General features: G+C 54.1%; 2 protein-coding genes across 2 annotated transcripts in view; one reads left to right on the top strand and one right to left on the bottom strand.

Annotated features, from left to right (window-relative positions):
* Window positions 1-7,758, bottom strand: part of LOC119095168 (flocculation protein FLO11-like) — a 10,674-nt gene extending 2,916 nt beyond the window's left edge. Inside the window, exons 1-4 of the mRNA XM_037218047.1 lie at window positions 7,752-7,758; window positions 656-1,919; window positions 405-508; window positions 1-173 (exon numbers count right to left, since the gene is read on the bottom strand). The exon at window positions 1-173 is cut by the window's left edge and continues 294 nt beyond it. Of these exons, the coding sequence (XP_037073942.1) occupies window positions 1-173; window positions 405-508; window positions 656-1,919; window positions 7,752-7,758 (1,548 nt within the window). The remainder of the gene's footprint in view (window positions 174-404; window positions 509-655; window positions 1,920-7,751) is intronic.
* Window positions 7,759-12,499: 4,741 nt separating this feature from the next.
* On the top strand, window positions 12,500-40,727 carry LOC119095360 (terminal nucleotidyltransferase 5C). The gene is made up of 3 exons (XM_037218206.1): window positions 12,500-12,581; window positions 22,221-23,923; window positions 40,465-40,727. The coding sequence occupies exon 2, from the start codon at window positions 22,316-22,318 to the stop codon at window positions 23,495-23,497; it is 1,182 nt and encodes a 393-aa protein (XP_037074101.1). The 5' UTR covers window positions 12,500-12,581; window positions 22,221-22,315; the 3' UTR covers window positions 23,498-23,923; window positions 40,465-40,727.
* Window positions 40,728-71,339: the final 30,612 nt, after the last annotated feature.

The raw sequence follows: 71,339 nt of genomic DNA, 5'->3' as shown, positions 1-71,339 counted from the left end.
TGCCGTATTGATCAGACTCTCCTCGCGCATGCGCAGCTCGTTTTGCTGCAGTATGAACAGGCCCTCGGTGTCCCACCACTCCTCCAGCTCCTCCAGGCGCCACCGTTTCTCCTGCAGCTGCGCTTTGTCCTCCTCCAGTTTCTCACTCTCTTCCTCCAGCCGCTGCCACTGTTCTTCGATCAGCCTGCGCTCGCTCACACTTCGCGCTCCCTTCCCCCGCTTACGGCGCGGTGAGCGGCGTCTTTTCTTGCGTCGGCGGCCGCCCCGCACGCGCCGCGGCGCCTTCGCCTCCTCCAGCTGCTCCAGCGCCGGCGGGGGGACACTGGCGAGCGCGAAGTTTGCGTAGACGTCAGTCGCGGCGCTGATGCTGCCCTTGCGAGCATCATGAACACTGATGCCCTGACCACGCAGCGTGAACTGCGGCTCGATGAAGCAGTGGTGGAGGGTGACGCGCCTGCCGAACTGGTCGCGCGTGTCGCTGCGGCACTTCTCCATGTCGAACGGCGCGCTGCGCGGCGGCCGCCGGCCGGGAGAGGTCGCCGACCGCCGCGGACTACGCTGCCGGCGCGGCGAGCTGCCGGACCGTCGCGTGGAGGAGCGGCGGCCCTTCGCGCCGCTGCTAGACGCCGACACGAGTGTCGAGCGCCTGCCGTACTGCGGGCTGCTGTCGCGCGACCAGTGCGCCTCGCCCGGCGCCGGCCGCGGCGTCTGCTCGTACAATGTGGCGTCCCAGTCCTTGTAGAGATAGGAGGAGGAGCGGCGAGACTCCGGCGCCGGCGTCGACGCCGCCAGGATGTGCGGCGCACCGGAGGAGATGGACGGCCGCGAGCCTCCGCTGTCGGGGGATCCGGCGCGTTCGGCCTCAGGTGCGAAAGGCATAGCGGAGGGCGTGAAGACACCGGATTCTCCGACTGGCACGTGAGAGCCGTCGTTGGGAGCGGTCGTGGCGGCTGAAGGCGATGAACCGGAGCCGATGGTGCCGCCCACCCCGCCATCAGTCATCGCGATCTCTTCAGATGACGCCTCCTCCGTCTCCTCCTTCACTCCCCCCACGCTCTCGCCGGTAGCCCTGCTTCCGCTTGCGACGCCGGCGGCCGTAACACCCTGCCGCGACCGGATCGCCCCGGTGGACGACAGCAGCGTTGGCTTGGTGCCGCCGGACGGCACCGGCGTGACGCTGCGCCGGCTACCGGACGGCGCGCCCTGCACACCGCCGGTCTGCGACAGCATCGCCTGCAGGCTCTTCTGCACGGTGGCGCTGCCAGCGAGCATTGCTTGCAGGCTCTCTCGGGCGGGGCCGCCGAGCGCCGAGATGCGACTTGCGAGGCCAGAGGCGACCGTGCCGGCGGGCACGGCGCTGGTCGACCTCCCCGACGCCGTCGGCGCCAGAGGAGGCGCCGTCGACGACGACGAGACGCCGCTGCCGACGCGTCCGCTGGAGGAGACGGAGGGCCGCCGGTCGCCTTTGGGGACGGCGGCGGTGGCCTGCGAGGAGGAGGGTGTCGCTCCATTGAGGGAGGAGATCGCACCGGTGGAGGAGGTGGTCGCGCCGGTGAAGGAGGGGGTTGCGCCGGTGGAGGAAGTGGTCGCACCAGTGGAGGAAGGGGTCGCGCCAGTGGAGGAAGGGGTCGCGCCGGTGGAGGAGGGGATCGCACCGGTGGAGGAGGGGGTCGCGCCGGTGGAGGGAGGGGTCGCGCCGGTGGAAGAAGGGGTCGCACCGGTGGGGGAAGGGGTCGCGCCGGTGGAAGAACGGGTCGCGCCGGTGGAAGAAGGGGTCGCGCCGGTGGAGGAGAGGGTCGTGCCAGTGGAGGATGAGGCGGCGCCCTGGGCAGCGCCACTGACAGAGGCGGCGGACGCTCGGTGTCGGGACTGAGATGGAGAAGAGACGGGACTTTGATGGGAGGACCCGCTGGTTGTTCCTGGTGCGGGGGGCTCTGGGTCAGGGGCGGTTCCAGACTGAGACGGCTCGGGTTGGGACGTGGTTCCAGAAGCTGTTGCTTGCGGCACAGACTTACTGCCGGATGGAGACACCTGTGCCACGGACTCGTTCACAGATGGCGTTACTTGTACACCTGATTTGTTCGCAGATGTCGTTACCTGCACGCCTGCTTTGGTTGCAGATGAAGCTACGTGTGCCCCAGACATTGCTCCAGATGGAGTTGCCTGCGCCCCAGGCATTGTCCCAGATAAAACTACCTGAGGCCCAGACTTTGTCACAGATGGAGTAGCCTGTGCCCCAGGCTTCGTCCCTGATTGAGTCGCTTGGGCCGAGGAAGACAAACCCACGGCTTGTTGCGACCCACCACCTGAGAGCTGGCTGGCGGAACCCGCTGAATCCGTCCGTGACGCACTATCTGCCGCGGGAGCGGAACTAGTGGCAGACGATGCGGAAACCTTGGTGCTGGAGCCGGCTGATGTCGCGCCTGAAGCTGAGGGCCGAACCGACTGTCGGCGGATGCTTCCCGAGCTCTTGGCGGCCGCTGACGCCGAGGAAGGCGTGCTGCCCGTTAAAGGGTCGGACGGGGACATTGTCGGCGCTATGGTCTGCGAGGCTCCAGCCTGCACGGTTGGTACGGAGCTGGACGCACGTTTCGTTATCGAGCTCGTTGATTTTATCGCGGCCGTCTTAGATTGTTCTTTTTGTAGCGAGCCCTGCGATGCTTTCTGTGACGATTGTGGCATGTCACTCTGTGGTGTTTGCGATGGTTTCGCATCAATCGATTGAGCTGATCGCCTGTCAAGCGTTGCTGACGACACTTTCTGCGCTGTTTGAGATGCAACTTCGTTTGCCGTTTGTGAATGCTGCTTTTGCGCACCATCTCCCGATATATCTCCAAATGTTGGTGTACCTTCCTCAGACGTTTGCTCTTTGCCTGCCGTGAGCACCTGTGAAGATTTTCCATGTGTCGATGAAGCACTGGTTTCAGGCTTCTCCTGCTTAGTAGAAATAGCTTGCTGACTGCCATTTGATATTTTGTCTCCGCTGTCTGCTCCGGGTGTAACGCTTGCTTGTGAGGAGATCTTTGATTGGGAGGTCTTTTCCTTGGAGGCAGCATTGCTCGGGGAGAATTTTATAGACGAAGCTGAAGATACCTGCTGTTGGCTTCCAGATTCAGCCATGCTATTTTTTAAACTTAATTGCTACATCTTGTGATATTTTTTCGTCTTGTTTTGAAAACATGCACCACTTACCAAAACCAAATGTTAAGAACTTGAAAAACAAGCACTCCAGAAGCAAATGATGCGAACTATTTAAGTTTCAATGTACAAGATGATTTAGTCGCACCTACCTGTGCATTTTCTAATTAATATTTTACACGCACGATTTTCTCCCCAATAAACTCCGGATTAACTCAGCATTCGCCGCAGGCACATGTCTGGAGAAAACCTATGAGTGCACACGCCATGAACCACGAAGATCTCTTACCAAAAGAAACTTAACCGTTTAAAAATCTCAAAATTTACACGAATGGACTAAATAGATTTATAAACGTTCATAAGCAATGTTTACCCCACATTAAAGGGAATGTTTCACTTTTAAACATGGTGAAGCAAACATCACATATGATGGAACAAGCTCACTTATAAGTATTGGTATACTTCCAAGTACAAAAGACAATACAATGTTCTAGACAATCCAATTTCGCTGTTTTCTAAATATGGTCCTCGATACGTCGCTGCTTGATTACATCATCGTTCCCTGCACAACATTGATTGAAAGCCTAGTGACGGTCGTTATATCTAGGAATCGTGCTCATGAACGTTAGACATGAATGACTCGATCATTATATTTTTCTTGGCCTTCATTACCACATGGCTTATGGAATGGCAGGATTTGAATGGCGTTATTATGACGTCATAAATGCTAAGGCGAGCTTGAGATACCCTCGCCGAAATAGTCTCACCGTCTTCGCTGGCGTATAGCTCAGAAGCAAGAGGGGTTTGGGTCTTAAGGGCATGGCTGAAAGCTACACTAAATGATCTTCAGGATGTCTGTTTCAGTTCAAAATTCCAAAGAAATGTGTAACACTCTCTTTAAGGGAACGTATGCCATTTACAAATCAGTGCCATGCCTGCGTCTTTATAAGTATTCATTGCAATATGGGGAGAAGTAGTGCCGTGTCCTACGCACAAAACTGTCCGCCAACCACAGAAATGAAAGTGGTGCGCAACCAGTCCTCTGTTTCTCAGCTGCTTATCAATATGCAGTCATATAAACCTCTCCACAACGGTAATATCGTATGGGGATAACGCGCAGAAATGTCTATGGTGATAGAAATAGTTACCAATTGCAGTGACGTTTGGTAAAGGGGGCAGCTCGAGAACTCTTCTTGTGCCCACTTACGCGAACTCACCTTGAGTTGCTCCGCAGCCTATTGTTAAATCCTCGGATTTCTTTTGCTTGTCAAGTCACTCTTTGCCTTGATCATGCTATTTCTATATGACACAGGTCAATAAACTACATTTAACTCGATGCACTGGTAATAGTTCTTTCATGAAATGGACATACCAGCAGTTTAACATTTGAAAAACTCTTGGGCCGCTGCAAATTTATGAGAGCGCGAGCGGCGCATGTGCACAGAGGGTTCAGTTTTTTTTTCTCAATTGGACATCACCAGGTAATCTGTTATCAGCACTGACGGTTCTGGTTGGGTAGCTCCTCGTCAAATGCGACTCTTCCTTCATGGCCCAATTTTGAAAACGTCAAAGATAAAACGACTTCGATGCTTTTATTCTCTTTAACTTGGTGTTCAAGGTCGCTGCAACAATGAGGGTCACCGTGTTTTAGAAGCGCCATCTCCCATCATGCTCATGCAGCCATTGCCCGCCCACCAAAGAGATGAATCTCCGATTTTTAATGCCTCCCAATCATCGCCAAATGGGCGAAATCGGCGCGCAGCGAATGAGTCCGCAGATCCTTCCGAACGAGTGAAATGAATGAGCGATCTGTCCCAGAGCACCGGCGTCACACATCCCGTGACGCATCACCACATCACGCCAGCCGCGTTAGCTCACACTCCAGCCTCGCACGACCGGACAGGCTAGACCATTACCCCAGCACATCACCACCACCACCCATCCGCCGTCACGTGGGACCGCCGCTCGTCACCGGGCGCCGCACATCCGTCCGCCCGCCTTTCGCACAGCCGCACATCCGTCCGCCCGCCTTTCGCACAGCCGGCGACCCGCCCGCCACCGGGCGGCGACGCTGGCGGCCCCGCGCGCCGGCGTGCCGCGGGCGCTTCTTTGGCGGCCGTCAGTCGTGGCGCGTCCGGCACGGGCGGCGCGGCGACTTTCACTGCGTCTGCCCGGCATCTGCCGGCGCCGGCGGCCGGCGCGGCGCGCGGCGAGCCGTCTGGCGGCCTGTTGACTGACGCGCCGACCCGCAGCTGCCGCGGCGCCGGCGGAACGCGCTGCGGTCTGGTCTGACTGTGGTCTGGTCTGTCTGGTTGCGGTCTAGTCTGGCTGCGGTCTGGTATGCCTGGCGGCCGTCTGCCCTGCCTCTGGTTTGTTCCACCTCCGGTCTGGTCTGCCTGGCTCAGGTCTGGTCTGCCTGGCTCCGGTCTGGTCTGTCTGGCTCCGGTTCGGTCTGTCTGGCTCCGGTCTGGTCTGTCTGGCTCCGGTCTGGTCTGTGGGGCTTTGATCTGTTTGGTCTCCGGTCTGGTGTGTAGTTGTTTTTAAAACTGGACTGCTTCCGTCATGAAGTAGTGCGTTTGGGGTATTCTCGAAGTGTGGGAGATGCACACGCTTCGTTTGGCCAGAACCCGCGTGATGGTGTCACTTGATGACGCCATCACTACCTACCGGAGACGCGCTTGGACCCATTCAACCTAACTCACTCACAAACAGACAGAATCTTCCCGAGACATCCTACCATGACGCGTTCGGCAGCTGCTCCCGTGCCTCTCGTGTCCCACTCCTCGCGCGCTGGCCGTTCGTGAAGTGTGCGTCTGTGACTGGTGTCTGCTCCCGCCGGTCTGCGCCAGCGCCCGCTGCGCTAGCCGCTAGTGTTTCGCCGGCATTGCCCCGCGAGCAGTCTGAGCGGCTGCAGGGGTCGCACCGGTGAAAACCGGATTCAAAAGACTTCTCCCGTCGTGTCTTACGCATTCCTGCTTAGCCGTCGTATGTGATCCTAAAACATTCTTCGCGAAGCGCCGAGTGGAAGGCACCATCTGAAAGGCCTGAGGACCGAGCACCGCTGAAGAAGCGCGGGCAGCGCGGTGCCGCTGGCAGCGTGCGAAATCGCGGAATGGGGGGGGGGGGGGGGCGAATCGCCAGGTGACATTGATGGCGAAGCGCAGATGGTCGGCGCCAATCGCAAACAGCTGTGGCCAGGCTTGCAGCGGGTGAGGCATATGGTGACATTTGTGACGCGCTTGTTACAGTCAGACGCGGCGCAGTGTGTCGCCTCATACCGCGCCACGGCGTGAAGCGGCGGCGGCCAAAAACATGACTTCAACCCCAGTGCTCCTCCGAGCCCCCTCCCCCTCCCCGCCACATACTTACGATGCATGTGGAAAATGAATAAGGAAGGATGAGGCAAAGAAATAAAAAAAATATCATCGCTGAACTGTTACACTTGCACTGGTGTTACACCTTTACTTTACTACTGGTGTTACACCTTTACTTTACTACTGGTGTTACACCTTTCCACGTAATCCTACCCGACTTGCAACTTAATCTGCGCAGCAGCTTCGGCGCTTTCTTGATGCGTGGCTAACATCCAGCCGGTCAGAAACACTGGAACACTCCAAACAGTTTTGGTGTCCACTTTTTACACGGACACCTACCACCGATGGCGCTGACCAACCAGAGCTGTCTGCTTCCAATGCGCGTGCGTCGGCTGGTGGGGTTGCGGATCGCGCACAAATTTTTCAGTGCCCGGAATTTCCGCGATGGAAGCGGCCATGAGTGTCCACGTGACAGGGCACGAGGTGCGGGACTCTGGACTGGTTTTTCAAGCTGGAGCCGGCGCAAGGTTTGTATGCTTATTTAGCGTTATGGGAAAAAATTGCTGGCGTGGTGCCAAGAAGCCACACGCAGACGCTGAGGCCGCTTCACAAATTCGTGTCGGTGAGAGATGCTTCGTGCCGTATTGCGTCATGCGCGTGTTTGAAGGAACAGCACTGGCCGGGCGAGCAAGAGTTTAAAGGCAGTTTTAAACAATAGCCGTCCTCGATTTAGTGCTCAGATGTGTCCGTCCGAAACTCTATGCCAAACTTGGGTTAATGAGCTGTTGGCAGTCGGATATGGCCTTTTCGATGATAGATTTTAGTGGATGATAAGAATAGGTGGTGGTCGATCTTAATAATTTGCTAATGAACTCCGAAGACCACTTTTCGAAATTCGGGGTGCGAGAGCGATTGCTATGAGATGGCTCCGGTGTAACAGGCACATATTTAAATGGCTTATGAGATGCATTGTGGTTAATGCTTTTTGTTTGAAGGAACACGTGTTTCCAGGGGAGCAAGAATTTAAAAGCGAGATTATGCAATGAATCAAACCATTCAAGAGTAAGTGGTGGCCGCCCTTGATTCCATGTTAAATTTGGGCTACCAAACATCTGCAGTGCAAGAGTCATGCATCCGCTCACGGAGTTGGTATTCTGTGGATAAAAGTGCTGAAACTTGCTTTACATGTTGCTAAATGTGGCATTCTTCACATTCCGAACAATGCCCATTTTCAAAAGGACACTTCGAACTCATGGCAAAGCGTTGTCCGCGCTTTTTCACAACCGCTACTTTGGTCACCTGCCATCGCCCCCTATGCTCCATGGTCACCTGCCATCGCCCCTCCGTGCTCCATGGTCACCTGCCATCGCCCCTCCGTGCTCCAGGCTCCAACACTCCCGTTGAGAGGGTCGTGGAAGTTAAGTTCTACTCCGCGAGATAGATGCGTACCTCCAATCAGTGCACACCAGACATATTCCATATTTTCTCGTCTGCACGCGCCAAACCACGCCGCTTTGAATAAGTCGTCTTTTTGCGTGTCGCACCACATTCGACAAGCGACAAAGGAGACCCCCTATCGCTGTATGTTCTACGGTTATGGCTAGTGCGGTCATTCGTGCGTAAAGCGCAGACGACAGGATTACCGGGCCAGCGTAATTGACCATAAAGACGACAGCATCACCGAGCCAGCACTATTGATGATAAAGACGACATCATCATTGATCATAGGCCGTACTACACCATTCCACTGGCGTTGGATCAGTGCACCCGCACCGCTGACTTTCGTCATGTCCATCTAGCAATGCAATCTGAGCGTGCGAGGCGTGTGCAGCTGCATTTTCAGCCTTTCGCAGCGTGCGGTTGCACCCGTTTTCCGCCACCGACCCGAGGTGACTTGCAATATGGCCAATCCCTCGTCCGGAAACGGTTGACAATTGCAGTCTGCTGTTTTGGGCGCCGAACTCGAATGTGGAGGTTGCGGCATCGATGCGTGTCGTCACGTTGCACTCGTGTTGTGTGACAGGCCTTTTTTTGTTCGCAGCTGTGTCCTGTTGGTGACGAAGACAGCGGGCAGCTCATGTTGATGCGATGAGCAGCCGCCGCCTTTATTTCGCCCATGAATGACTGCACTGACGTTTCTCGTAGAACCCGTTTTGGAGCTTTAAGAACGTTAAATGAGTGCATAAATGTGCTAGAAAGCCCTGCCATTTCTTCTGGGAAACAGCCCTGTAGTTGTACCGCTGTTGCAGACCTCGGTTGCAGCCCTTTCCTGTCAGCTTGTCGATGTAATGATACAATATTTATGACTTATGCACCTGAACAACATCAACCACACTCCCAAGCGTAGTGCATTTGACTAGCGCGATCGTCCACGACTGTGTGTGGACAGAAGTGTGTTCAAGCCTGACAGACGGCTGAAGTGTTTCGTTGTCTCGTTGTCCCTATGACAGTCGGCAGGGCCCGCGGGAAGCCGAGCCGACCTCTCAATCGTCCAGTAGTCAGACGTGCTGTTGCATCCCTTTGCTGCATTGTACGCCGAACAGTTATGTAGACGCTAGGTGCCGTTGATACACGCACGGGTCCATGGGCGAGGTTGTGGTTTTCTACGCCTTTGTGGGAGTCCTGACGCCCACAAAGTTAAAAGGGACACTCTTACGCGCACAACCTATCTTGTGATGCACAAGCACCATCTGCAGTGTGTCCATTAGAGATGCACCCCTTATTTCTTTCTAAGAGAATGGCCTTGTGCGAGTGAATGTATCCAAATGCCATCATGCCGTAAGTGCACCAGGCCGGCCTTCGCCATCCGTCACTATTTAGTATGAAATCCATGCAAAAATCAGCGGATTTCGCGGGCGGAAAGCCCACCAAGCTATAAACAAACGGCATTGCTGGGTGGAAAGGCCGCGTAAACTCTCGGCTCAGTGCTCAGAGCCGAGCCCAGGGACGGAGCTCATACTTCAGTTATCTGCGTGCATTTGGGCACCAAAATCGTTGATAGGAAACCGCACATGTGTCCAAGGGACAACCAGGGCATGAGGTTCCTCGACGGTGGAAGTGAAGCACATTTAAATGTGGACTTAGTTTATGCTTTTTTGCACGTCTCACCCAACTTCAGTATTGCACCGGTCCTTGAGTTCGTAACAGCATAGCCGTTTCATCTCCGCAGTGGGCGGACTCGTAATGTGAACTGCATTACTTTGCAAGACATGGGCGCAGATTCGCAGAGCGCGGCGTTAGCGAGGTAACAACTCCTACACCAACTTTTGCTGAAACTGCCATGCCTTTAGCGTGACAGGTATGGGAGCGACCGTGGAAACTTTTATCAACTGTCGGCTCTGTTTGATTTCCTTTGAAAGATGAATACCTCGGCAGCTTTGAGACACAGACTTTTCTCGGCATTCTCCGCCTGCATGCACATGACAGCCGACACCAGTATGCTCTGTGGTAGACTGAACCCGCCGACACCGTCTCTAACGGTCCGGAGACCATTGTGCAGAGATCTAATTTTCCAGAGACTGCTGAAGCGGGGTGGGCCAGGGCATCAGCCAATCTCCACCGACCACGGACGCTTGGGCTCCCGCGCAGGTCACCGTCCTTCGAATGTCAGTCGAACGGGACACATATTAAAACATGCAAATCCCTCAAACCGAATCCTGATTGTCGCCCTCCATCCTTGACCCGCGAATAAACGAAAAGCAAAAGAAGCGCCGTCCCACCGAGCTATCGCCGCGGGGTGCGGGTGTGAGAGGGACGGGCTGGGTAGCCCCCCCAGCAGCCTCCTCGCCGCGCTTTACCCGCGGGCTCGGCTCCTTTCCGCTGGTCGGCTCGCCCGGCCCGACACAGAGTTATTCTCGTCCCGTATTCTCCCGCGACAATCAACGTCCGCGGCAGCGCGCCGGGCCGCAGCCTCCGATGACGTCACACAGGCGCTGACGTCACACGTGCGCCGACGTCACGGCCTGGCGTGGGCGCCGACGGCGGCGGTCGTCTGCCGCCCCGGCGGCCCGCCGCCCACCGTCGGCCCACCTGATCCCCACTGGCGGGTCCGGCGGAGGGGGAGAGGGGGGGGGGGGCTGGACGGCTGTGTGATCCCCGCGCAGAGTGCCTGGGCTCGCCTCTGCCCGGTGACCCCATCTGCCCTGCGGCCAAGCCGAGCGGCCACTGTCAGACAATGTGTTATGCGACCGTCTACCGGGGTGCGCTATATGGAAGGCTGCTTTCCGGCGGCCGACACACCTCTCAGGCCCACGTCTTAGGCATAACCCCTGTGAGGGGAGATACTCCCAATTTTACAAACCGTGATCTTGCTTCCCTCAATTTTGCTCACATAGTTTCTATTTTTACGCTTTCTCATTGAAAAGGTCATTTTCAGATCAAGTTGTCACCTCCAGATCCTAGTCTAACCCCTCCGATGCTGATCCCCACCCCCCGTCGCAAATACGTGGTTACACCCAGATTCTAACGGCGCCCCTTCAGTGGATCACACACCCACACCCACCGCCCGCCCACCCACAACCCACACCCAACCACCCCACGTCTCTCCTCTCTCTCTCCTCTCTCTCTCTCTCTCTCTCTCCTCTTCTCTATCTATCTCTCTTCTCGCTATCTCGCTCTCCTCTCCTTCTCTGATCTCCTCTTCTCCTCTCTCTCTCTCTCTCTCTCTACTCTCTTTCTATTCTCATGCATCATATCATCACTCTTCTATCTCCATCACTCTCTCTTCTCTCTCTGTCTCTGACTTCTGTATCTATCTACTTCTCCCTCTCGATCTCTCTCTCTCTCTCTCTCTCTCTCTCTCTCTCTCTCCTCTCTCCTCTTCTCTCTCTCTATCTATCTCTCCTCTCTCCTCTCTCTCCTCTCCTGACAGGTTTGCAGGTTTTTAACGACAATAGTAGACATTTCACGTCGTTTGGCGTTGCGGTCTCTCACGCCGGTCGCAACGGGAACGACGTGAAACTCTCCGCCGGGAGCCAGAGTTTCCGCCCGCAGAGGCTCTCAGCTCGTGGCTCGGCAGAAGGTCCAGAGTTTTCCGCCCGACAGAGGCTTCAGCCCAGGTTCCGGCAGAAGGTCGGAGAGTTTCCGACAGCAGAGGCTCAAGCAAATTCAGCCCCATGGCCTCAGCAGAAGGTCCAGAGTTTCCGCCCGCAGAGGCTCTCAGCTCGTGGCTCGGCAGAAGGTCCAGAGTTTCCGCCCGCAGAGGCTCTCAGCCCATGGCTCGGCAGAAGGTCCAGAGTTTCCGCCCGCAGAGGCTCTCAGCCCATGGCTCGGCAGAAGGTCCAGAGTTTCCACCCACAGAGGCTCTCAGCCCATGGCCCGGCAGAAGGTCCAGAGTTTCCGCCCGCAGAGGCTCTCAGCCCATGGCTCGGCAGAAGGTCCAGAGTTTCCGTCCGCAGAGGCTCTCAGCCCATGGCCCGGCAGAAGGTCCAGAGTTTCGCCCGCAGAGGCTCTCAGCCCATGGCCCGGCAGAAGGTCCAGAGTTTCCGCCCGCAGAGGCTCTCAGCCCATGGCTCGGCAGAAGGTCCAGAGTTTCTGTCCGCAGAGGCTCTCAGCCCATGGCCCGGCAGTTCACTACGTGGACGCCTGTCCACGTTGAGCCAAACCATCTCGCGCGTCGTATTTAGTGAGAGCTTGGTGCCCAAACTCTCCGCGTAAGATCGGGCTTTGCCTGTCCCCTCCCCCCCTCCCTTACCCCCATATGGCGGGTGCGCCTTACCGCTTCCGTCGGTATCGATCCGCCGTGTGACGTCACATATGCGTCGGTGACGCGCAGTCGGTGGGGGCGGAACTTTCCGGATGCGACTGGTGGCCTTGGGGGCGGGGGGAGGGGCAGGGCGAGCTTTCCGGACCGTCTGGCGGTGGCGGCTGCGGGGTTGGCGGTCGAGCTGGCTGCCCTAAGGCCTCCCTCCAAGTTGGGGCCTCCCCAGCTGCCCGAACCGCTGCCCGCTGCCAGCCAAGAGCCCCGCGGCCCGCTGGCCTTGTCCAGTTGGCTGTGACGTCATGTCTGGCCCGGCCGGCGGCGGCGGCGGCTGTGCGGCGGCAGTCGGCCAGCAGCGGCGGTGGCGTGAGGTGCGCGTCGAAGGCATCCCAGCCCAGCTCTGCACGCCACTCTGTCGACGTGGAACGCTGGTGAGTGTCAGACCCGTCTGACGGTGGCCGACGGCGCGCTTCCGAGAGGGTCGCGGAAAAGTGTTCCGTCTTCTTCGGTCGGACCCGTGCGAATTTGTACACGCTCCACATGCGTGTTATAAAAATGACTAACAGGCCCATTTTTTTCCCGTGTTTTTTTGTAAGGGTTGAGCATTAAAGGCATGGATAATTCCTCCTACGTTTTCCATTTTCCTGTGAGCGAGATTAAAATTGGGATCCCTTTTTTCCAACCTGGGAGTACGTCAATGTCAATGATACTTTGCTTTTCTTACATTCTATATTGCCGCAACGCCAGGATGTAAGTGGGGTAATATATGACTGCACACCAATTGGTTGCTTCCAGAAACCTTTGCATGATATACGTTGAAGCCAACTCTTAGGAGAATGTATGAATCAGCATATTTTGCAGCCTTCCACATATTTATCCAAAAAAATTCGACGGTGGTCGATTTTTTATTTCGTGTCCTGTGAGCGCGATCCGTAATTGAGAAGTAATAAAAAATGCGTTACTGAACGGTTAAAACGTATTTTATTAGTTCACGGAGATCGCTTTTATTCAGTGGAAAAGCCATGTTTTGTGATCTGCTCCTTCATGCATTTAGTCATGCATGTGAAGGATTATTGCAAGTTCCTGTAGTTATTTCATTTTTTGAAAAAGGCCTGGTAAGCGGAATATACAAGAGCATTGTGTCCCACGCGATGTCTGCATGACCCTTCGGTACATGACGACGTGCATTGACCTTGTATTGACCCTGTGACCCGAACGTAACAAAAAATATTGGGCTGAGGAGTCGTCTGATGCGATAATAGTCACAGAGATGTGTGAACGTTTGCTCCCCTAAGCTATGCTGATGGTCTTTTTCTTGTCACTCTGCGTGGGGTGGAGGCATTGCGCTGCTAAAGGATCGGGTCCGCACAGTGTTATTGATATCGGCTGGCCACGCATTGAAATTCACTGTTTTTCACCGCGGCGGTATAGTGCAAAAACCCAGCTGAAAAACGGATACCTCAGGTTTTCACTGCATGCATATTTCACGGCTCATTGAAAGTGGCCTGAATGTGAGGTGAACAATAAACGCATTATCTGAAAACTGAGCTGTCGCTAATTTGAGGCATGCGCGTAATTTTAGAACCGGTCTGTTGACGTTGTTTTAAATCGCATTTTTTGACACTTGTGAAGTGCTCCATTTGTTGGGCTCGGGCGAACTGGTGCTTGCTTGCCTACTCCGCACATGTCTCGCCCAATAATAGTCAAAATACGTGGTGTGTCTTGATATCCTCGTAATAGCATCTGTATTTAAATATAGCATCGGGCTTCAGCAGCACCTACTGCTCATTTCCTGCAAGCCGTTAGGGTACGGCTGCCGCCATGTAATCAGCTCTAACATCCCATTGACCTAAAGCGCAGCGTCCGCTCTTAGGTGCAAGAGCGCCGCTCTTTTGGAATGTCTGATGGATTGTCGGCCGCACATGGCTCAGACCCGTTGGGCGCGGCAGCCATTTCATAAATACTTGAACTTACGGCATGTGCTAGTGGAAGTTTATGCGCAGCGCACCTATATTGTCCTTCAGTGTCTCATAGTTCGCTGCGTTCAGTTATTTACAGTGCCCAGTCGAATGTGATGCGTGCTAGGATGCACGCCACGCTTGGTATGAAGCGATCCTTGCGATGTGGCTGTGGGATTCCTGCCTCCGCTCACACCCCTCACTGCACCCATGGGATACGGCTGCGGGATTCCTGCCTCCGCTCACACCCCTCACTGGACCCTTGCGATGTGGCTGTGGGGTTCCTGCCCCCACTCTCACCCTTCACTGGACCCTTGCGATGTGGCTGTGGGGCTCTTGCTCCCGCTCTCGCCCCTCACTGACCCTTGCGATGTGGCTGTGGGGTTCCTGCCCCCGCTCTCAACCCTCGCTGGACCCTTGCGATGTGGCTGTGGGATTCATGCTCCCGTTCTCACTCCTCACTGGACCTTTGGGATGTGGCTGTGGGGTTCCTGCCCCCGCTCTCAACCCTCACTGGACCCTTGCGATGTGGCTGTGGGGCTCTTGCTCCCGCTTTCGCCCCTCACTGGACCCTTGCGATGTGGCTGTGGGGTTCCTGCCCCCGCTCTCAACCCTCGCTGGACCCTTGCGATGTGGCTGTGGGGCTCTTGCTCCCGCTCTCGCCCCTCACTGGACCCTTGCGATGTGGCTGTGGGGTTCCTGCCCCCGCTCTCAACCCTCGCTGGACCCTTGCGATGTGGCTGTGGGATTCCTGTCCCCGCTCTCACTCTTCGCTGGATCTTGCTATGGCCCAGAGGCCTCGACACTGGCTTCAGCATATGTTTTGTTAAGCGGTATCATCATCGTTCGGTTTGGTCTGTGACTGCTTTTCATCGCAGGTTTTATATAAGAATGGTTCGTTAAGCCAACTGATAAAAGGACAAATGTGACGCCCCTTTAATGGAAGACATTATATGATAGACGTCGCCAATCAAGAAATCATCTGCAGACCAAATTACGACGGTCAGATGCGTGCGATTCCAAAAGAAGGGCGTAAACCAGTGACCGGAATGGTTCAAGCGCAATGACAGACGTTACGGGTGAGGCACGCTATTGTAGATCGCAGGTGATGATGCCCCGGAACTAGGCTAGTAATGAAACGCAATTACAGATAATAGGCCTGGGCCGGTTTTGAAATGAAATGCATGCATCACCAAGTGCCCCACTTTTGGATGATGTGATATGTATATTGCACACTCCGACCTTTTCCAACGAACTCTAATTTGTGAGACACGACGATGTGGCTTAGACGGAAACTTTTAGTACGCCTTTAATGCTAGGTTCATAACGTCTATTAGGTCACCGTCAGAATGCGTAGCGTGGCGTGGATTTACTTGAACTTGTCGAAGAACGTCACTAGGAATGAGGTGGAATCCCACCAAGGGTGTTCAACTTTATCTGTCGTAGGCATAGGCAGATATTTTATTTATCTGTCGTAGGCATTATGGTGAAAAACACGTTCTTAACCCCAATAAATTTAATGGAATACCCGGCACATTTCACTTTTTCTTCGCCTACAGGGCGATACGGCTTGGACTATTGCCACGACCGAAGACACCTCGGCCCCCGTAGGCCCTATATTAAAGCCAAAACAACAGCAGTGCATGAAAAAGTAAAATATGACGCACGAATCGAGAGGAAAGACTACAGCTTTCTGCGCATTACCTCCAAAACGGTTTTATGTGTGACTGATACCTCTAGGGCCGAATAAAGAACACTAGAAATGCTTTGACAATTCACAACACTTCCCGTGCATTCAACTGCATTTCGTTAAACAAACCACAAATGCGTTGTATGTGCCATCAATGGCACCGTGTCGTTTATAAAACTGACGTATGCATTACTACGCGGGTGGCTGTTCTCTTACAAACGTTTGTGATTCACGGAACTGTAGTAATGGAAGTACAGTAAGATCGATAGCGTTTATGACGCCAGAAATGCATTTTTCTGTAGAATGCTGTTGGCTACGAACTCTACGGAATTTTTCTCGCGGATGCCCGTCACATGTATGATGCTATCAACGTTGCATGTTGAACATTCTGCCTCGGCCATGCACGTACCTGGATGTCACGAATGGGAGAGAAATCCATGGAATTTCCGTGACACGGAATTGAAATCCAGAGATTAAGATTTGGGCATCCGTGGTTGGGATCCTCGTGCATGTCTGCCCGCGGGCGCACGCCAAGCCACAAGGATTTTCTTAGCGTATCGTCTTATTTCATGTCGTATGGAAACTCACCGTATCATGGACCGGTTTTAGCCCCAAGAAACGGGTTCAAGGATTCAGTTCGCATGGCCCCTCCACACGAGCCTCGCCTGACCCCTCCACACAAGCCTCGCATGACCCCTCCACACAAGCCTCGCATGACCCCTCCACACAAGCCTCGCATGACCCCTCCACACAAGCCTCGCATGACCCCTCCACACAAGCCTCGCCTGACCCCTCCACACGAGACTCGCATGACCCCTCCACACAAGCCTCGCATGACCCCTCCACACAAGCCTCGCATGACCCCTCCACACGAGCCGCGCATGATCCCTCCACACAAGCCTTGCCTGACCCCTCCACACAAGCCGACGGCACACAGTTTTTGTCGTATCACTAGCCGTTCGCTGCTGTCAGCAGCGGAGCCTTGTAGTTGTACGGGCACCTCATGCGCAGCGCAGCGCATATGCGCAGTCCCGAAGTCCGCAAGGTTTCACACTCATTCATTCCTACGTGCTCATCAATGGAGTCCGCCCGTCCAGTCCAGCCCCAGCCTAACCCAACAGCTGTGGACGCGGCGCTGAGCAGCATGTGTGGGCTTCCATCCGGCATCCGTCCGGTCACCGAATGGTACCCGGATGTCGCCCGGATGTCACCCGGATGACACCCGGATGACACCCGGATGACGCCCGAACGTCACCCGAATGGCCCAGCAACAGAGGACTGCATCCGAATGTGCTTCTGTGCTGCTGGTCGGGCGTGCGGAAGTTAAACCACGCTCGCCGGGGCTGGCGACCAGGGCCAATCACGCGTGTCATCCTCAGTCAGCAGCGGGTAGACCCGCGAGATCGAGCGCCGCGCTCAATGCCGCGTAATGCGCCGCGCAACAGGCCAGCAACCGAGCCCGGCCGGCTTGAATGAGGCGGCAGCAGAGTACGCCTGATGGCAATCAGCGCTCGCAGGGCCCTTGGCAACCAGCAGGATCTAGCCGTCGAATAACTGTCGCGTGTAGCGGTACGCCTCGCCGGAAAGGCCGTCCCAGAAGAGCTCGTGGTCACGACAGGCCTCCTGAGAGACGCCCTTCCCGGCAGCGGAACGCCGGGAGTGGCGTTGCGGCAAACCTGCTGTGGGAGACGCCTTTCCGGCTGCGGGCGGCGGTCGGTCGCGCCGAGCCTCCGACCGGACGACCGAGCGGGCGCTAGGACGATCTCCGGGTGATAGCCGGCAGCGGAGACGCGCGGCGGGATTCCCAAGGCGGAGGATGCCGACACGCTCCTGTTGATGGCATGGCAACCGCGTCTGGCGCCACGCGACTCTGACATCACGCGGCTCACGACCGGGATGGATGGTCCGCGCTGAAACGGCAGGCTGCTGTGCCGGCCGCGGCGCGGGCGATGGGGCCCGGACCCGTCAAACGGCGGCAGCTCCCCTCCCTCCCTACCCAGCTGAAGCCCGGCCCCACGGCGGTGGCAGACGATCCCTTAGCGTCGACGCCGTGGCGTGACGCGTGTGGCAACGCGGCCGAAACAACAGGCGCCGACTGCACCAGCCCGCGGTAAAACACAGACGTCTCGGCCATGTCGTTAAAGCGGCACACGGGCGGACGTTTCGAGGGAAAGCTGTTAGCATGATCAGCCGGCTGGTGGCCAGCTGTGGGCGACGGCGAAAGTGAAAATAGCCTCGGAATGCATTAGGTGCATCCCTGCAGATGCGGCGTTTGCATCCGGTTAGGAGCTGCTGGCGGCGGCGGATCATAGCTGGCGGCGATAGCCAACATAGCCTGGGGCGACACGTGGCCCAGAGCCAGAGGCGCGCGGTCGGGCGCCGGATTCGGAGGTCGCGGCGTCGCGTCGCCTGGAAACCGGAGACTGAGCCCCGGCGGCGAAAGTGCCCGGCGCGACTCTGGCTTTCCCCGCGCGCGTGTTGATACGGGGCATCAGCTGGCTGTCGTAGACGCATCCGCAGCCGAAGCAGATGCAGCACTCGGGCTCTCTCTCTCTCTCCCCTCCTCTCTCCCTCCCTCTCTCTCTCTCTTCTCTCTCTCTCTCTCCCTCTCTCCCTCCTTTCTCTCTCTCTCTCTCTCTCTCTCTCTCTCTCTTCTCTCTCTCTCTCTCTCTCTCTCTCTCTCTCTCTCTCTCTCTCTCTCTCTCCCTCTCTTTCGTTCGCTCGCTTCCTCCCTCCCTCCATCCCTCTCTCTCTCCCTCTCTCTCTTTTTCTCCCTCCCTCTCTTTCTCCCTCTCCCTCTCTTCCCTCCCTCCCAATCACCCTCTCCCTCGTGACACGTGTAACGCATGGGAGCAAGATGGATCCAGCCCTAGCGCTGCTTGTGCCGTGCCGGATCATCTCATGCACCGGTCTCACTTCTCGAAGCTCTACACGAATGAGGAGACACAGCTGCAGCTGGCAAACACGACATCGAAGCGCTGTGCACGACAGCCTCTGCTCTCGTCACGGAGAGAGAGAAAGTGTGCTCTGAGCTTCTAACGCACGCCAGCCAGGCTACCATATATGGCCCCATGCCACAAGCTGTGTTCGCGTCATTGGGCGCGGGTCATTGGAAAACGTTCCACGAATGGATCTCTTGGCGTCTAGGCTTACGGTCAAGAGCTTACCCGAACGGGCCCAACAATTTTGGGGACTGTTAGTGACATAACGAAAGTGACCTGGTGACCAGGCTGAAATGCTGTACGTTTCGTTAGTCGCAGTTGTTTGTGTTTTGGTTGTTCAGAATTGATCGTGCCGCTTAGGCGAAGGGTCAAAGAGCATCATTTTCGCCTCATACAACCGATTCCGGTTTCGATTTCAAAGTCATGTCAGGCGATGTCATGTCATGTTATGTCATGCCAAACATCCAGGAGTGCAACAACACTAAAGGTTCTGGTGATGACGCAGACAACTGCAACACCAACCGTCTGGAGTCTCGGACCACGGTCTGAAGAGCTCGTACACACGTTGTGGGCATGGGAACGTCACGCCGTTGACTCAGCACAGGTTTTGACGTAAGGCTTACTGAAAACAGGTTTGACCAGAGGTAATCCACGCATTCCTGTTTTTCACAAAGTATGAACGAATTAGGCTAGAAACCGTTCGTATCGCGGTAATGTTGCAAAAATACGGTATAAAATACGGCACAATAACGCAACACATTGCTGTGCTGTACAATCCAGCAGTTAACTGTACTGTAATAATCATTGCAGCAATATATCATCGTAACTGTAGCAATGCAATTACTGTTTGCTCTGCAGGCCTGTGCATAGACTGAGGGGCTCATTCAGGATCCTAGTCGCAGGTAATGGCGGCCAGCGCTGTCAGCACACGGCCTGGTCAACACGACCTGGTCAGTGCGCTCACTGGCGCGTTTCATTCCCCGAACTGTCTCCAACACATGGTCCGCGCTGGTGGGCAGCTTCTGAGCCGCCGAGGTGATTTGTGCTGCCAGTAAGGAGTTGCGGCGCACCTGCGTTCGTTCCCTCCACCGTGACGTTTTTTTTTAGAGGCGCTCGGTGGGTTGGATCGTGGTGTCCATCACCTCCTGCCTCGACGCGTGCACAAACTTGACGTGGTTGACGAGCTCGTGCGATGGATAAACGTGTCCTCCGTCGTCAGCAAAAGCCTGTCTGGGATGTATGAGACTTTTGAATCGCGGTGTGCGTGGCTGGCTCTCCGATAACGTCGCAAGGGCCTTGGCAAAGAATGTATGACACTGCGCCCTCGCCACGGCTTGTGACAAAGGGTTGCTATTCGCAGGCCATTCCGAGAAGTCTAACAGCTGACGCATTGATCAAGCTGGACTTATGACACATCGATATCGGTCGACGCTAGAAGACAGCCAACGCTTTGTCTTGTTGATCTCTTCCGGGAAACAAAATATCTTTTGTCATTTCTGAATTAAAGAAGTACCATTGTAAGATCCTCATCTAAGCCAGAAATGCGGAGTGTTATTTCGTCTCTTCCACTTGTGGATGCTTCTTGAATCGATCCTTCGCAATCACAACCGCTGTACGATCACGCGAAGTCCCTGCGGCGCAGTATCCCCGCTCGCTTACACCACTGCCCCCACTCCCCTCCCTCTCCCGGCGTCATATCGCGTGCAGGGGGCGGCGCCGACAGCGGATAATTGAGGGACGGGAACGGATAGAATGTGCTTGACGTGCACTGTTTCCACGCAACACAAAAGCCACAGCGCTCTAAATCCAGCTCCACCCACGACGAGGCACGTTCGTCCGGCGCCGTCGCGGCTGATCACGTGACCTGCGGCGGCGGGTCGGCGCGGTGCGCACCTGGCCGGCGCCCGGCCCGGCCGCGGCGCCCCCGGCGCCCGGCTGACCCACATCGCCCAGGTCCGTCCGCGTCTCCCGGCGGAATGTGGGCTGCCCGGCGCCGCGCCCGGCTCGCTCTCGACCACGCGTCGGCCGGGGTAACTGCGTGGTCGCAGCCACCCGCCGCCGCCGCCGTTGCCGGCTCGCGTGGCTGCCGCGCAGTTCAGTGTTAGGGCTCTCGTTCTTCGTCTACGGTCTCGTTCGGTCGTTGCGCGCTGTCTCCGCCAGTGACTCAGCAAAAAGGGAGCTACAGGATACATTGGCGCTCCCAGCTCGGGGCCTCAGCCAACGCGCTTGCTGAGGCATTGCCTAGGCCTCAGGCTTTCAAACTTGTACTAGATCCAGTCTGCCGTGAGCTTGTAATGTACTGGTGTTTGTTTTGATACGTTTGGCACAGTTGTGTCATCTTCGTACGGGAGAAAGTTATACCTTTCGATGTTATTTCGGCCTGCTTGTAAACACGCAAAGCAAAGTAAAAACTAAATTCTAAACTTGCTCTCGCATATCACTCTGTGAGCACCAGATACCGCATTCTCATCAGCACCACCTTGTGTCGTCTTCTGTAACTGTATTGCCAGCGGCCATCACTGGAGGCCTCTACCGGCGCCGCGAGCTCCACGCGGTGAAACCGGTGCGGCCGCCGATTTAGGCGCAGTATCTCCCGACCTCATCTGGGACCGGCTGTGCGTCGGTTTAGCCGACGTGACGTCACCTCGCTCTCAGCGGGAGAGAGAGGGAGCGAGAGAGGGAGAGAGAGGGGGAGGAAAAGAGAGAGAGAAAGAGAGAGAGAGAGAGAGAGAGAGAGAGAGAGAGAGAGAGAGAGAGAGAGAGAGAGAGAGAGAGAGAGAGAGAGAGAGAGGCGGGGAGACTGGCCGACCGGCGCGTGCGTCGCAGGTACGCGCCTCTGCCCCGCCGCAGCCTGATTTCGCTGGCTACTCGTGGGCCTTTGGCGGATGCGCTGGGTGGTCCAGCGCGGCACGCTGCGTTACCTCCCAGCCTGCGCCGTCCGGAGCGGTGCTGACAGGCCGTGGGTCGTTCAGCGGTGACTCCCCGCGTCCTCTTGTGGTGCCCATTCAGGCGGGCGCGCCACGTGCGTGTACAGTGACGAGATCGTCACTAGGGGACTGAGAAGGCAATGCAATCGTAGCAGTATGACCTGTTTTTGCCGTATTGCGCAACTCTACTATGGCTTTCTCCGAGTTGGTAAAAATATTTTGTTTTAAAGTGAGATGTGAGGGAAATTTTTTTCGGCCTTCATTGTGTACATCAGCAGCTGAGAAACGGTTCCACAGTTCCGCAATACGAATGTTTTTGCATACACCTGGTCCAGACAGCGCACAACCGTAGTGCACAGCGTAGCTACAGTGAGCTATTACAGCTCGCAGTGAGTCTAAGGAGTCGCGTAATATCCGTGCTGCACGAACGCTGCCCATGAGCTTTGTTTTCTGCGTCGTCTCTGAGGCACCGGCTGGGGGCTATCAGCCTGACGGCACATGTGTGGCTCGTGGTGTTCGACCGGGTCACTTACAACACTGCCGTGCGTTTCAGCGCGGCCGCTGCTCCGCACACCTGAGACTGCGCCCGTGCCGCCGCTCCTGCCAACGCTGAAGTTCCACCCGGAGGCCCTGCCGCCGCTGCCGGACATGATGGAGAACCATCCGCCGGTGGGTGATGATGCCGACGGCGGCCAGCACACGGCCACGCTAACGTATGAGCAGGTGCGCCGGCTGCACGGCGTACTGGACGAGGTGCTGCCCATCCACGGTCGCGGCAACTTCCCCACGCTGGAGGTGAAGCTGAAGGACCTGGTGCGCGTGGTGCAGGCGCGCCTGGAGGCCGACGGCGTGGTCGTCAGGAGCGTGCGACTGAACGGTGGAGCTGCGAGCCACGTGCTGGCCTCTGATGACGGCCAGGCGTACAACGACCTGGATCTCATCTTCCTGGTGGACCTGCAGACGCAGAAGGACTTTGAGCGGGTGAAGACGGCCGTGCTGCAGTCGCTGCTGGACTTCCTGCCGCAGGGCGTGACCAAGACGCGCATCAGCTCGTGCAGCATGAAGGAGGGCTACGTGCACAAGATGGTGAAGGTGAATGACGGAGATCGGTGGTCGCTCATCTCGCTGTCTAACAACGGCGGCCGCAATGTGGAGCTCAAGTTCGTCGACACGATGAAGCGCAAGTTCGAGTTCTCGGTGGACTCCTTCCAAATCCTGCTTGACTCCATTATGCGCTTCTACCAGTGCGCCGAGCAGAGGATGCTCTCGGAGAACTTTTACCCGACGGTGGCGGGCGTCAGCGTGTACGGCGACTTCCAGGAGGCGCTGTACCACCTGCAGAAGAAGCTGATCGCCACGCGTCGGCCGGAGGAAATCCGCGGCGGCGGCCTGCTGAAGTACTGCAACCTCCTGGTCAAGGACTTCCGGCCGTGCCAGCCGGAGAGCATCAAGACGCTGGAGCGCTACATGTGCTCGCGCTTCTTCATCGACTTCCCTGACGTCATGCAGCAGCGCAACAAGCTGGAGACGTACCTGACCAACCACTTCGTCGGCACGGACGAGCACCTGAAGTACGCCTACCTGATGGTGCTGCACAAGGTGGTGGCCGACTCGACGGTCTGTCTGATGAGCCACGAGCGACGGCAGACGCTGAGCCTGATCGAGGAGCTCGCCTTCCAGGTGTACCTGCAGCAGCAGCAGCAGCAGCAGGTGATGATGATCCAGAAGCACTTCGACACCCAGCTCCCGGGCAGCGCGGCCGTGATTCTCGCGCCGTACTATCCGGCTCAGCCGTGCCCATGCACCTGCAGCTGGCTCAACTGCGCCTAGCGGGCGCCGCCGCCGCTGCCGCCCGCCGCCGCTCCAGTGATATTCGGGCGCCGCGGGCGGCCCGGGCGGCGGTGGGTCCCCTCCTGTCCCTCTGCCGCGTGCTCTCTCCCTCCTGACGCCGTCTTTCCCGTCCTTCCCGGTGGAGTGCCATCCCCTCATGCTGCCAGGCTGGAGCTTCGCGTGAACCGGCGACGAACGCTGGGCGGTCAGCGAGCTGCTGCTGTCGATTGATGCTGGAATACCAGAAGGTGTGACGCCGGAGTACCAGCGCCGTGTGAGGCCGTAGTATCAGCGCCGTGTGACGCCGGAGTACCAGCGCCATGCGACGCCGGAGTACCAGCGCCATGTGACGCCGGAGTACCAGCGCCGTGTGACGTCATCGTGACGTCACGATCTCCACGCCCGGCAGGCCGCTGCTCCGAACAGGTGAGTCGCATTTCCCGGCTCCTTTCTCGCCTCCCGCTGTGACAAACCCGACTCCAGTGCCGAGCAAGGAAGAGAGCAAGAGCCAAAACGCAGAGCGAAGGAGTCGAGGAGGGGAAGCAGGAGAGAAGGATATGGAGATGGAGGGAGGATTGATAAGAGAGGGTATACAAGCGCAACGGAGGGTGGGAAAACGACATGGAGAGAGCCGGAGGACGGGACAGAGGGAGTGGGAAAAGGAGATGTGAGAGAACTGGACAGTGATGAGCGACGGGGAAGAGAACGGAGCGAGAGAGAGCAGCGTAGGCCACTGCGCGTGGCCGATCAATTATGCCGGTGCCCGGCTGGGTCTTGTTTTGCTGCCGCACGCGCGGCGGGAATCCCAGGGCGTCTGGGTTCGTGGAAGGGCCTAGCTGCTGGACTAGAAATAATGGGTCGGGTTCGTAGAAGGGCCTAGCTGCTGGACTAGAAACGATGGTTGGTGCGCGGCCGTTGTACGAGCGCGGCGGAGATGCGACCCGATTGACGGGTTCAGAGGCTGGCTGACACCACGGGCCATTCATGGGCGGATCTGAGTCTGGCTGACATCACTGGCTACATCACTGGCTGATTCTGGAGCTGATGGTCATCACGGGCCCCGTGGCAGCCGGGAGACGGGGGAGGGGGAGGGGGCAACGACAGCTGGTGGACGAAGACTGGGCAGAGAACCGTCTATTAGTCACGCCTGCGGACGGACCACAGGGGATGATCCCCTGTCTGCGGTGTCGGTAGCTGTTCTTGGCCGTAGTAGATCCCCGTTCGGACATGCATCCACTACCGGGAACCGCACTCTCCCTGATAGAGCCATTCATCAACGACGATACCAGGAACGAAAGCACCGTCGAAAAGGCGTTCACTAACTGGGTGAAATCGTTCAGTTAAACATAGAGTACCGGAGACTAGGCTGGGGTTTTCTGTAATTGAGTTTGATGGAAAGCATTTGGCCGGTCTCGCCTTTTTTAAGGTCCCCTGGTGTCGTGCTGGGCGCAGCATCCAACTAAGAAATTCTTAAGAGGCATGCCTAGTATTTATACAATTATACTTTTACCAGTCGACTATGCGGGAAACCTCTTTTTGGCGCCTGACTGACGTTCAAGGCTGTCTGCCGTGCTCAAGGTGACAGAGGCCTCGAGAGGAGGGTGCTGTCGCCTGCCACCCACTCAGTCAGATAATCGGTCTGCGCATGCGTGGGCAGAAACGGGGTCAGTGGGTCAGCTGTGGACGGCCAGCACAGGACACGCTGCGTGCGCAGATATCTGGGCTTCCCCGACACCTTTAACGGCGGAAGACTTCTTGGAGTTTTGTTCTATAGCGTTAGCATTTTTAGATCATTTTAGCCTCAGCTTGGGTCGTGGACCGTTACGTGGACTTCCAGTAGGGTAGGTGCGGTGTCCCGATGTTCCATACTTCGACCACCCGGAGACTAGACCATGCTTTCGTGTCGCCATCTGTGGTGCAGACTGGCGTGGACTTAGCCGCTCCTCGTGGATTCGCAGGGGCGTCAATGGGGCATCGCCGCCAGTCGTGGACTGGATGGCCTGCCAGCTGGCGATGAAGGATTTGGCTCAGCGCCAACTTCAGGTTCTGCGGTGCTTTATGTCGATAAAGCGCTTGGGGACGGGACGCGATAAAAGGATTAACTCTTGTGCCGTATAGGGACGGTCAAGGGCAGGTCCAAGGACGCGGAGGGTGGGGGTGGGGGTGGGGGAGGGGGGGGGGGGGGGTGGAGGGTGGAGGGTGAAGGGTGGAGGGTGAAGGGTGTTGAGGGACGGCCTTCTTGTGAGAACCGTCCCCCAAAAGCCGTTTTACCCTGGATGACAGCTCAGGAGGCGGTCGTTCAACGCATGAATTTCAAACCAAATGCGTCTCGTAAAATGAGGTTAAGCTGGATTTATGTCGGACACCGATTCAAAATCCGTCGTGGCTAATAATCTGCAAGAAACATTTAACGTTTTTCCAGGCGAGGTGTTAAATGTCTTAGCATATATATATATATATATATATATATATATATATATATATATATATATATATATATATATATGGCTTAGGACTCACGAGCTCCCAGTGACAGGCGCAGGATTTGCGCATGGTTGGGAACGTGCGAACCTCACTAATGCCGTGGAGCCCGTTTTCCTCTATGGGGAGGCGAGTTGCAAAAAGTGGCCTCGGTTGGTACAACGGCTACTGGAAGGAATGTCAGCCCGGTGAAAATGATTAAGAATTAGTTCGTCACGTCACACGGGCCAATGAGACTGAGAGGTGGCGGCTTTGATGGGCCAGAGGAGGGGGTCAGGACCCTCCAGGACGGCGCTCAGCCGATGTTGCATGGCATGCATTACATCCATTGCAAGTTGTACAGTTGTGCATTTTCAAAGGCATGGAGCATCTTCATATCATTTTTCGTATTCGCTGCAAGGAGATTGCGTGCACACTTTTCGTTTATTGCAGTCTTTTCTGCGGGGCTGCAATTCGGGTAATCCGAATGGCAAATAAGGCATCGCACAACACCGGTTCGGCATGGAGAATCCAGCATATACCTTGCAGAATTTCGGTGTGGGCACGCAGAAAGAATAGCTGCCCAGTCACGCATTAATGCAGCGAACAGCCGCATAGCGATGTCCTTTGGGAATGGCTGGGCTTACGTCGTCATCGCCTAATCAGATATTTACGTCGGAGAGTGGCGAAACCACCATGGAACGAATGCCGGAAGCCAGGTTAAGTTCGCACCGACAGGAAGAGCTCACACTGCCAACATAGAATACAAGCTCTTCGGGCATGTGCTAACATAGAATATAAGGCTCTTCATGCGTGTGCCAACATAGAATATAAGCCCTTCAGGCATGTGCCAACATATAATATAAGCTCTTCAGGCATGTGCCAACATAGAATATAAGCTCTTTATGTATGTGGTTCATGTGTTTAGTTAATAGTGGTGCTTTGTTTATCAGCGTAGTCCGTTTGGAAGCTACCACAGTCTGAAATTATTTTTAAAACGATATAAACGCGACACACACAAACATAGGGGATCCGTTTGCTCCTCTGTGCGAAATGTCCACAAATGGGTGCGTGAAACACTGAATGACAGCGCTGGCGGGCATCAATGAGATCCGTCAGAAAATGGTCGTGGAGCTATGGCCAGATATATTTTGTGGGAGGTTTTAAGTCGTCGTCACAGAAGATGTTTGTCATTCGCGATCTTAGGGCTGCATTTTTTGGAACTGCCGTTTCATTTTCAGTTTATTGAAACCCTGTATTTCTTTCTGATCCTCGTCAGTTATATGACATTACAATATTTACGCTCAAAGAACACACATTGAAATACGACGGTGAAAGGAGGCCCTCTAAAACACACTACATAACCAATAAAGCTGCTGACACAGTAAAAGTCGCGCCGGTTTTAGAAGCCGAACAGATGCCGCGTCTGTTGATTCGGCGGACAACAGGTGCTCACAGCACGGTAACCAAAGACACGCTCTGTCGCCTCAGTGTCCGCTCCGGGCGCGATCCGGGCGCGAAACCTATCTTCTAATCTATCTCTACACACATCTCTAAAAAAGCTACCTCTGAACTATTAAAAAATCTGGCGCGTCCAGCTTACCCTGGCAGACCCAGCGCCAGATAAGACGTTCTTCTTCACTTAGCTATTAGTTAGCTGTATAGCATGATAATGCGCAGTCGCACTGCCGGAGCCTGGATATCGCCTGATTCTGGTCAACAGAACCTGTGCTGAATAATCGCTGTGCTCTTGCAAAGGTGGGTGTCTGCTACGTTGGAGTTGTCCACTGTAGAACAGGTCTTGTTCCAAGTGCGGGACTGGACCGGGTTACTTGCAGGTCTCAGACCCGGTGACTTGCAGGACCCGCGGTGGCGGTCGTAACGGTATCATGGATCACGTTTGTGCACAGCAGGTGTGTAAGGCTATCAGCGGCCAAGTCACGTGTCATGAGCTGCTGGAAGGGAAGTTCGCGTTCCGAAACAAGGTTCATGTAGCGAGGTGAAGTCGATTCACAAGAATTCCTGCTAGGACAATTATACCAGAGGGTGGCTTTTTTGTAGAACCGGTTTTTAACCCGTTGATGTTACCATCGTGTTCGTCCGTGACCTCTGTGGCTGGGGAGATGAGCCACTGGCCTTATGCGGCGATAGCCTATTCCTTTTAACAACGCCAGCCAAGGACATCTTTTATTCCTATTCACTCATATTTGCTGTGCCAATTCTTCCCAGCGTTGCGTCTTAGGCCGATTTTGCTATCACGTCACGTTGGAAGCCAAGGCCGCCCATTCTTTATCCAGCCGCCAGCCGTGAAAAGCAGCCGGGATTTTACATATCTTAGCTCTACGTAAAAGCATACGCCGTCATCCGCTACAGAAGCTGCGGCTCCTTTTGGCGGCGATGAAATTACGGAATGCCTTTTTGGCTCTTACCTTTTGTCATTCGAATTGGCAATTATAAGTTTTAAGTCATGTGTAAAGCAACAATAGCAGTTTATGATTACGCACGGCCAAGGGTGAACGTCCCTTACTGCGTTTAACTGTTTTTTGGCTATCTTTAGAGGCAAATCCCGACTTTTAATTGACTTGCGTTCAAGCTCTCGTCGAAATAAAGCAAAGTGAGCTCGTCCGCAGGTCACCGAGTTACGCTATGATGTTAGAGCAGTCATGGATCGCCGACCTCAGCCAAGGAACAGAGGTCCGGCTAGACGTCCAATATTTCGATGCAAATAACAAAGCAAACAAAATAACAAAAAAGTAACAAGTAACAAACAAGTGAATTAGTAACAGGTAAATAAATAGCAAGTGACAAAACAAAATGAAGGGTTTTGAGGGATGCGTCACCGACTTGGCGCATACTGTATGCGTAAAAAATGCATAAACTTTACGCATTCGGGGGCGATTCAATCGCCACCGAAAGACGTGGACGGATTGGTTGTTACATTTCGCGAGATGATTGCAGTTATATATACACAGCCATCGCATATAGCGCTGGGTCTCGTTCTTGGGTATTCTACAATTAAGTGTATCACCCTCATTTCTTCATTATATTTAATAGAAATAGCATCTGCCACTCAGCTTGGCTGAAAATTGTCCGAATACAACCCTGAGTTTGAAACTTTGGTTCATTTCATATCCACGTTCCACCAGGTCAAAGGTTTCTCTGCGCGTCGAATGTGTCAAACCACGTCAACCAATTCCCCCGTTCCACGTCGAGGGTGCCATAGAGACAACTAAAAATCATCAAAATATCCCCCTAGCGCCTTGTAAAGTGATATTGGAGCATTTTGATCTTCTTTGTTGAAGACGTGTGACGCGTCTTCAGCTGTTGTTCGAGGAGGCCACGAGAGTAGCTCCCCTGGGCTGCCTGCCACGCCCGCGCCACGCCCCAGACTGCGTCCGTGCCCGCCACGCACGCACCACGCCCCAGGCCGCGTCCGTACCTGCCACACACGCGCCACGCCCCAGGCCGCGTCCGTACCTGCCACACACGCACCACGCCCCAGGCCGCGTCCGTACCCGCGACACACGCACCACGCCCCAGGCCGCGTCCGTACCTGCCACACACGCACCACGCCCCAGGCCGCGTCCGTACCTGCCACACACGCGCCACGCCCCAGGCCGCGTCCGTACCTGCCACACACGCGCCACGCCCCAGGCCGCGTCCGTACCTGCCACACACGCACCACGCCCCAGGCCGCGTCCGTACCTGCCACACACGCACTACACCCCAGACTGCGTCCGTACCCGCGACACACGCGCCACGCCCCAGACTGCGTCCGTACCTGCCACACACGCACCACGCCCCAGGCCGCGTCCGTACCTGCCACACACGCACCACGCCCCAGGCCGCGTCCGTACCTGCCACACACGCACCCACGCCCCAGGCCGCGTCCGTCCGCCACCTGCCCAACCCGCAACCACGCCCCAGACTGCGTCCGTACCCGCCACACACGCGCCACGCCCCAGGCGCTCGTCCCGCCACACCCGCCGCGCCCAGACTGCGTCCGTGCCCGCCACGCACGCGCCACACCCCAGACTGCGTCCGTGCCCGCCACACCCGTGCCGCGACCCAGACTGCGTCCGTGCCCGCCACGCACGCGCCCCGCCCCAGACTGCGTCCGTACCCGCCACACCGTGCCGCGCCAGACTGCGTCCATGCCCGCCACACACGCGCCCCGCCCCAGACTGCGTCCGTACCCGCCACACCGTGCCGCGCGCAGACTGCGTCCATGCCCGCCACACCCGTGCCACGCCACAGACTGCGTCCGCCACGCCCCAGACTGCGTCCATGCCCGCCACACCCGTGCCGCGCCCAGACTGCGTCCGTGCCCGCCACACACGCACCACGCCTAGACTGCGTCCGTACCTGCCACACCCGTGCCGCGCCCAGACTTCGTCCATGCCCGCCACACCCGTGCCGCGCCCAGACTGCGTCCGTGCCCGCCACGCACGCGCCACGCCCCAGACTGCGTCCGTGCCCGCCACACCCGTGCCGCGCCCCAGACCGCGTCCGTACCTGCCACACCCGTGCCGCGCCCCTGACTGCGTCCGTGCCCCCTCAGCGAGCCCTGCGGTAACGTAGTCCTCGGCGCTGCCGCTGCTCTCGGCACGCCGTGCTCTAGAACGTCAGAGTCGGACGCCGGTTTGTCGGACAGCAGAAGTAGGCTCCGTCAGGCTGTCGAGTGGTGTCGGTGAGTCCGTTCAAGCCTGTCTCAAGCGGATGGTATCTCTGCCGTCGGGTTTGCGGGCGGGCGAGTCTGGCTACAGGTCGCCCAGTCGGTCGGCTTTCCAGCTCGATCGGTCTGGCAGTCTATGTGGCCGTCCCATCCGTCCGCCCGCCCCCGGGCCGTCTCGCCAGCGGTCTCCCTTCTCGCATCCATCGTAACAGGCCTCCCATCCTTCCCTGCCCCTTCCCCCGCCGGCGCAGGTCAAAGGTCAGACGTCGCGCGCCGGAGGCGGCCTCCGTCGCGTCCCGTCGCGCTCCGGCCAGTGAAACCGGGCTCGGGTCACGTGACTGGCTGCCGCGGCGGTCACTTTCTCGGCCGCCGCGGCGCGCCGCGCGGCGTGCGCGCGCGCCCGAGGCGATTCCGGCCGGTCAGTTTCATATTCCGACTGTGCGGGCGGCCACGCGCTGCGTGCGTGGCAACACAAGCACGTGGCGCGCTCCCGCGCTCACCGAGCACCACGTGGAACTGTGGGCCGCGGGCCGCCGGCGTGAAGGTTTTGCGGAGATCGAGGAGGGTGTGAGGCAGGCGATGCGCCCAGAAGCCGTCCAGGAGATTATGGCACCAGTGGCGTAACCAAGCGCAGGGCTACCGAATCAAATCCCCCGTTCTCGGAACCACGAGATTTACACCAGATAATGGACGATTTCACAGGAAGTTTGTCCGAATTTGCATGGTTTCTGAGACAAACTAACATTTGCCCACCCTTCCCGAGGACAATTCTAGCCTCGTGCCTGTCTCGTGCAAGGACTTGAGTGAAGTCGGCAGCGAGAGAAGGCGCGCGGTGTCCCCCTCACGCCCATTGCATACCAACGAACCACGTCCAGTTGACTTCTGAGCAGGGGCGTCGTTGGCCGCTGACCGACGGTGGAGGGATGGGCGAAGAGCTTGCACGACCGTGGAGTCCGCTAGGTTAAGTGCGGCGTGGCCATGCGGTTTATGGCGGCGAGGGTGAGGCACGAGCGGCAGCACAGCTGGGGGACCCGGAAAAGTAGAATAACCACAAAAAACAAACAGATGAAACCAGGCGTTTGACGTACCAACCCATAAAATAACCTGGCCATTTTTGGATACGCAGGCGAGGAAGGCTGCGGAGGATGACTCAACGGCAAAAACTCAGCCGGGGCGATAAGCCCAAGAGTGGCCTTGACTAAAGTGCTGCCTCATTTGCTAAAACGGCATCCGTTAATTTCACGCTTGTTTAGTCTCAAGCCACACAGCTGGCGCAGAGTTCAGAATGCAGCAGGTCGCTGGCAATCCCAGCCAACCTAGCAGCGCGTTAGACTGAGGCACCTCCGGGGCTCTTGCCCATCCCCAGGTTGAGTTGGCCATCAGCAGCACCCGTAGACAGACCCCCCTCCCCCCCCCCCGCTGGGGGGAGGTCCCCCGCCGCTGATCACGAGACGCAACGCCGGGTTTAGCCCGGCGGCGTGGCGACACGTGGCCGGTGCCAGGGCCGCCGGGGCCCCCTGTCCTGGCCTGTCAGGTCGTGTTGGCAGCGCAGCCGTCGGGGAGGCCCCGGTGCGGCGGCCGACGCGGCCGGCAGAGGTATGCGTTTGGCGCTTGCCCCGACGTGGGGGTGGGTGGAAGGCGCTGGGAGGAGAAGGAGGGTGGGGGTGGGGAGTGATGAGATAGTGGGGTTAGTGGGGAGGGGAGTGAAGGCGGTGTTGAGTTGGAGAGTGGTGACGGCCGCTTAAAGCCAGTTTCTTTTTCCTGGAGTTGCAAAGGTGCTGCTGTCAGATCATACCATAGTCCGTATTGCGGGAAGAGTTGCCCTAACCCGTTCAGACAGAACTTAATGCAAGGGTGTGCACTCTACAAACACATTAGGATACATTTCAGTACATCAATTTGTAGCTGATTCTATCCTCACATAACATTTAGGAAAGTCACAGTAAACTCGAAACTATGGTCCCATTCAAAGCCTCCGCCCACGCCCTGCCCTGCAGTCGCCCGTTGATGGTGTGGAAGCGCTCAGTGGTTGCGGGTGAGATCTGGAAGGGTGGAGGCAGGTTGGGCATGGGACGCCGACGGTAACCTCAAGTAACTTCCTCCTCGGCAAAATAACGGGAAAGATGCCCGCTGATGCCGGGCAGTTCAGGTTATGTCAAACGCCGGAGCTAGGTGACTGGACGCGCGCGCAAAACAGGTGATTCCTTCATTGCACTTTGTGTTTCGTCTTGAGTCACACTGTGGCGCAGTACCGAGACATTATAGAATTGAGACTCAGAAATGAATATCTTAAGGAAAACAACCAACTTAACTGAAAATGTGCGACAGAAGTAGGAACAGCGCAGCCACAGGCATAAGAACACGAAAAGCCTAAAATGTGCCTATAAACCGACACCATTTAAATAATCGCGGCAGTGTCAAAAACCGCCACCTTGTGGCACGAAGTACCGCCACAATTGAGCGCGGGCGTCCACCTGCTGTCACCGTCGCACGGGCGCGCTCTCCGCTACAACAGCATACATCAGCGGACGCTTGGCTGCCCCGATGCAAGGAGTTCCGGTCACAGGTGCTGACCCCAAAGCACCAATACGACTAAACACACCGCCGACATTAGCATAATCGTCGCTTACAACTGACCATTAGCGTCGCGCGATGGCATCCATCATGAGCCCGCTCCAGCGGGCCCCGCTCTTGGCCCGCCGCCACACGGCGTGCGGGCATGCGGACGTCCAGGCCGGGGATGCTGCCTGCGGTGGGGCTCGCGTGCCCGCACTGCATCTGTCGCCGGCGCTCTGTAATTCCAGCGGCGTCGCGGCGATGAGGCCGACCGGAATACCGTACACTCGTCGCACCTGCACGACATGTTGCTGCCGACCTCCTCCGGGCATACTCGTCCCCGGAGAGTTACGGGGGCGGCTGCTGCGGAGGGTCGGGGCGGCTGCTGCGGAGGGTCACGGAGACGGCTGCTGCGGAGGGCCACAGGGGGCGGCTGCTGCGGAGGGTTACGGGGTGGCTGCTGCGGAGGGTTACGGGGTGGCTGCTGCGGAGGGTCATCGGGTGACGGCTGCGGAGGGTTACGGGGCGGCTGCTGCGGAGGGTTACGGGGTGGCTGCTGCGGAGGGTTACGGGGTGGCTGCTGCGGAGGGTTACGGGGTGGCTGCTGCGGTGGGTTACGGGGGGGCTGCTGCGGAGGGTTACGGGGTGGCTGCTGCGGAGGGTCACAGGGGGCGGCTGCTGCGGAGGGTTACGGGGTGGCTGCTGCGGAGGGTTACGGGGTGGCTGCTGCGGAGGGTCATCGGGTGACGGCTGCGGAGGGTTACGGGGTGGCTGCTGCGGAGGGTTACGGGGTGGCTGCTGCGGAGGGTTACGGGGTGGCTGCTGCGGAGGGTTACGGGGTGGCTGCTGCGGAGGGTCATCGGGTGACAGCTGCGGAGGGTTACGGGGTGGCTGCTGCGGAGGGTTACGGGGTGGCGGCTGCGGAGTGTTACGGGGGGCGGCTACTGCGGAGGGTCATCGGGTGACGGCTGCGGAGGGTTACGGGGTGGCTGTTGTGCCCGTTTCCGGTGGCGACATGCCCCGCTGGAGGTCTTGGCTGCTGGGATTTCCCTTGCCCGATCCACCCGCTGCCTATGGGTCTGTGCCCGTACCTATGCCGTATCGATACCTATTCCACAGCTATGCATGCCGTACCGTACCTATGCGGCACCTATACATACCGTAGCATGCTCCCAGACATTCTTAAGCAATCGTTCGTATTCTTTACCTGCCCCTTGACATTTTTCTTAAACTTGAGTTCTAAATTATGGGTGAAAGAGTTTCAGGAATGTTGACTACGAACAAACGTTTTCCATTGATAATTGCAAAAGTAGTTTGAATAGAGTACCAACCCGGTATTTCGTAGATGTCTTGCGCTCCTAACTTTGTCCGCGATTTGCCCTAAATATGCGCTCTATTCAGCCCGTTGCCTTTTCCGTGTGGATGCCCACCGGTTTACCCAATCGCGTGAGGTCTCCCTGGCCCAGCAGCACGCGGTGCGCGCGTGAGCCAGACGACCTCCCCTTACCATGCACCCCTACAAAGCAGAACGGTCTTACCGCCGTGTCACGCAGCACACCGCGAGAGGGCAGACGGCGCGGCACCCTCGCCCCGCCCTGCGTGCTGCCCGCCGGAGCCTCCGGCCACCAGACTGCAAGCGTGCATCACGCTTCAATGCGGGCCGGTGAAACTGTGGAAAGAGTTCGGGACCACCTGGTCGCGTTGGAGCGACTCATGTGTGACGCAACATTCCGGACCGCCTCAACGCGGCCGCCGCCGCCCCTCGGCCCCGGCCGTGGTTTCTCCAAATGAGGGATCGGCCTCCAGCAAGGGCGATCCGTCCACGAGTCTATCACGTCCGAAGCCCAGGCGCCGCCTCTGATTGCTCCCGCTGACCCAGTTGCGTAATGGTGCCGGGGCACTTCCCGCGCCCGTCCGGCGCCGTGGCGATGGCGCGCCGCCGCGCCGCGGTGCGGTCGGCGGCGCGGTCTGCCCTGCTGGTCTGCACAGGCCGCGACTCCGCCGATCGCTCGCTGCTGGGGCGCTTGTCGGGTCTCGGACGAGCGCCGGCAGCTTCGGGAGGTGGACTGGGCCAGGCCGGCGTCTGTAGTCTGTGCTGGCGGCAGGGCATTCCAGCGTGGCGTGGGCTGCGGCCCCGAGTATGGGTCCGAATGCCACGGCGGTGTCTGACGGCAGGGTCCGGCTCCTCGGTCCTGGGATGTGTTTTAAAGGTCCGGCTACGTGACGGAACGAACTGTCAGCAGACGCTGAAATATCCCGCTCTGGTAAGCGGTGGAGCAATATACCTCTCTGGTAAGCGGTGGAGCTAGCGGCTGGCATTGACCGATCGGTAAGGACCCGCCAATATGGCCGAGTGGACTTCGGCCGACATGGACGAGTCCACCCTGCCCGGCATGAAGGCTCGAGTGCAGCTGCACTTAGTCCGGCTCAGCGGGAGCATCCTGCGTGAGGCTGGGGATGTGGAGGGTGGTAAGCTAGTTGTCCAGGATTGCGCTTGATTGGAAAGCATTTTGAATTCGAGCAAGAAACATTTCGTATAAATGTCGTGGGGGCTTTTGTCAATGTTTTTTTGAGATGCGCCTGTGTATCTCACAGAAATATTTACACTTTGAGTAAGGGTGTTTTTTATCAGATGCTCCCCTTTGGGTGACCAAAACGCCGATCCCTTTCACTTTTTTACTGCGGCCTGCATCTGCAAGAGCGGTATTCATAACCGGTTATTATGGTCGCTTAAAGCTCGAGTACTTGAATAAAGATAGCCTTACGCAAACATCATTATACTCAGCTAAAACCTTAATATCATGTATTTTGTACTCTTATCTTCGGTCGCACATCAATGCTTGTATTCTTTATTTCCGCGTTTTGCTGTCAGGCTCCGAACACCAATACCACGCGTCCCGCACTGGCCCTCGAACCATGCATAGCTCCGAGCACCGCAGGCACTCGCAGGAACCGCTTCTCCACGCTCCCAGCCAGGCCGCGACCTTGAGCCGGCTGGTTTGTGACGTCACAAGGTCACCAGCGACGTCCTGCGGCGGAACGCCGGTGGTTAGTGATCGCTCGGCGCCTGTGAATGGGTGCCGGGGAAGGCCGTGGCCCAGTGTGCCGTTCTCGGCCCGGAATGGGGGCAGTTCTGCTGGTGCAGTCTTGGCTGACTTCAGCGCGGCCCGACCGCCGCCCCGCCGGCCGGGGCCGCGCTGCCGTGTCGTTTCCGATCAGCTGTCCGCGGCGGCGTCCGTCCACCTCGGGTTGTCCATGCGCCCTGCCGTGCCGTCGCGAGTGGAGACAAGGCGTTCTTGAGAAGCCGCGGGTGGGCTTGCCCCGCGCCCCAGCGGTCTCTTCCGACATGAAGAAAAAAAACCAGATAGAAACAAGTGTCTGGAATAGCACTAGCCTTAAACGCTCGCGTGTCAGGTGATATATAATCACCAAGCAGCGAAAAAAGAACGCAGGGACAGGGACGCTCTCCGAGCAGGCTGAGTTTGCGGCGCTCAGCACACGCGTGACCTTCGGTTAACTGCTGAAAAGCGCACAAAAACGCTCCAGTTCATTAAGCACGGCCTGGGTTTGCTGGTTTGGCCTTCCTTGGCATAGCTGGCGGGAGGTGTCCCCCTCCGGGAGTCTACCTGAACCTCGCCTAACGTACACGACACGCAGAGAGCGCCTCCTTCGTCTGTCGTTCTGCTGGGCAGGCATGTGCACACAGCCCCCAAACGATCCCAGCATAAAGGATCCCGTAAACATGGAATCCTATGGGATCCTGGATCCGCTGTTGGGATCCGTGCACATGTTTGCGGGGCACGGGATCATTTGGCAACTTGGGACAGAGGACACCTGACCTTCCTCCAACGTGAGGGGATACAGCAGCGGCCTCGTAGCCTGCCGCGGCGAACACTTGCCCCAGACCGCACCCCCTACTCCGTCTGGAGACTGCTTCGCCGCCTCACACCGCACCCCTATTCCGTCTGGAGGCTGCTTCGCCACCGTCTGCATAAGCAAACAGCGCGGCGGGTGATACCGCGACCAACCGCTCCCTCTGGGCCTTTCAGCGACGCCTTTCTCCAGCCTTGAGTGCCGTGGGCCTAGGCCTAGTTCGGGGTCGAATTCGTGTATGAAGGTCGTACATCCTGCAGTCAATGGTCGCCCCCCCCCCCCCCCGGCTGGAAGGCCGGCCGGCTCAGGAAGTCCCGGGAAGTGTCTTGACCCTTTGATGTTAATCCCTGCCATGCATGAACCTAAAGCTGCTGGGGAGAATGGAATAGAAATGATGTACCAATCAATGGCATATGCGGCATATCATTTGTCACATGACATGCAACCAGAGGCGTTCACTACAGGGGTACTACCAGTATTTCCTGCAGGGTAGGATGGGGGGGGGGGGGGCGTTCTCGGTGAGTACGCATCACATCAAATTTTAACTTGCTGTCTGGAGCCGTCTACAGTAAAAAACCGAAAAATTCAGGCCGCGGAAGTACCCCCTGTCCCATTGGCTGCGCCCGGGTTTTCTGGAGATGTTTCTCCAAGAACGAGCAGAGAGCGTTGAGTCTAATTTCCAAAATTTTGGTTTTTGAATTAAGAATTTTGAAGAATTTTGAAGCAAGGCTTAATTTAAGGAAATTTTGAAGAATTTTGATGCAAATTAGATTTTGCACCATTATACTGAGTTTTCGGCCGCAACGCTATAACCTATAACTAACGCTGTGGAGAAGTTAGCACAGCGGGAGGAAAAAGCCTGGCACTGAGGGATGCTGAGCGCGCCTCAGAGATACGATGCGCAAAGATGCGCCTCAGCTTTCTACATTTGTTATATTGTTCAGCATGAATACCTGTACCTAAGTACCTAAGTACCTAAGCACATACTAAGCATGTATATGGGGCCTGTAACTGTTTCAGCAGTATGGTAGTCAGGTTCATCTCCTTTGAACTTGCCGGCCACTCGGGTGACCCATGCTCCTATCACCATGCCCCCCCCCCCCCCCCCACCGTGGACATACGAGCCGTCTCCAGCGCCGCGCCGGGCGGCGGGCGCCGGCCGACCACGTGGTGCGTCGGCGGCGGCGGCGCGTCACTGGCGTCGGAGGGACGCGCCGGCGGCGGCTCGGCTGGCGGCCGGCGGCTATTTCGAGACGGTCACCGAGCGCGCGGGGGCGCGGCGACAGAGCGGGCCGGCCGGCCGCCGGCTAAATGCGGCGTGACCTCCGGGGATAGGGCCTCTCTGGGGGCGACGGACTGGCCCGGCGGTGACGATGTCAGAGGCGGGCTGTAGCATGTGGGTGGGGTTGTTTGCGCGGTGCGTGGGTTGTTGCCGGGCGGGCTCTGCGTGGCTGCCGGCGGGTGCAGTGCGCTGGTGATGTGTCCGTTCGCCGTCCAGTGATCACCGGCGTGTTGACGCGCGGCGGAAGGCGTGCTGCGATGTGAGGACGGATGGCTCCCTTCAGCGGGTGTCTCAGAGTTTTTATTTTTAAAGATTGTGCGACACACGCCGTCGCACAGCGCTGGAAGCGGGAGGGAAGCGCTGGCGAAGTCAGTGGCTGTTTGCGCCAACAGCCAAAAGCGCCGATCGGGAATCGAACCTGGGGCTCCCTCGTAAATGTCTTATACCATCCCTAGCTGCAGCCCCAGATGTCTGTCCATCTGGCAATTTCGCCGCCAGCATCATCATCCCGTCTTTTAAGCACGCCGGATCAAAAGAGCTTTCATGTGCAGTTTTGGAGGGACGAACTCGCTGAGATGTGAGAGTGCTCGACTTTCACGGGAAGCCCCGGCTCCATTCCCGGCTGACGCAATCGCCTCGGGGCACATTGGTCTCGCTGGACCTCGAACGCTGCAGGCACTGGCGGTCGATATTGGGGTTTCCAACGGCAAGCGGCGTGCGACCCTTTCCAGCAAATGTCCGTTTTTGAGTGTAGTTTAGCCTATCGCGTTCGCTCAGCGCGATCACCTGATTTATCTAACGCCCGCTGGCCATGCTTGGATGTACTGGCCGCGTGGCCGGTGACCTCCCTACAGAAGCCATTTGGCGAGTTTCGGATCGCCCCTGTTGCGGTCCACCCCGCCTCCGCACCCCAGCGTCCCACCTCCGCCTCAGTCTGTCGCCCCTTCGGCATGCCGTCCATCGCCGCCCATGCCATAGTCCACCCCGACCACGCACCCCAGCGTCCGCCCCCCCCCCCCCCCCCCGCCTCAGCCTGCCTCCCCTCAGTCTGCCGCTTCTGGCCTGCCGTCCGCCGCCGGCCCTGTCGCGGTCCACCCCGCCTCCTCACCCCAGCGTCCGCCCCCCCCCCCCCGCCTCAGCTTGCCGCCCCTCAGTCTGCCGCTCCCCGCCTGCCGCCCGCCGCCGGCCCTGTCGCGGTCCACCCCGCCGCGCCGCCCGAGGCGGCCCGCGACGCCGAGACCTGTATCTTGGGCGACCCAGGCGACCTTGGCCGAGCCGCGCCTTGCAACTTTCTCCAGCGGCCGTGGCGTGGGACCCATTGCCAGCCGGCCCCCCTCCGACCGCCCCGGGAGGAGGGGGGGGGGGGGGCGGCTCCGTGACCGGTGCGGGTGGCAGCGCCTACGGGCGTGGCACGCGCCTTACGGAGCAGCTGCAGACCGGGGGTCGCGCCGCGGCGCCTTTGGAAGCGGGCCGCGCGGCCAGCGGTGAAAGTGCCGCCGGTGCTGTTCGGGGGGGGGGGGGGGGAGGAAGCGGAGAGCACGCTGTCTTGTGATGGTAGGGGTGTGGACGCTCCCTTCAGTACGCCGTCGTCTGCCTGGCAGGCTAGAGGGTGCTGCCAGCTACAATCGGCATCAGAAGCCCGACGCCTGTTATCTGGCCGTTTTGCCTCCAATTTCTGCCGACTGCAACTCGACCAGTTCTGCCGAAACGCCGTGCACTTGCAATGCGCCCGTTGCGGTCTGCATTCCCGCTAGATCTGCAACATACCGTTTGCAGTCTGATAACGTTTTTTTCGAACTGCTGCAGGACCGAGGTCTTGGTGGGGGCCGATTTAAGCAACAGCTGCGTTGTCACATCTGAGCACCACCAGCGCTTGGGCAGTTCACGCAACACTCTGCTCTAAGCCAGCGGTATCGCCAGCCGTGACCTGGCCGCATGAACCGTGCTGTTTACCTTTTCCTTGTCGGTGGGTGCCGTTCATTATTGCTTCATCACGTGGGTGTCTGCGCTGAATGTGGACCAGTCCGCACCCATACGTGCCCAGTTGGCGACAGTTGCAAGCCCGTGTGTGGACCGGGTGCGGGACGTTTCCGTCCTGACCTTGCGCTCTCTCTGTTGCAGAGCATGAACACGCCACCCGTCTCCTCTCGCTCCGTCCAGGGGCAGCGGCTCAAATACCACGTGGAGACGTCCGAGTCACAGGCTGTACCACACGGAGCGTCCGGGGGACCAGCTGGACCACCGAGCAGACCGGCACTAGACCAGCGGCTGCACGGCCATCTGGACCACCGGTTGGACAGCCGCTGGACCGTCGCTGGTCCGTCTCTGGACCGCTGCTGGACCATCTCCGGACCACCTCCGGACCACCTCTGGACCGCCGCTGGACCGTCCGCTGGAGGCCCCGCCGCCGGCCGTCGCACGCTCGCCGCTTGCCACAGTTTGGAAGCGGCCGGTGGAGAGAGGCGCTCCGCCGCCGTGGCCCGCGCCGGGGGCTCAGACCCGGGTGTGTTTGTCGTGTAGACTGCGTCGCCGACGCAGCGTTGAGTATCGTCGTTCTCGACGGAGCGGTCTTGTTTGGTGGCATTGCCGGTTACGTCCGGGACCGGGACCGCTGCTTTGGGACTCCGAAACTGCGGAGTTCCGGAGTTCCTGAACTGGGACTCGCGAACAAAGACGGCAGCACGACCCGCCGTGGGCAGCTCTGTCCTGCAAGCATGAAAACCGGGCTGAACTCCAGCTCGGAGGGCTTACAAGGCATTCAGTCTCCTGTCTCTTAAAAATTAGCGTGACATCTCAGACAGCTCCTTCGTTTATACATGGTCATTAGTGCTGCGCACAGCGCGATCAGCGCTGGACACGAACATGGCATGAAGCCGTTATTTGTCTCAACAGATGCTCGCGTTAACGGCATTTTCTTCAACTCGCCGTACTTCGTCATAACAACCACAAACAGCATAAACAACCAGAGCATGTACCCTCTCAGTAGAATTCTCTGTTTTAGATTCGTTTTGCTATCGGCTGATGGTAGCGAACTGCAGTGAACCAGAACATAATCGTCATTGCAGGCTCTTACGCGCATGATAGCGGTGATCGCTGTGTCGAGCGGCGGGCCCACGAGCCAGTCCGGGCCGTCGCTTCGTCCGCCGCCGCGCAGGCCTGCCGGTGTCCTGTTTAGAGGTGCAGCTTGGTGGCGGGCATGTGTGCTGTCATGGGGACGCCTTACAGCGGCCGGTCTTTCACGCGTGGCTGGACGCGCGAGCGGTGCACGTGCACGTGCCGCCACGTGCCGTCGCGTGCGTGCCGCCGCGCCGGAGGCCGTCACGGTGCCGGCTCGTGCCGGCCCGCGGGCCGCCCGCACCTGCTGTGTCGTGAATTTCGGCGCCCGCGTGTGTCTAAGGCATTCCTGGAGTTCGTAGCGCGCCTCCGCCGAGACCGCGACGGAAGTGTCCGGTCTGAAGTGAGCCAGTCGGAAGTGAAGTGCACTGTCCGAACTGGGCTGTCCGGCCGCCGGTGCCGATGTGGCGTTCGATTTGTCACCTCTGACCCCCAAAACCGGACCACTGCACCGATACAGACCACGCGCTTAAAGCGCTAAGGCTCCACCCTTCCCGTGCCGTCTGGGAAGCGTTCGAAACGGGCACGAGCGACGCGTGTTCGCAGCTGACTTGAACGCCCCCTCCCCCGCCCCCTCCTCCGCGCCGCTTCGACTCCTTCAACTGACGGTCGGTGCGCCGAGAGTAGCGGGGGCGGGGACGGAAGCGGGGGCGGAGGCGGAGGCGGGGGACGGAGGCGGAGGCGAGGTCCCCGCTGTGGGTCAGTGACTGCTGGGGCGGTGAATTAGCCTTGGGGCGGGGGTCAAGTCCGGGCAATGGGGAATACTGCGCCACCGACATGGCCCACCCGCTGTGATCTGCCACCGTGATGACGTCAACGGGGCGGATCTGTGGCCACCTGACGATGCCGTCAGTTTTCTGTGTGACGTCCCTAGCGTCAGGGTCTGGTTCAGTGGCTTCTGTAGTGCGACCACGTAAGAAACATGGTCTTGGAGAGGGCGCGCCGCAGAGAGCTCTTCCTCCGGCTCCCCCTCTTTGACAGCTGCCTATCTGGGGTCGCGCCTCATTCGGTGACCTCCCCTGGACTGGTGTCACCCTCCCGCGACGGCCCCCCTTAGACGATGTTCATCCCTTTCTGGCGTTGCCCACACTCCCTCCATCCTGCCCATTCCCCCCTGGCTGGGCAGCAGGCCGTTAGTCGGACACCTGGGACGCACGGGACCGCGCAGCCATGACACGTGCCGTCGGTAGCCACGCGCTGTGTCACGTGACGCCGAAACCGGCGCAGCGCGGGCTGACGTGAGATAGAATCGACTTCGATGTTGCTGACGTCGATGCCGTACCGCGCCGCCATCCGCGGCAGGCCCGTGGAGGACGCCATGTAGTCATGCGTAAGCAGTTGTGCGTGTGTAGGCAGCACACCCGCTGTGCTTGCGAGTGTTGTGCGTGCGTGCGTGCTGTCCTTATCGGTACCAATACCTGCGAGCATGTGGTAGTATAGTTTTGTGGCAAAAAGAGGTATTTTGCCCGGGACATGGCCGTTGTCACTGATGAAGATGTACAAAGGTGAAAGTGGAATCTCAGGATAAACAAGAAAATCACCTAAAAAAGCGTGACCGTTCCGCGTCACCATTTCCTGCGATATTGAAGCTTGTCTGCCGTTCTTCGACTGTTGAGAACCTGTATAGTTTTTTACGTGTAAAATATGATTTGTGAACAAAACAATAAAAACGAAATCGGTTAATCTCTTTCCATCGTGAGTGTTTGAACGCTGGAAGTGGAGAAAGGTACCGAAAGCTGGTCTAGACCTCCTCTTTCCATTACTTCAGGACGCGAATGACCGCCGTGCGACCATCCCAGCACTGCGTCTCCCACGCCGGTTAAACCGGGAGGGAACCGCGACACGAACGGTGGCGTGCCGAGCACACGACCTCGTCACCTCTCTGTTACAAGCCGAACATTGCGCATGAGATGCCGCGCGCTAGAGGGAAGGGGAGGGCGGAGGGGGCGGGGGGGGGGGGGGGAGGCTGACGAGTCTATCGCGCCCGCCTTGCGATGCAAATGTCGGGAGAGCTTGCATTCGGTAGCTCAACAATGTCAACAGATGGAAATGGACAAGTGGACAGCAGTCACAATAGATGAAGACTAAGATTCCTCACATGATAGCCATTTCCGTACAGCGTAAACCGACATAATGAAGACCGAAAGAATACAACAGAAAGCCCACAGTTTAATAAGTCTGCCCATATTTAAACATAGGAAAGCCCGCAATTTCACGGAACGCTAGCCGAGTAAGACAGTGTGCGTTCCAGCTGCATGGGGCGCCATACGCCAAGGGCTATACAACCGCCCATTTCGTCAGCTGATAGCATTTCTCCAAGGAAAGAACAGGCCTTGTTTATCTTCAACGTAGCTACAGGCACCACACCTTACCATCGCAAGAGCCACAATGGCGGGGTCCCCGCCCAGCGCACCATGAATCGGTGCGAATTTGTCGGAAATCCGGATTCATTGTGCAGCCGACATGCACTCCTGGTCCTGTTTCGATGTAGTTAAATGAAGATAATACAACCTGGGTCGATGAATGTGCAGTATGGGGCCGGTGTCGCACCGTGAAGGATACCGACCCGACATTGCCGGTGCCTTCAAAACATTATTCATGTTAGTCTCGTGAACGGTGCAGCAAAATGCACCGAGATGTTCGTCTTTAGAAGTAAACAACTCTGAGTATTTTCCCCGGCAAAAGCAGCAATATTCAGACAAGATTCGGAGATATCGCCGAACTGCGGCGTTCGATTTGTTAGACTACGATTTTTCATAACGTGGAGAGATCACGTAAACATTTCAGCAGTGAGATGAGATCAAAGTATGTAGGCGTATGCGTGAACACAGGTTATTTCTGTTGGAACTGACACATGTTTGTTCGTTAATTCCACCATTTTCTTCTTTTTTAAATCGTGACTCCTTTATGAATTACGAGGCACCTTTTGAGTGCATTCTTTGGCACATGAAACATATGTGATTGAATGGTTTGGCCAGTTTTCTAGGCGGCAACAAAAAAGCGCACAATTACACCGTCCGCCAAAGCCATTGAATGCAATAGGTCAACAATACAAGCCTTCAGTGGGGAGTGACGTTTAAAAACGTCTATATTTCCTCATGATATATGTGCCTACTTTTAAACACGAAGATAATGACAACAAATTTCAACACTACGCTACATGTCCACAGCACTTACATTGACAGTTTGCTACGCCCAGCGAGGGTTTAACGGTGCAGCCCTTTACACAGCCCTTGACTTGTGTTCGTCTTAAGCTGAATCATACCTTGGCTCACAAGCCAATCGCTTGGGTTGAGCCGCGAGCTGGGTCGAGTCGTTATGGAAAATGCCGCTTTGAATCGTGAGCTGAATCACATTCTTCGTAAATGTCATGCGCTGAATCGTGAGCTGAATCACATTCTTCGTAAATGCCATGCGCTGAATGGTGAGATGAATCACATTCTTCGTAAAAATCATGCGCTGAATCGTGAGCGGGTCACTTCTGACCATGTCGTGTCAGTGGGCCATAAGGCTCGAGTCGAAATGGTAATATGAGATGACGCAGCACGCCCAAGACGAATTAAGGGAATTTCACGGCGTTTAATCGAATAGTATGCAGCATTAGGTGTCAAGGTCTTTGTAAAATCAGTACAAAGTTTGTTATTTTAATTGCTGAGCAGCAAGCCCAACATTGCTGAGCGTGACCTAAGGTTTGTAATATCTCAGTCAGGCATCAAATGACATTTCATGTTACAGGCGCTCTACATTCCTATATCATATACTGAAATTAGTAAAGGTTGTCTGCTGCCAATAAAATCCAAGAGGTGATCATATTCTTCATTTTCAACTGCAACAACAGCGGACTAATCCATACATGACTGCTCATCCACTGCTTAAACTCCTGCAAGCATGCTGTTGCTGAGGGGGTGAAATAAATGGCAAAAGTCGCAAGATCGTCTCGTCTCATGTGCGGGTTGTGTGTCGCACAACCTGGGACTGCATCTATAACTACTTCGAGTTTGAAATAGTGAGATAATCCTCATTTTTGTTCGTCATCTGTCCAATATATATACACACATATGCAGAGAGAGAGAGAGAGAGAGGACGAGACGAGAGAGAGCGGAGAGAGAGATGAGAGAGGACGAGGAGAGAGAGAGAGAGAGAGAGAGAGAGAGAGAGCGAGAGAGAGAGAGAGAGAGAGAGAGAGAGAGAGAGAGAGAGAGAGAGATAGAGAGATGAGAGATATATATATATATATATATATATATATACATATGTCTATTATCTATTATATATCATATGATATCATATTATGCATCTATAGTTCCTCTCTATCTCACTCCTCTCTCTATTGCTCTCTCTCTCTCTCTCCTCTCTCTCTCTCTCTCTCTCTCTCTCTCTCTCTCTCTCTCTCTCTCTCTCTCTCTCTCTCTCTACTCTCTCTCTCTCTCTCTCTCTCTCTCTCTATGAATTAATCCTATTCTCACGAAGTCGTACGGCAACGAGCCAGGAACGGGATCGGATCTTTGATTTGCAAGCCGCGTGAGTCATAAGCCAATATGACTTCACGCAAGCGATGAGTCTGCACTACGGATCAACACTGTAGGAACAGCTATGAGTACTGAGCTAAACTGGATCCCAAATTTGTGAGACGGTCCCAAGCCAACTCAAAAAAATTCAGTCGAACACAAGCCTGCGCACCACAACGTTTTTCCCTGCATAGCAGAGGCGCCTCGCGCCGAAGATAAAATGATGAAGAATATTTACACCCAGAGCTGGGAAGGTTCAAGAGCAGGAACGTAACCTTTGAAACCCACATCATCACCCATCAAGGTGGTGGGTAAACGTGAGTGACAAACAGCTGCCACCGCATGAGGAAAGCAATACTGAATTAAGAACTAAACTTCGCAACGTCAAACGTACGAATGGACCACTGGACATCGCAGCTGGACATCCCATAGGCCACAATGCGGATCGGAAAAGAGCAGGGAGATGAGCTGCGCTGGAAATCCGGACAAACAATGGAAAAGGCCGTCCGAGCTGTTCATAGCCAAATGTGACCCAACGAAGAACGTTCGGCCGTCAAGAAGCTCAAGAAAAACAATAGCATCATCATGCTTCATACTGGCAAACACAACGCCACGGTAGTCATGAACAAAGAGCAAGGCATTCGCAAGCTGAGCAGCCTGGTGAATTATGGCACATGCAGCAAGCTGAAGATATGTCTTACATCAACAACGGAGCAAAAACTGACCGAGCCGCTAAAGAAGAACAAGGACGAAAGAGGCCTGACAGATACTTAATATAGACATATAAATCAGCGCCGGAGAAAAGTGATATTCATGCACAGACTACCAAAGAAATGCATGACCGACGTACTCTTACGCCCCACCGTCAGCTGCCGAGAAAACTTGCCATCCGCAGGGTCAGTTTCCGGTCAAGATAATCATCCTTTCCTCAAAGTGGTGAGTCATCATCGTGCGTGAAGACCTCAGCCCACTTCGTCTCGTTAGTACAAGACATGTGTCTGGCTCACGAATGATAAGCTTCGACGTCGTGAGCCTGTACACCCAACACACCAGCACACGAAGCCTCCACTGCTGTGGCGGAAAGACTGGTGAACGGCGGTACACACCTGAAGAGCAGGCATCCTAGAGCCACTCACATTCTGTGTCACCACGACCGCGCTCCACCTGAACGAGCAATGCTACCACTGAACAAATAGAACAGCCATGGGATCATCTCTGTCACCGGTGATTGCCAATATCTACACGGAACTTTTCGAAGACATGGAAATAAAAGCTGCATCATTCAAGCCATCAACGCGAACGCGATGCATCGACGGCACCTTCCTCCTTCGGCAACACCAGGAATATGCAGCGACATTCCTCGACTACATCAACAGCTTGCGACCTTCCATCCAGGTCGCTAAGGAACGTGAAGATGATAACAGGAAACTGGTCTTATGTATATGAGCCAACAGTACCAACAGGTTTAGGGATATCGGCGCGACCGGCAGCCGACATCACCCGGTCACTGCCCGAACTTCACCCGGTCGCTGCCCGAACTCCACTCGCATCACCCGGGCACCGTCAAGAAAGACGTCGTGAGACGACTTTGACATCGCGCGAAAGCCACCGGCAATGATGACGCAACTGGAAGAGAGAACTCACTTTGAGAGACTCCGCAGAGAACGGGCATCCGAAGACTTATGACCAGAAGCCCGAGGGCTACGCTCAACATTCTGGGCAGCCAAAAAAAAAACAACCCGGCAGCGAAGTATCGTTACCAACAACAAGGACTTGTTCAGAAATGATCAAAAGTATCTGGGAACGATGCAACTTAAGAGCGGTTTTCAAAAGCATTTCAATGCATCGGAAATAACTTAGAAAAGTCGGGCTGCTGACACCTTAAGTGCATAAGAAGAAGTTCAATGCAGCGTGGCCGGTTCAAGAAGAGAAACAAGTAACCCTCTATCGATCAGACTGGAAGAGCACAGAAAGGCAACCACTCGAAGCGAGACCCTGAAGCCTAGTGTCGGGCAGAGCATGCATGATCAGAAGACGATCATCGAGCAGTTGGGATAAGACGGTCATCAATGATAGAAAACCGGAAGATTGCTCTTCTTCGGTTAGCTCAGTGAGCAGAACGCTGGACGTGTAATCCTGGCAGACGCCGGTTCGAATGCCAGCAATTCCAAGGAGAGAATTCGAGATGTGACGCACACATATTGCTGAACGATAAACCCAATCTAGCCATTTCCAGCACTCAATCATACCCGACGACAGCCACAAAACACCGAATTGTCCTGTACCAATCAGCAAAGCAGACGAAGACGATAGCCCGAGCAGCCATGCCGCCCGTGATACTAACGCCTCGTCTTGATCCTGCCATGAAACTAACTGGGCTCGAAGCGTCGAAATAGATAACCTCTTGCATGCGTCTTTTGCATGGCTCTCGTATTTCAAGAAGCTCGATGTGATGCGTATCCAACCTTGGTAATAGACCATGATGCCTAATTTTTCTGTCAGACGTGGAGAGAACGCGTCTTTTAAGATATTTGAACTGGGCCCAATTCAAGTTGAAACCAGACACCAATGCACAATTTAAACACAGTAATACTGCCAACTACTTGGCGAAGTAGGCCCTACGCCAAGTAGTTGGAAAAGGATATGGCCAAAGAAAAAAGGTCATCATCACTTAACGAAGGTCAACAGAAACGCCATCATCATCAGTGCAATGTCATCGTCGCTACAAACAAATGCGAGCGAGTTTCGATCAACATAAGGTTGTAAAGAAACGCAGGAGTTCATGGTTGAGCAAGCCGGACATGCGGTGTTCGTGCTACGTGCTTCACGGATTTTGCATTCATGCTCCTGTTCTACATGTCCATGCTACACGCATTTATTGACATTTGTGTGATAACTAGGACAGTGCAGAAAGGCAGGCATGGATACTACCAGCGCGGGTGTTAGAAAGTGTTTGAAAACAAAAGTAATGCCGGATCTGTGTTCGTTGACGACTGCTCCCCGGCACCGGCGAGGAAAGCTCAGTTCTCTGATCGGCATTACGTCATGGACTACAACGTGCCGTTGGTCTTGGTACCGTGTCACGCCGCCGCCGGTTGTTCGTTCACACGCGCGGGAGAGAGGGGCCGGGCCGGACTCACGCGAGCAGAGCACATGGTGAACGTGTGGTTGCCTCCGCGCCAGACAACCGCGCCGCGGGTCACAGTCCGGCCCGCTCACGTTTTTTCATGAGCTGTGTCATTTTTTATTGCTATTTTCTCAGCATATTTCAATGCCTTTAAAATGATACGGGTTGCTTCATCCATCAATGTTTTTTGGAGACGCGCGTCAAGGCCGGGTTGGTATCCTTGCATGCGGACAAGAAGCATCAATAGCCTCAGTGACGTCATTCTGTGGCGGAACATCCGTGATTGTCGGGGCCTCGGGTAGTGATTCTTGCTGGCAGGTCCTCCCCCCCCCCCCCATCGTTACCTTGCGACTCCACCTGCCTTAGTTCTAGGGCCCGACACCTGCCCATCATCAGCTAAACGCATGGTCTACCATCCTGCAGGCGGTAATTAGTAATAGACGAGTCCGTTGAAGCCGTCCCACTCACCTGCCGACGGTGGAGCCGCGCCACACGCCGCGGGGTTACCCGCTCAAGGTCATTCAAGGTCGCGGTGGCCTGCGCCGTGCGTGAACAGGGGAAGGGGGGGGGGGGGGGGGCAGCCGCCGGCACCGCGGCCGCGCCAGCTAGTAAACAGGCGCAGGGACGCGCCGCCTTGTCTGCGCCGGCTCGGACCGGTTTGACCAAGGCCCGTCGACTGCGGCCCCGCACCGCCCGGTCGCCGCCGCTACCCGCCGCCGCCGCCGCCGCTGCGCGTGATATGTACCGCGGCCGTTGCCGCCCAGCAGCAGGCGGCAGAAACTGGCGCATTCATCTGATTTTCCGCTGTCACGATGATTCGTCGGTGAGTTCGCCCGTATGTATACGGACCGGAAGGTGGCGGCGCATTCGAGCGCAGAGCAATGGTGACGCGTTTGTCGCGCGCCTCGCCCGGGGTGCTGGCTGCAGGGAGAGTAGGTCTGGAGGGGTGCCGGATAGCAACCACTCTGCTTTCTGGCGACTCCTTGAATTCTGGTCGGGGATGTCGAGCACGTCTGATCAGCTTAACGACAGGGGCTACTCCAGAGCTGAGCCGCGTGTTCGGTGTTTGCCAAACTCGTAAGCATGCCACGATGAATGTGCTGTGCAGATTGGTAGCTCCCTGACCTCATAGCATTTAGTGCATGGGGCCAAACCAAGGCCGTTGTAACGGTCAAACTGAAGAGAATGATTATTTAATTGATTTCGTTGCATGCGTTGCTGCGTTTGTTGGCGAGCTTAGCGAAAGGTTTCGTCTTTTCCCCACCGTTCAGCTCCCCCCCCAAACTTAATTTACGAAACTGCACCCTCACGCTGCATGGCGCGTGCATGAGTCTCATGATCATGTCTGATCGGTTTAAGTTATAGCCACCGTGTGTTCATACGATCAATACATCAAAATGAAACCACGAAATAAGACCAAACAAAACGTTGCCCATAATTTTTGCGCTAACATTAGGGCGCTATTTGGAGCAGGCCACAGCACATTAATCTCAGCAGCGCACCCTTATCGTTCACTTTTTCTATTGTTATTCGGCTCCCTTTGAACCGGTCAACAAAAAACCCTGTAAATATCAGAATGCACGATGATTATCACTTGAATTAATCACGATAAAAACAAGTACTTGATCACCGACCGGATAATTGGCACCAATATGGACGTTTCACCACCACTCTCACGAGTTGTTCAACCATAATACTTACCGTAGTCCCTTAAATAGACAAAGAGACATCCAGGCAGGTCACTTCCACCAGACTGGCGTGTCATCGCCATATAGATGAAGCAAATCACTCAAGCATGGAAGGAATTAGGGCCTTTGTACATACCAGCATCCAGAGTTCGCAATCTTTCAGCGACAATGGTCATATTTGAAACAAAACTGGCTTCGCCTTGCAAGTGTTTTGGGATACGGATGCCACCGCCCGGAAGGTCAGGGGGCTGAATATCATCCAGGGGGCCTCATCCGCCGATCGGGGGTCCCTGGGACGATGGGCCCATTATGTCGGTCAGAGCACACCAATGCTGAATCCATCCGATTGGCCCTGCGTCGCTTCAGGGGACGGGCTTTCACGAAGCAAGGACGGGACCCAATTGTCACCGAGTGCCTCTTGTATTGGTCGGGGGCCCTGGTACGACCCTGCATCGGCCAGAGACCCACAGTGTCCAGCGGGAGATTCTGTGTCCGATGGAAGCGTCGAGTCGGTCAGGGGCACGGCGACGGGATCCCGAATGTCAGAGTGCCTCTTGCCGGCTGGTCGATGCCCTCAGGCAATGAGATACAAGACGAGAAATGACAATGGAATGGAGCGCCTCTCGCGGGACGGTCGGTGCCCTCCGGCAATGAAATACGAGACGAGAAATGACAATGGAATGAGGTGCCTCCCGCTGACTGGCCGGTGCCCTCCGGCAATGAAATACAAGGCGAGAAATGATGATGGAATGGAGTGCCTCTCACTGACTGGCCGGTGCCCTCCGGTAATGAAATACAAGACGAGAAATGACAGTGGAACGGAGTGCCTCTTACCGGTTGGTCGGTACCCTCCGGCAATGAAATACAAGACGAGAAATGACAATGGAATGGAGTACCTCTCGCCGGCTGGTCGGTGCCCTCCGGCAATGAAATACAAGACGAGAAATAACAATGGAACGGAGTGCGTCTTGCCGACTGGTCGGTGCCCTCCGGCAACGAAATACAAGAAGAGAAATGGCTATGAAATGTTCTGCAATGAGACAATCGGAGATCCCTGTATCAGTAAGGGGTCCAGTGCCGAACGGGGGGGGGGGGGGGGGAGGGGGAGAAAAGCCGCCCTGGTTTTTGGTGACAAATACACCTTTTTGACTGGCTGGACCAGCTGGTGATCAGGGTGTCCATTTTGAAAAGAAAAGCCGCCCTGGTTTTTGGTGACAAATACACCTTTTTGACTGGCTGGACCAGCTGGTGATCAGGGTGTCCATTTTGAAAAGAAAAGCCGCCCTGGTTTTTGGTGACAAATACACATTTTTGACCGGCTGGACCAGCTGGTGATCAGGGTGTCCATTTTGTTGATGGATCTGACTATACTGGTTGTCCAATTACTTTTGTCCTTGTCAATCATCACAATGCTTATCATAAAAGTCTGCATGGCTTATCATTATGAGCATTCTGCGAGGCTGGTGTCACTAATGGGCAACAGCGTGAGTAACGTCTTACGAAGGAACGCCAACCCGCAACGGCTTTGCGAGCGAGCCAAACACCAGCACAATAACGTGCAAACAGAGCAGAAGCAAATTAGAGCGCTTGAATTACCGTAGAAGTGGCACAGAAGCACATCCAGTGCGTGCAAACTGCCTGATACACGTGGAGGAATGCCGATTTCGAGCGTCGGCGACCTTGCCGGTGCCGAACTGCTAGCCTTGGAGACCCTTGGCTCAAGCGATGTCCCATCACGCGACCTTACCTTGCTACGACCAAGCCAGCAGTGTGGCCCGCCCCCCCCCCCCCCGCTCTCGTTCGCTGGCCGCGCCCCTGCCGGTAAGGTCAACCGGGAGAGCAGCAGGTGGCCGACAAACCGGTCCAGGCCGGGTCAGCAGGCTTGTGCAACATTCAGCGGTATGCACTTGCCCAGAACAACATCCGGCACAGCTTGAGTGGCAGTGCTGCAGCCGCTTGCCAAAAGCCGGCGGGGGAATTTGTGGAAGGATAGCCGACGAGTGTTAAACGCTATACGTCTGCATGCGATGTTCAGTGATGAACGTGCGTTTAAGTGACAGTGAAGGTGGATTTGTGGACAGCAAATGTGTGTTTATGTCTCATAAAGGCGTATTCGCACCAAAATCCAGGGACCTGGAAAGCTATGTGTGACGGGCTTTTATCGCCATGGGAGTTCAGAGTCTAATCGACACCTTGTCTTGCAAGTTATGCCATTCAAAGGTAGGAGTGAGCCAGCGAAGGAATGAATGCAGTCATATAGGCGAAACGAGATCCGAATCCGTCTGGTGTAATTGTTGTGTCTGGGCCTATTAAATTTTCCGTTTAAAACCGCACCGTGAAGGAATTTTTGCGACGACCAAAGTCCCGAAAGTCTATTCCAGCCCAATCGCAGTAAATCAAAGTGTCATAAAAGGGGTAACCTGTATTCTGTTAAAACTAACTTGACTCAGGCTCGGTTGGGGGGTCAATTTGACGCCTCCCAAAGGTTTTTCCAGAATTATTTCCAAACGGCACGGCGTAGCCGCACCAAACTTGGTAGGGCTGTAGACAATTTATTAGAGGATCTTATGATGTAAGGCAATAGATATACCTTGCTGACCTATGAAGGTCAAAGTCAGGTCGTGACTGTCAGCGAAAGACATTTCTGGGGAATCGTTCGATATGATGCAACAACGGAGTATTAGACAAAGCCGTACACATCTGATATAGCTTCTTTAGCAATGAAATAATTAAATTTGGGATTACAATGAATTCCATGGACCTAGAATCAGGCATGAAGAGCAGGCCGAGGTCAAACCAGCTTACTTTTTACTGGTGAGCTTGATTATTGGGTTAGTTTTTCATGCTCATTTCGAATTTCTTGATAACAAGAACCGTTACAGACACCCTCTATGGACTTCTAAAAGGTCAGAGTAGGTTGCTGGCGTAAAATAACCTTGATCAAGCATTTTGTCTTCAGGAGCATACCGCCTAGTGTGATCCATGACGCTTACGAATGGCAAAAGAGGAACAATCTCTTAGGTGTTTGGTCACCTGACCTTTTAAAGGTAAAAAAGTCACTAACCTAGATTAAACACCATCGAGTTCTTGCTTAGAACAGGTATCTAGCTCCAGGGCGGTTGCATGAGGAGGTGTGGGGGCACTTTAGACACTAATCTGGAGTTGGGTCTGTTTGGCTTTTTTGGGGTTCAAGGTCATCCCCTGGTAGCCTCAAATTTTTGCACAATTAAGTTCACATGCCGGCTAATCCACCCTGTGATTTTGGTGTTTCGAACTACATTGGTTCTTGAGACCTCAGAGGGTCAAATTGATCATCCCCAATCCCAGCGAAGGGTTTACAACCGGCCGCCCGGGCGCGTGTTAACCCACCTGCAGTAGTGACCCAAGCCAGATAGATATAGGCAATGTATATGTCGCAGACTGTATCGGTTGTTCCATGGACTGAATCAAACCTGACCCACACAGCCCGACTCACTAGATACAGGATACTCAACCACATGCTGCGCACCAACCAATCCACTTCACATGCTCTCTCCCGTTAACAAATTTCAGGTGCCAGAGTTAGTATTTTATATTTTCTTCACGCATGTCATGCCAACAGACCAAATTTAAAAACCAACACCAACAGATGTCCGTGAGTTCAGTGATTCATTTCGCGGCTCATTTAGCAACTAGTCCCGAGTTCGCTGACAACGTTCCAGATGGTCAGCTTTGGCATGGGCATGCTGAATGTGACTTCTAGATTGTACTATCATGTCACCTTCAAGTTCAAATTAATGGTCAACTGACGAGTAACTCGATATTACCAAAAAAACTTACCGAGCGATTTTCGGATTTTTAAGCCTCGGAATGTTCACCAGCGCATGAACTAGTGTCTGGCAACAAGTCGTGACCCCTCAAGATCGACATTCGAGGTCAAATGACGAGTGAAATTCACATAAGCCAAACTTTACCTGCCGATTTCACATTCTTAAGTGGCCAAGGAGACCTGACCTCTTAAGGTCACCGTTCAAGGTCAAATCCAAGCCCCCCCAACAACAGGGAACTTCATGCCACTTAAAAGCTACCGGTCAATTTGGGATACACCATTCGAGCCTAAACTTGACCTTTAAGGGCGACACTGAAAGGCCACGACTTTTGACCGAATTGACTCTAGTTCATACACTGGGCAATGCTCTGACGTCTAAAAATGCAAATTGGCCTGTAACGTTTGGGCGATGTGGAATTTACCGTCATTTGACATTGAAATTGACGTATGTTTGTGTTATCAACAAAAGCACAAATTAATGTTCAATGCATAAGCAAAGTTTCATACATAATGATGAAATAGCCATATTCACAAAGGTGCGATCATCAGGCAACACATGCGTGGTTCATTAACACCAGAAATATATCGCGCGAGTTAAGCCAAGGGCACTAGAATGTCAAAGAGCCTCGTCCTATGTTGTTCAGGGGTTCACCCAGGCTCAAGGTGGGGCCTGTGTTAGACAGAGAGCCACAGTACTGAGCTGAAGCCATGTGCCAGCCGGGGGCCCATTAGCCGAACAAGGAGAGATCTTTGGCCCTCAAATGCCAGTCATAGATCCTGCCTTGCGTGACTCGGGGGCTCCCTGAAACAATGAGGGACTTTGCTTGCCAGGGATCAACATTCGAACAAAGACAATGTCAGGGCCAAGACCGCCAATCAGAGAGCCGCCTGCGTCGCCCAGGGGCTCACTGGGACAACGAAAGGGCCACTCGGCTAGGGTCCCTGATGTGAGTCAATGGGTCCCCAGTGCTGAGTTTTAGCCCGTGCGGGCCGAGGCCCCGTTACAAAAGATGGGGCAGCGCCAGAGTCCCTGAATCAGACGGTCAGACAGTCAGACAAGACAGACAAGACAGTCAGAAGGTCACTCGGGGCCGAAGGGAAAAAGACGCGTAAACTGTCCTGTGAAAGTCGATAGTTCGAATGAAGAAGACGAGAATAATGCGCGGGTATCCATAGCGGCTATAGGCGGTCTTCAATATACTTCATCATTTGTGCACTCGACAACCTGAAGTGGTTGAAAATTTACAGGCTCATTTCAGGGTAGTTTTGTTGTTAAAGGGAACGACATGCACGTGAACTCGCACCTTTTTATGGCGCGTCAGTGACAGCAGGGGCCACATTAGCGCTCAGTGGCCACGGCACCAACGGGACACGGACCCAGGTCCACCCCGCGGGAGCCGAGGGCGCTAAGCCCGCAGACATCATGCCCCTCATTGCAGGGCATGGTCTAAGCAGGCAGCAATATGATACCGATTTGAAGATCCAGTTGGCGCCTTCCTCTTGAAATCCGGATGCGCACGAATGAAGTCCTAAACGGAGAGCATGAGCAAATCTTGCCAGGAAACGTTTTGTTTTCATGCAGTTGAAGTACCTGTGGCGTCGCATTAAAACCTGAGTCTTAACCTTAAATTAAATCCATATCTTTTAGTCACTACGGCCAGCCGACAAGTGTGATCGTTCATTACAGGCTCTCTGGTTTTTACTTCGCGGCCTCTGAGCACCTAAGGTCAGTCGCTGTCTCGACATTTGCGGCGGAAAATCTCAATGCCATTAAGAACATGCTTGTTTTGGTGGTGATGATCATGTACTTCAACGCTGTTGAGTTATAGATGAAGTGATGCATTTTATTAACCATTGAATGCGTGTGTTACACAATCTAATTTCGTTCTCAGAACCTTGAACTTCTTGGCATGTTATCAGCGTGGGGTTTTTATGCTGGCGATTATTTGCCTTCAATGCGCCAGGAGGCACAGGTTACACGACATCGAGCAAAACATTCATATATTGCCGAAACTCGAAGCTTTAAGCTACGCTCGCAGTACGAGTAACCACGTCGAGCAAAAATAATCATTTAAAAACGAGCACACATTAATACAGGGGACTCTCCGAACATGCGCAGACACTGCCATTAAAATATGCCCAAACAAGTGATTGTGAACGTCACGCCAGACGGGCGTGACGTTCACAAGGGCACGCGTCGGCGCGCGAGCGATGTGCCAACGCCCACCAGCACTGAAATGCTCCTTCCTTTCCGTGAACGCGGGTACCCGGAATACCGCGGAAGTCTGCCACTCGTGCTGTCCGAAGTGGATTTAACATTACATTAGACTCGTCATGCGGCCGTAGACAGCTGGAGCAAACGCATTTTTAAATGTGACCCCCTGGTTTGTCGATAAGAGCCATGCAAGGTAATAGCTATGCAAATAAGCCAATGCCGCCGTGCGACAGAGCGGTTTGCACAGTCTTCGGGGTCTTGGACTTAAGGTCTTGGTTTAAAGTTCATGCTAGTGTGATCAGCCTGCGATACCCCAACGTATTCAGCTGGTAACAGGATTCGCCACACCTGCTGTAATGGACTAAACAGAAAATGCGCACGGAAGTGTACAACATATAAGATCTCTTCTAGCCTTCACCATGCGACATTTTATGTAGGAGAGACAAAACGTAGCAACTGCGACCGGCTTAATGAACACCATGGAGCCACCCGTTTACGGAGAACGTACAAACTCTTGGGAAACATGATGGGAAGCAAACGCGCAGCGATGGAGGGTTGCGCAGCTGAATCGAGCCTTTTAAATTGAACTTTTGGCAACGGCTAAAGATGGCGTGTGCCATAAGATATTGAAATTGCACCGCGCATGCAAACTTTGTCCGAGACTGAACACACAAACATCGTCTCGGAGTCTGGTTCGAGCAACGTTATTTATCTAATGCACGTTTACAAGGGTACCGATTTGGGGGGGGGGGCACTGTCCCCCCAATGTCGGATTTCCCCTCCCAACGGTGAGTTGGCCCCTCGACCTTCTGGAGGCTGAGGATAAGTGGGACATGGAAAATGGAAGCGCAAAATAATATCGAATTTAAAGAAAGTTATTACTAATGGGTGAAAATCGAAGAAAATTGGAACTCCGAAGTGGTGTGTTAAGTTAAGTGCCGTTGACTGAGCCAGTTGTACTTTTAAAGATCTGCGTTCATATCTTTTCAGTCTTCCCTTCATCCTGCATGCCTTTAATTCAACGATTCACATATTTTGCTAACTCTGGTATAGCTTTGGCTTATTGGCTGAGTGTTTTCGTACTATTCGCCAATGTTTCCAGTTCTACAGACTGCAGTAAGCTGCATTATTTTGCCACGGCATCGCAGCACAAAAACAAACCGGCCTCATACAAGCACCCCCAAAACGTGACCGAGTTATTAGCCGTCTGCGTTTGGAGGGATCCTTGAAGTGCACCGACCTTCGCTGAGGCATGAATATTCGATGGAACAGTTGCGAGAACCTCACGATCGACACCAGCCGACCAAACCGATAGCGGCCACCGTCCGACAATGACTACCAAAACAGCACTGGCCATGTCGAACATGCTTGACGCGGGTGCTGCGCTGCAGTATGCATGAGCCGGCTGCCAGCCGGGTTTCCCCTGTTCTCCCACTTGACAAAGATCGCAAGTTGCAGTCTGCAGGCTCTGTGAACTGAAGACAGTGCCTGGAACTTTAAGAAAACTGAACTTTTTGTTTTCATAGAAGGTCTTCTACAGCATGCAACGATATGTCACGGTTTTTGATGACATGCTGGATGTCATTGATGTCACTGGAGAGCAAATATTCAAGGGCATTTTTTCTGTTTTCATGCCGTATCAAGCGGCGCGGTGATGGTTGTGGGTTGGATCGTGGATGGTGGTAAGAGAGAAATGTGGATTATTTTAAAGCTGCCAAGTGGTTTTTAAGTGATGTGGTTGCATGATGTGTCCGTTTGAGGACAGCAAACACCATATAGCGGGCTGGCTCTGATTCTTCAGTGAAAAATATGACATTGTGGCAATTGTGATGCCATCGAATGATGATCCAGCTTATGTACGTTGTAATGAACTGACTCATTCCATGGCTCTAAACAACAACATTTTTTTTACTCTGTCAGTGTTAAGCTATCCGTTGGTGCATGCAAGTTCATATGCAATGGGCTGTGGTGTATTGAGATGAGGGAGAAGGGTGAAATCTTTGAAGCATTTTGGTGAGAGGCAAATATAATTTCCATCCTCATCATTCTCATTTCCGGATGAAAACTGCTCTCACAGAGCTTAATATATACTTCAGTGCATTATAAATCACATCGAGCAGGCACTTTGATTGCTGCTTTCTGAGCAACATCACTGGTGTTAGCAAAGTAATGCTATGTATTAGACGACACTTACGTGCCTTTTTATGCACACTTTAATGTATAGGTCTAAAATTATGGTGAAATGATAAAATGCACACTGCAATCAGTTACTACTTGCATGTTAATGACGGATCAGCATTGTAGCATGACGGGCTTTTGAGGGCTGGATCACTAGCTAAACGGGGCGGGCTGGGCTGCGCACTGCTTTTTTGTGGCAAAAGCTGCGTCTCTAGTCTGGACCCCTGAGACAATGAGGGCCCCTGAGTCGGTCAGGACCAGGACAGGGGGCTCTGTGTGGACAGGGGGCCGTGAGTGGACCAGAGCAGCATCTGCTGAGCACGGACAGAGACGAGACCTCTAATGCCAGAGGGCCTCTGGCGCTGATCGGGCTCAATGGCAATAGAAGTGGATATGAGAGTTGGGATAAGGGTCCACAATGACACATTGCAAGGCTCTTTGCCAGTTAGTGGCCCAAGCATCGAACGAGTGACTCTCCATCTCATTCCAGCCAAAGCCCCGTTATACCAAACAGGAGTATCTATGCCAGTTATTGGGTAGATGCGGCCATAAGGTATGATTTTGCATCAATGAGGGCCCCTGCGTCTATCCAGGGCGAAATGTCCCAGCCAGGGGGCCTCCGGCGTCAGGCAGGCGACCAATGTACGATTGATCCCTCCACTGCCTTCCGTATCGACCAGGATGCCTAGCTCCTGTGTCGCGAGCATGTCGGCCGGCGGGTACCCCACGCTGTAACGGAATGACCCTTTAGCCCCTGACCGGGAAGTATAAAGTGCCCCTAGTACTTTTCCTACCGTGCCCCTTGCTCGGGCAAGGTAATGGGTTACCGCAGCGTTTGATTGGGCGTGTTAAAACGAAGTCAAAGCGAAAAGGCCAACTCAAACAAGGTCGTGCATCCTTGTTCAGAATCAAAATGTAAAACCACTCGCATGAATTTCCGTAAAAGCGGACGGCGTGGACCTCTGTAGCCGACACCGGGCGGCGGGGTGCCGGTAGTGTAGTGGTTAACGCGTATGTTAACGCGTATGCGTTAACCACTGCGAGTCTGGGAAACCAGAGGTGCGGGGTTCGATTCCCCGCGGTGCCCGCCCTTCCTGCCAGGGTGAGAGGCAAGCGACGCCATATGGCCTCAGCAGCTGAGTGCGTCGTAAAGCCCCGATGACATGACGTGGCGACACCGGGCGGCGGACGCGTGGTGCGCCAAATCAGCCGCCGCGAAGGCAGTCGGCGCTTGACCTTGGCAGTGACCGGACGCGGCCGAGCTCGCTCCAGCCCGCGGCGGCGCGTTTGTCAGCGGGTCAGCCGAGCTGCGCGTGGGGGGCCCGGCGGCCAGCAGCGGCGATCCGCCATGCTGCATGCAGTTAAGTCAGTGAACCATCGCCGAAAATCTTTGGCATCCGGAAGGCTCCCTCCGGAGTGGAAGCTCGGCGAGGTGGTCCCGATTTTCAAGAAGGGTAACCGACAATCTCCGGCGAGCTACCGCCCAGTGAGCCTTACTGCTATTCCCTCCAAGATACTCGAAACTTTCGTCCGTGATGCCCTACTTAATCACTTCTCAGAGTCTGGACTTCTTCATGCGGCCCAGCATGGGTTTCTCCCTAAGCGGTCCTGTACCACCCAGCTGTTAGAGGTTATGGAGGATTGGAGCGCCGCGGTAGAGGATGGAGAACCGGTGGACGTGGCGTATCTGGACTTCAGCAAAGCCTTTGATTCTGTTCCCCATAACCGTCTGCTCTCCAAGCTTCATGCTTACGGTGTGAGAGGTAATTTGCTACGCTGGATCAGGGCTTTTCTTACTCATCGGATGCAGAGAGTGCGGGTCCAGGGCTCGAAGTCGGACTGGACCGACGTCGTCAGCGGCATCCCGCAAGGGTCAGTACTTGGACCAACGCTGTTTATTATTTTCGTGAACGATCTACCAGAGCAAGTGCGAAGCGTGGTCAAGATGTTTGCGGATGACACCAAGGTCTACTGTCGTGTCCCGAGACCCCTGACTCACTCACCTCTGCAGGCTGACCTCGACGCCCTGGCCAAGTGGTCAAAGGAGTGGCTGCTCCCCTTTAGTGCAGCAAAGTGCAAAATAATGCACATTGGGAACTGCAACCCGAGGCTGACGTACTTCTTGGACGGTGCCGAAATCGCGGTCGAGTCCACCGAAAAGGACCTCGGGATCTTCGTGGATTACCGGCTCCAGTTCCACGTGCAGACCGCGGAAGCGATCTCCAAGGCCAACCAGATGCTGGCGGTCGTGAGGCGGTCTTTTGCCAATATCGATGCTCGCACCTTGCCATTGCTTTTTAAGATCTTAGTACGTCCGTACTTAGAGTATGGCAACGTTATCTGGGGCCCGTTCGGCAAACTGGACCAAAAACGGCTGGAACGAGTTCAGCGACGAGCTACCCGGCTTGTCTATGAAGTGAGGCGCCAGCCATACCCTGAGAGGCTCAGACTCCTTCAGCTGCCCTCACTGTACTATCGTCGTCGCAGGGGAGACATGGTAACAGTGTACCAGCTATTTCATGGAGGCATGTCGCTATCGGAAGAGGAGTTCCTGACGAGGCACAACTCGGAGGTGACGAGAGGACATCAATGGAAGCTCAGAAAACCTCGAGCTAGGACTCTCGTCCGTCGCAACTCGTTCAGCACGCAGGTTGTCAACGACTGGAACGCTCTTCCGCACCCGGTCGTGTCGTCGACCTCAGTTGAACAGTTCAAGGCTAGGCTTGATACGCACTGGGCTGACATCATGTACGACGTCCCACACTGAATATTCCCATAATTTGAGACTGTTTGGTTACCGGACCGGGAGCCTGACGAGACCGGGACCTACAGGCCTAGTGGCCTTTTACAATTCCCGATCACCATAAGGTAAGGTAAGGTAAGGTAAGTCAGTGAACCATCGCGGATGTCGGTCCTGGCGCTGGCTGAATTTCAACATTGTGGACTGATGCGGTATTGAGACCATTTTTGGAGACGGCCCAAGCCTGCAACAAAACAGATTCTGAAGGTTTAGAATCGGTTTTTGAAGACGTTTGAGCTGACGGAGTTCGCGCGAGCAGCAGGGCTGAAAACGGCAGCCATCTGTTCCAGAGATGATAAAGATTTTGGAGAAGAAAATGTGCAAACGAAGATTGTTTAGTAAGGATAGCCACAGAAAAATCGAAAGTGCGTCGCAAGGAGTTAACATGAATGTAGATTTCATTGATTATTCCAAAGATGGGTGAAGTTGGTATAGGAAAGGTCATCGAGTCTGTACTGCAACAGCATGCAACAGTCAGAATCAGAGAAGAAGCAGAACCAGTCCTCGAGTCCGATGGCTCTGACAAGGACTCTGAAATAAAGCGGCCCGCAGAGCGTCTCGAGCGCAATGACATGATGACCAAGGATCTGAAAGACCAAGTCGAGAGTATGGACATGATCCGCAGGACATCTTCAATGATCGTCCCGTGTTCGAATCTCGGGCCCAGGTCCAGGTTCGGAAATACTGAAGAAAAAACTATGAAGATCTTGAGAAAACGACTCAGTGACGTGCAGCTATCGGGGTAGGACTTTCACGTCGCCCTCAAAGGAACGATCAAGGTGCCTGTAAGCCTGTTTGGAGGGGCGATTGTGACCTGTACGAGCAGCAGTTGGCCGACCGGGCTCCGGCCGCGACCGGACAAGTTCAACGGGCCGACAACAGATGGCCCCACTGTTCCTGCGCGGGTCCTTGACTGCCGGGAAGCAGCTGATCTGAAACACGCTGCTGAACGCCAGAAAGCAAGAAAACGCTGACAAAGTCTACAGCGTGTTCTCTACGTGGCTCGGTAATTGTAGACCGGAGCGTGTAGGACGAAAAGCGCGTTTGAGGGACGAGGAGAACCCCTGAGAGACTACAGCGACTGACCAGCCAGCAGGCGGCCGTCGCGCCTCCGGCGGCGAGGGGCGAAGGTGACGGGCCAGCCCGGCCCTCGGGCCGGGTGACCCCCCCCCCCCCCCCCCGCTTCCGCCGCCTGACTGGACGCTGCACGGTATGGACAGGCTAGAAGACGCTGTCCTTGTTGTTGAGGTGTCCAGCAGCTGCGGCTGCGTGCCTGATTGTCACGCGTTGACGCATATCACACATGCCGTGCGTCAGCCTGCCCCGCACGTCGGTGCCACACTGCTGTGGTTCCGGCATGCTGCATTTCAGGTGCATTCCAAAAGCGAACATTCTGTTTGTGTTTGATCATGGCATGTCAAGGTTGCGATGTGGGTAATCCAACAAATGTTTCGCGTGGAATGTGATACCAATTGAAACAATTGGTGCTTTCGTTAGCTGATACTTGATGCATGGTCGGGCTTAAAAACTCTTAAAAGCTCACGACTTAAGTGCCGCGATATGTCTCAAGTGTTGTGCCTGCGTTGCTAATGCATTTCTTTCTGTTGAATAGTAGGTTTATGATTTGCAAAGCGAACCACGAAGTTTAAACCTCTGATGGTTTGGTTGATTGCATGTTACGCGAGAGCACTTGCTGTTACGAGTATTTTCCTATTCAGATGGGCACGGGGGAGCTTTAGCTCTCCAGCTGTGGGAAGAAAGTGAACCAGATCTGGGAAGAAACCTGCTTGTTGGCATATTTTTGGGTGGACTGATCATTTTTTACCGTTCAATCCCCTCCCCCCTGGAACGCATCTTGTAAAACTACGCTCCTGCTCGCTGGGAGGCGTGTTTGGTATGTATTATGTTTTACATGGTCACCATCCTCTCGACATAAATAAGGTTTTCTGTGGGGGAAGGAAATGGAGAAGATGTTCCACTAAGCCTGGAGCCAAGGTCAACGACCTTATGTCAGTGGTAGCGCAGGTCACCAGCGAAAACAGGGTCATCGCAGTCATTGTGCAGGTCGGAGTGAACAGTATGGGTCAGAAGGATGATGTAGTGATAAGGATTATAGGACCATTTTGGCAACTCTGCAGCATAGCGCAAGTAGGAAGATAGTAACAGGTATTTTGTCTAAGAACTAGATTTTGTGAAGATTGCTTACCCTGCATATTGGTGAACAGGATACCCACCCTAGAAGATTCCCGGGGTCAGGTTCTGGGAAAAACGTCATCAGAATGCCGAAGAATTACGTTTGAAAGACATATGGAGACATCTGAATCGAATTCTTTGAGAATGCACTTGGAAAAGGCCAGATCTGGCCCAACAATCACGGATTTATTACATTTGCCTGAGTGAAATCATCTGTTACCGTCACGTGGTCTAATAACAGATAGTTCCGGGAGCTGAAAGCCACCACAGCATGTCGGAGATAAAAAGCTTGCCAACAAGGAGAGAGCGAGGTACGGGATTACGGCATTTTGATGACACACTGTTAGAGGACGCTAGGTTTAAAGCATCTGTAAAACGAGGGGCTACACTCTCCAAAAGCGGCTCAAGACAAAATGACGGAGACATGGACCGTGGGTTGTTAGTTGAAATGCTGCAAAGTAGCACACAAGTCATAGGCATACGACAAAGCAAAACTACAGCGAGTGGGTTGAGAGCCGTGGAGCGACAGATAGCAAGACAGGTAACGGAACTTGAAAAGGACTTAACAGGTCTTTCGGTTGAGCGAATGACCACGTACGCAGGATATGCGCGTAGCTTGGAAGAATAAAAAATTGGACGAAATTTTTCTAACGTGCTAGGCAGGGTGTTATTTCTCCCCGTAAGAAATGGATGGGACATGGTGAGCAGGGAACGAAGTACTTCTTAAGCCGTGGTACACAGCTGTCATCTCAAAAATTGATAACCGAAATCCAATCTGACGAGCCTTGGTTGATTGATGGTTAACAGCGACAATGCGATTCTGGAGCATTGTGCGGAACATTATGTAGAAGTGTTCAGAGCGAGCGGAATTGGCAGCGCTCAGACGAGCCAGTTCCCTAATAGTGACAAAATACTGGGACTGTCAGCGCATGAACGCCTGCTTTATGAAGAGTCTATCACTATTGAAGAACGTGAAGCTACTCTAAATAGAATTAACGTTAATTAAGCTTCTATAACTTATGAAGTGGATTCGCAAGGTACGCTGTGCATGCAGATAAGGCAGTGGCGATGGCCTTATTCCTCGTAAAAAAAAACAAGAGAATGACGATATAACCACATAGATGTATGCGTTTACCGAAACAGATAGCAATAGTAATTTCAAATTGTCTGCCTATTTATGATTCTAGTCGATTTGTCAGGTTTTTTGAAATAACGGGCCACAGTTTTCACAGGTCGCCACCATTCAGGGGATTAAGCAAGGAGCGATTGCCAGTCATTGCCACGATACTGTGCATATCTAATGATAAGAATACACGAAAAATACGTGCACATACCAGTGAATATAAGTACACAGGCATCACGCATCACGCCTCATTCAAACATGCGAGTTCAAGTAAGCAGGAATTCACGCATCACGTAACAATTATGCATGCAAACGATTTCAACTGAACAGGCATCGCACATGACGCGTCAGGCGCGACTCATAAATGTTAACGATTTTAAGTCAGTATGCACACACATCAAGGCACTTATCACTAGGCGCCAAATGGCCTCGACGCCGACGCGCCCTTAAACACCAAATCACTACCACTTATCACCTTCGCATAATCGGCCATGACGGGCCCTGCACGTTTACATGTGTGAGTGATGCCTGGCGCGTGATGCGCGATGCCTGTCTCTTGAAACCGTTTGCATGTCTAATTGGTGCGTGATGCGTGATGCCTATTTACCTGAGATCGCTTGCATATTTGAATGCAGCGCGATGCGTGGTGCTGGTTTATTTAAATTCGATAGCACATGCACGCATTCTTTCGCGTATGTGCTCTTGAAGATTAGCTTAAAGTTTATAATGTTATAGAGTATTAATATTATGACATGGTATTAATATTCTTAGTTGGATATGCACTGTATCGTGGCAATGGCTGGCAATTGCTCCTTGTTTAATCCCCTGCAAAACTGTGGCTCGGTGTGTAAAAAATAGGCCTGCAAAATCGAATAGGATCATCGTTGTGGGATATCAGCAGGCAATTTTGAATTTACTTCTGCTATTCGCTTCGCTAAAGGCATGTTGCCGAAATATCAGCGCATTCGTATTTCCATTCTCCTGGTTATTCTACGAGGAATAAAGCTATGGCTGCTGTCTTATTACTAAAGTTTCTGGCATCACTGGGCTTACTGCGGAAATGCAATCTTTCCGGGTGTTATGGAGTGACAAAGGTGAAGTGGTGACCAAATACATTAATGCCACAGGAGAGCAAAATAGGCTGCAAGACAAACGGCCAGTGTGTCTACTGGATTTGATATAGAAGTTAGCAACGAAAGGGATTGCCATAAGACAAGGTATGGTTACCGGCAAATTGGTGTCGAATGCACGAGCCGGCTTTATAAAGGGAAGATAGAGGAGAATTACCACTAACGTGACCGAACATTTCTGCACGGAAAAAATTGAATTGGTTTTGATTGCCTGTGATTACAGAGTCGCTTTTGATTCATTAGAACATGAGCTCCTTTTCAAGTGCTTGAAAGTCTACAATTTCGGGTAAAGTATCATCAAATGCAAAACAACTTTTGCACAGTGGCTCGAGCCTTGCTGTTATCAACAACGAACACACTTCAGGCTAGTTTAGGAGCAGCAAAGGTACATTTCAAGGCTCACCATTCCGTGGAATTCTGTTTGACCCAGCTTTAGAGGTTCTGGTGATAAGCATAAGAGAAGACATCAATGTCCATGCCATCAAATTGGGTGGTGAAGAAATCAAAGTAAATCTAGATACGGTCGACAGTACTTTGCTTGCTAACACTTTTTTGGCGGAACGAGCGTTGAAGAAAATGGACCCATTAAGTAGAGGGTCAGACTTACGCTTGAATGTATACAAAAGCAATGCTATGAGGGTGGGACCAGCGAAAACAAACGCACAGCCAGTGCGCGATATTGCAGTCTGCATCAAAGTAAACATATTGAAAATATGGCTCGATGCCAAATAGGTATGTTTTGTAGATAACATTAAGTCTGTAAGCAAAGAAAAGAAGCAGTTTTTGATGTTTGGAGTCGGGTGATCGGCAACGTAAAAAGGCTGCATTACGTTATCTAAGGCGCTGTTGGCGTCTCAACTGGTGTATGCGTGTTCAGCTATCAAAATACCTCGCGTAAATTTACTGACAATTCAGAGAAAACTCATGAGCTTCTTATCGAGGGGTCATCCGCCCTACGTCGCGAAGCGTGTTCAGATGCAGCATATAGGGTGTGGTGATTTGAAGAGAGTAGATGAAGAGCTCTTGTATACATCTTTGCAGATAGGTTGGATCAGATGCGTGCAAATCAATAGTGGCTGTGCTATGTGAAAAAAAAAATGTTACAAGCTCGATTAGAGAGCTACAGATTAACATATCTGATGAGGATAGAAAGCAAATTTCTAGATCGCGAATACTGCAGTTTTACAAGCACATTTTGACAAATGTGCAGCGGTTCACACTAGCCCCAATGGACCAGTCAAAAAACATCCAACTGGAAATGTTATGGTTTGTTAGGCGCATTTGCATAGCTCAGAAACTAGTCTTCATGAGGGGTATGTATTTAGTTAGAATGCAAATGACTGGTGATTTAACTCAGAGTGGTAGTACTTTCTTCAGGGCACACAACTTTCGAAGAAAATATCCGGGTGTGTGAGCTACCTTTCTAAGACAGGATGGCTTGCCAAGAGCTATCTATACCACTCATATGGAAAGAGAATGTTGTAGCTAACGATCCAGGCAGCCAGTTTAGCGGAACTGAAAGAAATGCTCCATTGGTTCTACAGTTTTCAGAGAAGAAGCAAGAAATCACTGAAGTACCCGGCTCTAAATTTTGTCTGGCTGATCTAGGTAGAATCGGTCTAGAGCCGTAGCGGAGAAGAAAGGAAAGTATATGAAAAATTGGGCAAAAATATTTGATGTTCCCTGTTGTTGCGTGAAACCCACACAACTTTAGTACCTGCAAGACCCAAGACTGCCCTGACATTTGCCTGCTAGGCGATTTTTGTGCGTTAAAGAGTGCTTGACATTCCAGTGTGCCTTTATTGTAATGCAGCGGACACAATGTCTCACTTCTTGTAAGACGAATATGAACAAATGTATTTTAAACATGAAATATCAGATTAGGTTGCTACATTACAGTTGTCTTATTCAAGATTTTCAATGGCTGACATGCACACAACTTAATTATTATCTTAATCAAGCAATGCGCCGTCATGTGCAAGCTGTCCGAACACGGCGAGTTATCCGGGTCCAAAAGGGATTCTTAACCGTCACTTAGAAAGTAAATGGATGAAGCCCCACCAAATCGACAAAATGGAAGCATTTAATGCAAAATGGTGAGATCTAGTACACCACAACGTCCAAATCAAGCTATGACGTCAAGAACGGGAAAAGATCAAAGGAGAGCACCAGACTGACGGGAATGTATGTTGTATGAAAAGGAAAGGGGATGTGTGGAGGGTCATCTCGAGCTATAGAATTGGGATCTTGAGAAACGAAGTCTGGTGGGGAGCCTGGGGTGTAGGTGTGATATGATGATGTCTGTAGTGATGACGTGTGTGATGATGATGTGTATGATGTGTGATGTTTTTTAGTCCTACGGTGTTAGCACAGTGCTTTTTAAATGATATATGCATACGTTAATGTGTTGAAATCAATAAATATATGCGGAAAAACAGTCGCCATAAAATAATCTCGCCGAAGATTTTTAAAAATCAATTCGTACCGTTCAGAAATTACATCGGGGCGCATATTTCACCCACATAATCTATTTCTATGTGGTCATCTGAACAGTCAAAGGGCTACAGGGGTGCGCAAATAGAGATTCTACCTTTACTTTCTTAGTTTCGCCACCAAATTCAAGAGCCTTTCGTGGCACTGCGAATACTAATCCGTTCTTAATAAGGCGCTTCGGTCAGAAACGCTATCGTTTTCGTCCGCCTGCTGGCCTGTGTTAGCGTGCCTAGTGTTAGTGTTATGCCTACACACATGCTTAGTGTTAACCATGAGATCAACTTCGCGCGGCCTACGGAGACTGCAACGCCGGACGTTATGGTCTGCACTAAGACTTGCAAGCGCGCATGATCAAAACTATGTTATGTAAGCCTTCTCCTACTCCATTCTGAACAAAGGTGACAAATTTACTCACGAATATGGGTTGTCCATGTCAACACACGTTTATGATCCCATTTCAGCACTCAATCCACGTTCACTATCATCGACGTTCACAATATCTCTGTGCGACCCTGAAAAATTCTGGCACAGCCCTTGAATGCTATTGGATTAGGACGAGTCAACAAAACCAATGTAAAATGAAAAACCCCAGCGGTCAGTTTTACGCAATTATTCGATGTCTGATTCTTTCAATTTGTTTGATGCACATGCGAACAGAATCGTATCTTTCGATGCCTTCTGCCTGCCGCTTCAATTAACGGAAATGCCCACATTGTTGAAGCATCGGATATGCTGAAATAAGCCCACCTATAATTACTGATATACTTTGAAGTGAAAGAGAATACTCTAGACAACAAAATTTATCCATCTCGTAAACGTGTTCCTTAATGCGGCATTGGCTAATTGCGTCACGGAATGTTTTATGACGTTGAGGTGATGCCGAACCAGCAGAGCGAAATTACCGCCCTGGCACCCACGTATAGAACTTCCAACTCGCCGACAGATGGCAGTGGCGTGCTGAAAGTGTTCGCCGAGCGAAATATCGCCGTGTGTTCTAGTTTCGGGTCTTTCTCGTGGTGTTCTCGTATATTCATCCGTGAGAGCTCAAGATGCTGACTTCATACTCGTCAAACTGTTAACTACATACTATCCACATATTCGGTTATGACGCTTTTCTTAAGTTATTCAAATGTAAGTCACATTTCTGTTAAAACCGATAACCATGTTCGACTTCTCATATTGTGTGCCACAACGCACGATTCATGGTTGAACACCCGTCCCTCTTATCCCTTCTCTTGTTTCATCCTGCACCCTCGTTACACCCCGCTTGTTGGGGGCACGTCGCATGCGTCAGTCACAGGTGGACAGAGAGCTCCGTGGGAAGCTAAACCCGACGGGGTACCCAGCGCGCATGCGCGGGTCAAAGCTCGGCGGTTGGCTCCCTAAGCGGGTGCAAGCCTGGTCCACCGTTAACCATTTCCTTCATCCCATAGATCTAAAATGATCATTTCTGGTCGGAAGGGCTCTTACCCAAATAACCGAACCAATCTTGCTTGAAAATCGCTCAGCTTGCTCAACGCTGGCTGACAGCCAGTTTACTTCCACTATACTTGAAAATCGTGCTCACGGACGCCAGATCTGAACGATTCGACGACAACATTCTTCTTGGCCTTCAACGCCGCATGGCCTTTGGGCTGGCAGGCTTCCAGTGAGGCTGCTATAGCGCCATACATGCCTCAACGGCCTTTAAATAGTCTGCACGAAATAATCTGCACATCTCTGCCGGGGTGTAGGTCAGGAAGTAGAGTTTTAGATCGTGAGAAGGGCAGGACTGTGAACCGCACCGAGTGGCCTTCGAAATGTCTATTTCAGTTCAAATCCCCCTGCAAATTTGGAACACTCCCTTTGAAGAAGTTCAATTATTAAAATAAAGCGAAGAAAACCATGCCCCATTAAATCATGCTTTTGAGGGGAGAGGGGGGTTCTCGCCAGGAGAGGGCCCTATATTATCCCTGTGCCCTCCTCCCGCCCGTACCGAGACTGGCTGCGCCCCCGCGTGGGTGAGCTCATTGAGCACAGAGCGTGCGTTCGCAAGTATAATCGCATGGTCGCTCGAACTGATGCAGATGAGGGGTTGCTCTCCTTTCAGAGGCACAACAGCTTGAAACGCAAGCGTTGTCCCTTAGAAGAACAGCAGGCTCGCATTGTGTGCTTATTAAAATGAGCAGCGAAAAGACATTCTCAACAGGGCGGCGGCTGGCTGAGCGTACTTGGAGAGCGGTTGAGAACCAAGTTCTGAAGTGATGTGTGGAAGGGTATCAATGCTTTGTTTATGTGAACTGAAATTGATAGGTTTTATTGATATTGTGATGAGTCGAGAACCTGCGTGCAAACGGGTTGTGGTAACCACATGTATTGGTGACTCTTTATTCTTGTGAATGTACAATACATACGCCACAAGCCACCTAAGAACATGATGGTAAATTGCGCGCACATTTGGGTTTCCAGTATACATGAGAAATATGCAACCACATTCCGCAGCTCCCCAAAGCAGGTGCATTTATATAAAGCTGATGCACACTGCCAAGCTTCGATTTGGGATTGCTGTGGCTATACACATGGGTTTAAAAAACTTGTTGAGAGCCGCGTTATCCATATATATATATATATATATATATA

This window comes from Pollicipes pollicipes, unplaced genomic scaffold, assembly GCF_011947565.3.
Source record: "Pollicipes pollicipes isolate AB1234 unplaced genomic scaffold, Ppol_2.1 Scaffold_4219;HRSCAF=4965_pilon_pilon_pilon, whole genome shotgun sequence".
NCBI lineage: Eukaryota > Metazoa > Arthropoda > Thecostraca > Pollicipedomorpha > Pollicipedidae > Pollicipes > Pollicipes pollicipes.
Note: the sequence above shows the minus strand (reverse complement) of the source record. Positions and strands in the feature narration are given on the sequence as shown.

Excerpts from the sequence above, each read along its gene's own strand:
- LOC119095360 (XM_037218206.1), top strand. The coding sequence starts at position 22,316 with ATGATGGAGAACCATCCGCCGGTGGGTGATGATGCCGACGGCGGCCAG.